Source organism: Hypanus sabinus, chromosome 7 (genome assembly GCF_030144855.1).
Source record: "Hypanus sabinus isolate sHypSab1 chromosome 7, sHypSab1.hap1, whole genome shotgun sequence".
NCBI lineage: Eukaryota > Metazoa > Chordata > Chondrichthyes > Myliobatiformes > Dasyatidae > Hypanus > Hypanus sabinus.
In genome coordinates, this window is record NC_082712.1 from 93,337,338 (window position 1) to 93,407,631 (window position 70,294).

The 70,294-nt window shown below is 49.8% G+C and overlaps 1 protein-coding gene across 2 annotated transcripts; it reads left to right on the top strand.

Moving 5' to 3' along the window:
- Positions 1 to 5,049: 5,049 nt before the first annotated feature.
- On the top strand, positions 5,050 to 49,388 carry wrap53 (WD repeat containing, antisense to TP53). 2 transcript variants are annotated; one of them, XM_059975219.1, is made up of 12 exons: positions 5,050 to 5,171; positions 7,208 to 7,399; positions 9,866 to 10,464; positions 26,939 to 27,037; positions 32,637 to 32,745; positions 34,800 to 34,888; positions 36,686 to 36,776; positions 40,244 to 40,376; positions 41,743 to 41,951; positions 43,849 to 43,952; positions 47,112 to 47,246; positions 48,779 to 49,388. In XM_059975219.1, the coding sequence occupies exons 3-12, from the start codon at positions 10,046 to 10,048 to the stop codon at positions 48,984 to 48,986; spliced, it is 1,596 nt and encodes a 531-aa protein (XP_059831202.1). In that variant the 5' UTR covers positions 5,050 to 5,171; positions 7,208 to 7,399; positions 9,866 to 10,045; the 3' UTR covers positions 48,987 to 49,388. The 2 variants fall into 2 exon arrangements, with proteins under 2 accessions (XP_059831202.1, XP_059831203.1); XM_059975220.1 differs by having other exon boundaries at positions 5,129 to 5,255.
- Positions 49,389 to 70,294: the final 20,906 nt, after the last annotated feature.

The window sequence follows — 70,294 nt, forward strand, 5'->3', positions numbered from 1 at the left end:
TTGAAAGCCTCGATAGAGTGGATGTGGAGAGGATGTTTCCTATGGTGGGGGAGTCTAAGACCAGAGGACACAGCCTCGGAATAGATGGCATCCTTTTAGAATGAAGATGAGGAGGAATTTCTTTAGCCAGTAAGTGGTAAATTTGTGGAATTCTTTGCCACAGGCAACTGTGAAGGCCAAGTCTTTATGTATATTTAAGACAGAGGTTGATAGATTCTCGATGGTCAGGGCATGATGGAATACAGGGAGCATCAGCAAGAACGATGAGTCAGCTTACAGAGAGGAGGTGCAGCGTCTAATGGACTGGTGCAGAGCCAACAACCTGTCTCTGAATGTGAACAAAACAAAAGAGATGATCATTGACTTCAGGAGAGCATGGAGCAACTACTCCCCACTGAACATCGATGGCTCCTCGGTCGAGATCGAGAAGAGCACCAAATTTCCTGGTGTTCACCTGGTGGAGAATCTCACCTGGTTCCTCAACACCAGCTCCATAGCAAAGAAAGCCCAGGAGCATCTCTACTTTCTGCAAAGGCTGAGGGAAGTCTATCTCCCACTCCCCATCCTCATCACATTCTACAGGGGTTGTATTGAGAGCATCCTGAGCAGCTGCATCACTGCCTGGTTCAGAAATTGCACCATCTCAGATCGCAAGACCCTGCAGCGGATAGTGAGGTCAGCTAAGAAGATCATCGGGGTCTCTCTTGCAGCCATCAAGAACATTTACACTACACGCTGCATCCACAAAGGAAACAGCATTATGAAGGACCCCATGCACCCTTCCTGCCACCTGGGAAATGGCACCAAAGCATTCGGGCTCTCATGACCAAACTCATGACAGTTTCTTCCCCCAAGCTATCAGACTCCTGAATACCCGAAGCCTGGGCTGACACCTTGCCCTATTGTCCTGTTTATTATTTATTGTAATGCCTGCACTGTTTTGTGCACTTTATGCAGTCCTGGGTAGGTCTGTAGTCTAGTGTAGTTGTTGTGTGTTTTTTTTCTCTGTGTTGTTTTTTACGTAGTTCAGACTAGTTTTTGTACTGTCATGTAACAGCATGGTCCTGAAAAACGTTGTCTCAGTTTTACTATGTACTGTACCAGCAGTTATGGTCGAAATGATAATAAAAGTGACTTGACTTGACTTGACTTGAGAAGGCAGGGGATTGGGGCTGAGAGGAAAATTGGATCAGACATGATGAAATGGTGGAGCAGACTCATTGAGCCATGCCTAATTCTCCTCCTATATCTTATGGTCTTATTACATCTGTCCTGCTCCATTGCCAGGTGGATTACACCTGTCCCTCTCCGTTGCCGGGTAGATTACACCTGTCCCACTCTGTTGCTGGGTAGATTACATCTGTCCTGCTCCATTGCCAGGCAGATTAAACCTGTCCCTTTCTGTTGCCAGGTAGATTACATCTGTCCCACTCCATTGCCGGGTAGATTACACTTGTCTCTCTCCGTTGCCGGGTAGATTACACCTGTCCCATTCTGTTGCCGGGTAGATTACACCTGTCCCACTCTGTTGCCAGGTGGATTGCATGATCTCTAGTCCTGATGAAGGGTCCCGGCCCGAAACGTCGACAGTACTTTTTTCCACAGATGCTGCCTTGCAAGTTGAATCAAGAGCTAAAATTAGCATGTTGCAAAGGTAATGCTACGGTTATAATGGGGGATTTCAACGTGCAGGTAGACTGGGAAAATCAGGTTGGTACTGGACCCCAAGACAGGGAGTTTGTGGAGTGCCTCCGAGATGGATTCTTAGAGCAGCTTGTACTGGAGCCAACCAGGGAGAAGGCAATTCTGGATCTGGTGTTGTGTAATGAACTGGATTTGATAGGGGAACTCAAGATAAAGGAGCCATTAGGAGGTAGTAACTAAAATATGATAAGTTGTAATCTACAATTTGAGAGGGAAAAGGGAAAATCGGAAGTGTCAGTATTACAGTTGAACAAAGGGGACTATGCAGCCATGAGGGAGGAACTGGCCAAAGTTAACTGGAAGGATACCCTAGCAGGGATGACATTGGAACAACAATGGCAGGTATTTCTGGGAATAATACAGAAGGTGCAGGATCAGTTCATTCCAAAGTGGAAGAAAGATTCTAAGGGGAGCAGGGGGCAACTGAGGCTGACAAGGAAAGTCAAGGAAAGTTTAAAAATAAAAGAGAAGAAGTATAGCATAGCAAAGATGAACGGGTAGCCAGAGGGTTGGGAAACTTTTAAAGAGCAACAGAAGATATCTAAAAAGGCAATACAGGGAGAAAAGATGAGGTATGAAGGTAGGCTAGCCAAGAATATAAAGGAGGATAGTAAAAGCTTCTTTAGGTATGTGAAGAGGAGAAAGTTAGTTAAGACCAAAATTGGGCCCTTGAAGACAGAAACGGGTGAATTTATTATGGGGAACAAGGAAATGGCAGATGAGTTGAACAGGTACTTTGGATCTGTCTTCACAAGGGAAGACAGAGACTATCTCCCAGATGTAATAGTGGCCAGAGGACTAGAGTAACGGAGGAACTACAGGAAATTCATATTAGGCAGAAAATGGTGCTGGGTAGACTGATGGGACTGAAGACTGATAAATCCCCAGGGCCTGATGGTCTGCATCCCAGGGCACTTAAGGAGGTGGCTCTAAAAATCATGGACACATTGGTAATCATTTTCCAATGTTCTACAGATTCAGGATCAGTTCCTGAGGATTGGAGGGTACCTAATGCTATTCCACTTTTTAAGAATGGAGGGAGAGAGAAAACAGGGAATTATAGACCAGTTAGCCTGACATCAGTGGTGGGGAAGATGCTGGAGTCAATGATAAAAGATGAAATAGCAGCACATTTGGATAGCAGTAACAGGATTGGTCTGAGTCAGCATGGATTTACGAAGGGGAAATCATGCTTGACTGATCATCTGGAATTTTTTGAGGATGTAACAATGAAAATTGTCAAGGGAAAGCCAGTGGATGTAGTGCACCTGGACTTTCAGAAAGCCTTTGATAAGGTCCCACATAGGAGATTAGTGGGCAAAATTAGAGCACGTGGTATTGGGGTAGGGAACTAACATGGATAGAAAATTGTTTGGCAGACAGGAAACAAAGAGTAGGCATTAACAGGTCCTTTTCAGAATGGCAGGTAGTGACTAGTGGGGTACCGCAAGGCTCAGTGCTGGGACCGCAGCTATTTACAATATACATTAATGATTTAGATGAAGGGATTAAAAGTAACATTAGCAAATTTGCAGATGACACAAAGCTGGGTGGTAGTGTGAAATATGAGGAGGATGTTAGGAGAATGCAGGGTGACTTGGACAGGTTGGGTGATTGGGCAGATGCAGTTTAATGTGGATAAATGTGAGGTTATCCACTTTGGTGGCAAGAACGGGAAGGCAAATTACTAACTGAATGGTTTCAAGTCAGGAAAAGTGGAAGTACAATGGGATCTAGGTGTTCTTGTACAGTCACTGAAAACAAGCATGCAGGTACAACAGGCAGTGAAGAAAGCTAAAGGCATGTTGGCCTTCATAACAAGGGGAGTTGAGTATAGGAGAAAAGAGGTCCTTCTGCAGTTGTACAGGGCCCTGGTGAGATCACACCTGGCGTATTGTGTTCAGCTTTGGTCTCCAAATTTGAGGAAGGACATTCTTGCTATTGAGGGAGTGCAGCGTAGGTTCACGAGGTTAACTCCCGGGATGGCGGGACTGTCATATGTTGAAAGATTGGAGCGCCTGGGCTTGTATACACTGGAATTTAGAAGGATGATAGAGGATCCTACACCTATTGTCTATTGTCTGGCCTGCTGAGTTCCTCCAGCATGTGGAGCGTGTTGTTTGATTTCCAGCATCTGCAGATTTTCTCGTTTCTGATCACACCTGCCCCTATCCATTGCCGGGTAGATTTCACCTGTCCCACTCCGTTGCCGGGTAGATTTGACCTGTCCAACTCCGTTGCCGGGTAGATTACACCTGTCCCTCTCCGTTGCCGGGTAGATTACACCTGTCCCTCTCCGTTGCCGGGTAGATTTGACACCTGTCCCTCTCCGTTGCCGGGTAGATTTGACCTGTCCCTCTCCGTTGCCGGGTAGATTACACCTGTCCCTCTCCGTTACCGGGCAGATTACACCTGTCCCTCTCCGTTGCCGGGTAGATTTGACACCTGTCCCTCTCCGTTGCCGGGTAGATTTGACCTGTCCCTCTCCGTTGCCGGGTAGATTACACCTGTCCCTCTCCGTTGCCGGGTAGATTTGACACCTGTCCCTCTCCGTTGCCGGGTAGATTTGACCTGTCCCTCTCCGTTGCCGGGTAGATTTGACCTGTCCCTCTCCGTTACCGGGTAGATTTGACCTGTCCCTCTCCATTGCCGGGTAGATTTGACCTGTCCCTCTCCGTTGCCGGGTAGATTACACCTGTCCCACTCCGTTGCCGGGTAGATTACACCTGTCCCACTCCGTTGCCGGGTAGTTTACACCTGTCCCACTCCGTTGCCGGGTAGATTTGACCTGTCCCACTCCGTTGCCGGGTAGATTTGACCTGTCCCTCTCCGTTGCCGGGTAGATTACACCTGTCCCTCTCCGTTGCCGGGTAGATTTGACCTGTCCCTCTCCGTTGCCGGGTAGATTACACCTGTCCCACTCCGTTGCCGGGTAGATTTGACCTGTCCCTCTCCGTTGCCGGGTAGATTACACCTGTCCCACTCCGTTGCCGGGTAGATTTGACCTGTCCCTCTCCGTTGCCGGGTAGGTTACACCTGTCCCACTCCGTTGCCGGGTAGATTTGACCTGTCCCACTCCGTTGCCGGGTAGATTTGACCTGTCCCTCTCCGTTGCCGGGTAGATTACACCTGTCCCTCTCCGTTGCCGGGTAGATTTGACCTGTCCCTCTCCGTTGCCGGGTAGATTTGACCTGTCCCTCTCCGTTGCCGGGTAGATTACACCTGTCCCACTCCGTTGCCGGGTAGATTTGACCTGTCCCTCTCCGTTGCCGGGTAGATTTGACACCTGTCGCTCTCCGTTGCCGGGTAGATTACACCAGACCCGGTGACGTGAGCGGGAAGGAGATACGAGTCGGTGATTGGTGGAAGACCGGAGCCTAGCTAACGTAGTTTCTCACGAGAGCGCCGAGATCTCGTTGGCCTGGCGCTGCGGTATGGCGGCGGTCGTGTGAAGCGGGACAGAGAAAGTAAGCCTGCTCCGTCCCCGGTACCGGTAGAGAGAGGGAAGCAGCGAGGCGTGAGGAACTGCACCGTCATAACTGGAAGATAACGTGGGTTATAGGGGGTGCGCGGCCTGTGCGGCTGAGGCAGAGGGAGACCGTCCCCGTATCCCAGGCATTGTAGAGGGAAAGGGAAGCGGCCTCTCCCTATAACCTGGGATCAGAGGGAGATCCCTCCCTCTCTCAGCCTGGAGTACAACCCTTCACATTAAGCTGGTGATTAAAGAGGGAGACTGGCCACTTTCAGTCTCCATCGGGGTTCAGAGGGAGGCATCATCACCTCTCCCCCTCGCCCATTCGGCATCAATGGTAGGGAGAGCTTGCCCTCCTCCTGTGGAGGGATCTGAAGGGGAGGGAGCTTTCCTGTAGAGGGGCGGGGGCTGGGATCCTCCCCTAATCTGGGAATAGGAGGCAGTACTGGACTAGCTTTGATGTGAGGGAGAGACACCTACCCTCAGTCTGCCGGACCATATCTAAGCTCATTCACATTAGAAAGTTTACAGACCGTCCCTCACTGTTCTTCATTGATAGGAAGGAAAACTGAGAAGTGGGAGATGGAGTTCAACCCAGATAAGTGTGAAGTGGTTCATTTTGGTAGTTCAAGTATGATGGCAGAATTAATGGCAACTCTTGGCAGTGCGGAGGATCAGAGACATCTTGGGGTCTGAGTCCGTAGGACCCTCAAAGCAGCTGCACAGGTTGACTCTGTGGTTAAGAAGGCATACGATGTATTAGCCTTCATCAATTGTGGAACTGAATTTAGGAGCCGAGATGTATTGTTGCAGCTGTATAGGACGCTGGTCAGACCCCACTTGTACTGTGCTCAGTTCTGGTCTCATCACTATAGGAAGGATGTGGAAACGATAGAAAGGGTGCAGAGGAGATTTACAAGGATGTTGCCTGGATTGGGGAGCATGCCTTATGAGAATAGGTTGAATGAATTTGGCCTTTTCTCCTTGGAACGACGGAGGGTGAGAGGTGACCTGATAGAGGCGTACAAGATGATGAGAGGCATTGATCGCGTGTATAGTCAAAGGCTTTTTCCCAGGGTTGAAATGGCTGGCATGAGCGGGCACAGGCTTAGGGTGCTGGGAGTAGGTACAGAGGAGATGTCAGGGGTATGTTTTTTACTCAGAGAGTGGTGAGCGCATGGAATGGGTTGCTGGCAAAGGTGGAGGTGGATACGATAGGGTCTTTTAAGAGGCTTTGAGATAGGTACATGGAGCTTAGTAAAATAGAGGGCTATGGGTAAGCCTAGTAATTTCTAAGGTAGAGACATGTTTGGCACAACTTTGTGGGCCGAAGGGCCTGTATTGTGCTGTAGGTTTTCTGTGTTTCACAACAACTTGCTATTTTCTGGATTCTGCAATATTGTCTCACAGTTAATTACTTGACTTTTCTTGCCCTGATTCTGTGGTGAGATTCAAACTTGTGTCAGGCTCAATATTTAACCGGCATTCTGCCAGTGGAGAATTCAGAAGCTGAGCAGCCCTCTTTGATTTAAGAAGTTTCTTGGTCCTAAGTCCTCAAAGCTTCACTTCCTAGTTCTTCTCTCTACTAGCAAAAAAAAAATGCTGGAGGAACTCAGCAGGTTAGGCAACATCAGTTAACATTTTGGGTCAGGATCCTTCATCAGGACTGGAAAGGAAGGGAGAAGTCATCAGAATAAAAAGGTGTGGAGGTGGAGTACAAGCTGGTAGGTGATAGGTGGGGGAAGGGGATAATTTGAAAAGCTGGGAGGTGATGGGTGGAAGAGGTAACAGGATGAATCAGGCAATTGATTGAAGAAGAGGGTTGACCATGGAAGAAAGAGAGGACCAACGAGGGAGGGGATAGACAAAGAGAAGGAGTGAGAGGGGAGCCAGAAGGCAGTAGCTGACACCATCTGTCCTTTGAAGGGTTGGATACATTGCCTCTCATTCTAAACCTTGTTTACATTCCTGTCCCAACTGTGGCTGCCATTGATAAAAAAAAGTCTTAAGTTGAATCTCTTTCTTTTAAAGAGCAAAGATAAGAGGATATGAATGCGCTACTTTCTGGAGGATCCTGCCAACGTAAGTGGCTGGTGGCAGCTGATCACTAGTATCAGATCATCGTTTCTCACTCTCTGTACATTTGCCTCGTCTGACGAAAACAGAGGCTCCTTAGACTGAATCTCCTTGTTGCTGACATCGCACTTGTGCTCGGCACAGAGGGTAAGTACTTGTCTTGGCCTATGTTGTTGATATCAAGGTAAATTTATTTTCCAAGTATGTGAATGCCACCATGTACATATCATCTTGAGATTTATTTGCAAGGATCAATTTTATTCTCTATATACATTTACATGTATTAAAATTTTCTGCCTGTGTTCAGCTTAAAGCCCTCCAAGCCCCTCCCCTCCACGTACCTATCTAAATGCCTCCTCAATATTGCAATTGTACCCACCTTGACCACTTTCTCCAGCAATACGCCATGTCCTCTGTGGAAAGAAGCTACCTCCCAGGTCTCTTTTAAATCTTTCCCACCTTGCATCTGTGCCCGCTAGAATTGGACTCACCAACCGTAGAGTCATAGGACACTGCAGCACAGAATCATGCCCTTCAGCCCATCTTTAATCTGCTTAGCCCCATCGACCTGCACCCAGACCATAGCCCTCCCACCTGTGTACCTACCCAAATTTCTCTTAAATGTTGAAATCAAACATGCATCCACCACTTGTGCTGGCAGCTTGTCACACTCTCTCACCACCCTGAGTGAAGAAGTTTCCCCTTATACATTTCATCTTTCGTCCTTAACCTCTGATCTCTAGTTGTAGTTTCACCCAACCTAAGTGGAACAAGCCTACTTGCATCTACTCTATACTACTCAGTATTTTGTACACCTCTATCAAATCTCCCCTCAAATGTCTATGTTCTAGGGAATAAAGGGTCCTGACCTATTCAACCTTTAGCTACAGCTCTTGTCCTCAAGTACTGGCAACATTTTTGTAAACTTTCTCCATACTCTCAGTCTTATTTACATCTTTCCTGTAGGTAGGTGACCAAAATTATACATAATACTTCAAATTAGGCCTCACCAACATCTTACACAATTTTACCATAACGTCCCACTCCTGTAGTCAATACATTGATTTATGAAGGCCAGTGTGACCCTGTCTACCTGTGACTCGACTTTCAAGGAACTATGGATCTGTACCTCCAGACCCCTCTGTTCTACAGCACTCCTCAGTGTCCTCCCGCTCACTGGAAGACCCACCCTGGTTGGTCCTACCAAAGTGTAGCACCTCACACTTGCCTGTATTAAATTCCATCTGCCATTTTTCCAGCTGGTCCAGATCCCTCTGCAAGCTTTGATGGTCTTCCTCACTGTCTCCTACAGCCCCAGTCTTGGTGTCATCCACAAATTTGTTCATCCAGTTAACCACAATGGTCAATAGATCATTGACACAGATGCTAAACAACAACGGACCCAGCTCCAATCCCTGTGGCACACCACTCGTCACGGGCCTGCAGTCAGAGAGGCAAACAACTACAACAACTCTGGCTTCTTCCACAAAGCCAAGGCCTAGTCCAACTTACGACCTCTGGCTGCTCACCCTCACACTTAAGAATGCTACGGACTTCATCAAGATGTTCCTGATTTTGGCACCTGGGAGGCAACAAGCCATCCGGGAATCTCATTCTCATCCACAGAACCTCCTGTCTGTTATCCTGACCAATGACTCCCCTCTCACTACAGTTCATCTCTTTGCTCCCCTTCCCCACTGGGCCTCAGTGCCACAGACCTGACCACTGTGGCTTTCCTGTCCTCAGTTGTTTCCTTCAACAGTGTGGTCAGTTTGAGGTGTGCCACACTGTCGAACGCATCTCTCAACGCACTAAAAGTAGGCTCTGGATCTCCAATTCTACCTAGTGGTGGCTCTTGCACTTTATTGACTACCTGCACTGTGCTTTCTATGCCTGATAAGAAGCTAGGTTGTTGGTTATTTACTTAACTTTTAAAATATATTTCTTATTTTAAATAAAGCAATTACAAATGTTTAATGTCTTCCACTGTACTGCCGTAAAGCATGAAATTTTAAGGCATACATTCAGTAGCCACTTCATTAGGTACACCCGTGTATCTCGTTCATGCAAATATCTAATCAGCCCATCATGTTGCAACAACCCAATGCATAAAAGCATGGTCAAGCGGTTCAGTTCAAACATCAGAATGTGGAAGAAGTATGATCTAAGTGACTTTGACTGTGGAATGATTGTTGGTGTCAAATTAGGGTGGATTGAGTGTCTCTGAAACTACTGATCTCCTAGGTTGTTCACGCACAGCAGTCTCTGGAGTTTACAGAGAAGGGTGCAAAAAACAAAGAAAAAGCATGCAGCGAGCAGCAACTCTGAGGGCAAAAATGTCTTGTTAATGAGAGGGGTCAGAGGAGAATGGCCAGACTGCGTCAAGCTGACAGGAAGCCAACAGTAGTGGCGTGCAGAGTAGGATCTCTGTATGCACAACACGTTGCATCTTAAAGTGGATGCACTACAATAGCAGAAGACTGCATCAGGTTCTACTCCTACTCCTAATTAAGTGGCTACTGAGTGTACGTCATTGGTAATAAACCTGATTCTAATTGTATTTGAAAATTGTGGGTCTCGGGGGTACTCTGACTGAATGTGTATTGTCCCCAGCTGCCTGCTGCTTCAGTCCAGTGCCGAGACGGTTCAACCCCCATCGTCTGTTGTGATGAATACGGTGCCTCGGCACAAGGTCTCCACAGTCTATCAGCACACGGCCTCCAGAAAGCGATCCAAGAACTTTAAAAAGCGTTACCCTTGTAGCACCGAAGGGATCTGACCGCGGCAAGAACCATGAATGCGGATGGCACAGGGGAGCCCGAGGATGGGCATGACTCCAACCCGCTGGGTGCGCCCAAAAGCCAGACCTGCGAGGAGGAGCCCCTGGCAAAGTCTGCGAAGCTGGAGAGCGGTAATGGATCCCCGCTTCTCGCTGAGGGTGGTGACCTCACTCTGACCTCTGACCCTGGGGAGCGGCCGGAAGTAGACAGCACCTTAGTGCCCTTGGACCTCCCAGCAGCCCCCAGCCCTGAAGTAACCTCTGAGCTGGGCCAACCCTTGGCAGGCGAGGACGTACAGCTCTTGGTGACAGAGGGTGGGGTGAATGAAGTCCAGGATCAGCCCCAGTGGTTGGGCGGAAATGGCAAGGCTGAGGCTGAGACGATGTCAGCGGGTGACACAGAGCAGTGTGTGGAAGGGAACAGCGTTTACTAGTAAGTAACTCGTGGTAAAGAATCGCACCATCCTCCCCTTGACTACATGGGTCTTCCCCAGGTGATCCGGTCCCTCACACATACCAACAACGTGCGGGGATTATGGGTTGTAAACTACCCCTCCAGTGTGTGGGTGAGGGGTAGAGTGTGGGGGTAGATGACAGGAAGGTGGGGACAATAGAATGGGATGGGTAGGTAATGGTTGGCATGGAATCAATGGAGTCTATTACTGTGCTCCTGACTAATCTTGAGGTCGATGTCAGAGAGGGTGAATGTTCACACTCAACTTTTCTCTTTCCTTCAGTTCTCTGGGAATTTGCTTGTTCTCCAGGTCCCTGACCTGCTACGGTGAGGGTGAGGGTTGGAGTCTTGGGGAAGATGACAGGAAGGTGGAGAGAATGATATGCATGACTCTAATCCCGATGTTGACGGCAGAGAAGGTGAATGTTCACACGTAGTTTGTCCCTTCAGTTCACTGGAATGTGCATGTTTTCCAGGATCCAGTATTTAGAGTGTGTGTATTAAAAAAATGTGCACGTTCCCTTTGAGACCCATATCCCAGCAACATGAGTTGCCTATTAGGTACACCTTTACATTAATACAGATATCTAATCAGCCAATAACGTAGCAGCAACTCAGTTGCATAAAAGCATGCAGACATAGTCAAGAGGTTCAGTTGTTATTCAGACCAAACGTCAAAACGATGAAGAAATGTGATCTAGGTGACTTTGAACAGAGAAGGATTGCTAGTGCCAGACGGGGTGGTTTGAGTATCTCTGAAGCTACTGATCTCCTGGGATTTTCATGCACAACAGTCGCTAGAGCAGGGGTGCTCAACCTGGGGTCCACTGGCCCTGTGGTTGTTGGTAGGGGTCCATGGCATAAAAAAGGTAAGGAATGCCTGCTCTAGAGTTCATAGAGAATGGTACGAAAATCAATAAACATCCAGTGGCGGCAGTTCTGTGGGTGGACTAAAGCAGCAGAAGACCATGAAATTATACTCAGTGGCCACTTCATTAAGTACAGGAGGCACCTTACAAAGTGGCCACTGGAGTGAGTGTGTGTGTATTATATGTACGTGCAATGTATGTTCCAGAAATATTCTGGGTGTAATATAGGTGGAGATTGATAAGTTCTTGATTAGTTAAGGGTTGTCGGAGAACGTGGGAGAATTCTGGGGAAGAAATTATCCAGTGGTGGAGCAGACTCAGTGGGCCGAATGGCTAACTTGTACTCCTGCATCTTACAGTCTACATTCAGCTGTAGTGTTTCTGAGAAAACGCATTACACAGACCAATCACCATTTTCTTTATGGATGGCATTGCTACCCCAGATTAAAGATCAGCTTTATGTGCCCTGTACATCCAGACAGTGAAATGCATCAATTGCGTGAACAACCAACACAGTCTGATGATTGTGCTGGGGGCTGGGGGAGCCCACAAGTGTCTCCATGCTTCCAGTACCAACATAACATGGCCACATCTCACTACCCCTACCCTATGCTTCTTTGGAATGTGGGAGGAAACCAGAGCCCTTGGCAGAACATGGATGAATCTTCATGAATTCCCAGAGCTTTTGATGACCCTGTGATTTCAGATTCTGGCCAACATGAGGGCATCCATGGAAAACATCCAGCCCAGATGGGGTACCTGGTCAAGTACTGAAGACCAGTGCTGATCAACTGGTTGGAGTGTTCATTGATGTCTTTAATCTTTCATTTCAGCAGTCTGAGGTATCCACCTGCTTCAAGCAGGCTTCAGTTATACAGGTGCCTTAGCAGGCCATGGTAAGCTGCTTCGAGGACTTTCACCCAGTACACTTACATTCACAGAGATGAAGCGTAACAACTCCTACCTGAGAAGTGACTTGGAGCCACTCCAATTTGCCTGCCGGCACAACGGATGCCACTTCATTGGCTCATCACTCAACCCTGGAAAATATGGACAGCAAAGCTGCATACATCAGGATGCTTTTTATCAACTACAGCTTGGCGTTCAGTACTGTTATCCCTTCAGAATCAATAGGCTCCATGACATTGGCCTCAATACCTCCTTATACAATTGGATCCTCGATTTCTTCACTTGCAGACCCCAGTTGGCAACAACATCTCCACGATCTCCATTATCACAGGTGAGCCACAAGGCTGTGTGTTCAGCCCCCTGCTCCACTCACTTTACACTTCTGACTGAGTGGCTAAGTCAGAATGCTCCAATGCCATATTTAAGTTTGCTGAAAACACCACTGTTGTTGGCAAAATCATACGAGATGATTCAACATTTGAGAGGGAAATTGAAAACCTGACTGAGTGGTGACACAATCACCTCTACACTACTTCAGCAAAACCAAGCAGCTGCTTATTGACCAGGAGGAGAAAGCTGGAGGTCCGTGAGCCAGTCCTCACTGGTGGAGAGGGTCATTAACTTCAAATCCCTCGTAAATAAATTCTGTTATTTCAGAAGGTATATCTTCAGCCCAGTACACAAGTGTCATTGCGAAGAAAGCATGGCAGTGCCTCTGCTTAGAAGTTTGAAAAGATTTGGCATGACATAACTTTGGCAAACCTCTGTAGTGGAGAGTACATTGACTGCATCATGGCCTGGTATGGAAACACCAACACCCTGGAACAGATTTTGCTGCAAAAAGTAGTGGAACACAAGCACAAGAAAATCTGCAGATGCTGGAAATTCAACCAACACACACAAAATGCTGGAGGAACTCAGCAGGCCAGGCAGAATGATGGAAAAGAATAAACAGTTGACATTTTGGGCCGAGACACTTCTTCAGGACTGGATAAAAAGTTTGAAGGTGGGGGTAAGGGAGGAAGTAGTGGATACGGCCCGTTCCTTCACAGGTAGAGGCCTCCCCATCATTGAGCGCACCTACACAGAGCATCACATGAATGTAGTATGCATCATGAAGGACTCCACCACCTGGGACATGCTCTCATCTCGTTGCTATCATCAGGAAGAAGGTACAGGAGTCTGATGACTCACACCATCAAGCTCAGGAACAGTTATTAGCCCTCAACCATCAGGCTGTTAAGCCAGAGGGGATAACTTTGCTCGCCCCATCACTGACTTTTTCCCACAACCAGTGGACTCACTTTCAAGGACTCTTCATCTCATGTTTTTGATATTTATTGCTTATTTGTATATTATTGTTGTTGGCGCGTGGCCTAGTGGATAAGGCATCGGTCTAGTGATCTGAAGGTCAGTGGGTCGACCCTCAGCTGAGGCAGCGTGTTATGTCCTTGAGCAAAGCACTTAGCAACACATTGCTCTGCGACGTCACCGGTGCCAGGCTGTTTGGGTCCTATTGCCCTTCCTTTGGACAACATCGGTGGCGTGGAGAGGGGAAGGCTTGCAGCTTGGGCAACTGTCAGTCTCCTATACAGGCCTGTGCCCTGGAAACCTTCCAAGGCGCAAATCCATGGTCTCAGGAGACTAACGGATGCCTATATTATTATTTCTTTCTTTTAAATTTGCACAGTTTGTTGTCTTTTCCACGTTGGTTGTTTGTCCATCCTGGTGGTGCGGTCTTTCACTGATTGTAATGTGTTTCTTGGATTTATTGAGTATGCCTGCAAGAAAATGAATCTCAGGGTTGTATACGGTGATGTGTATGTACTTGGATAATAATTCTACTTTGAACTATGAAACCCACACGGTGACGGGAAGAATGTAAAAGGTCCTGACAGATGGCAACCAAAAATTAAATCCTGATAGTAATAGCATTATGATCACCGCTATTCTACTGTACCTTGCAGCTTTCGATCCTGGTGTCTGTTGCTCTCTGCCTGGGGTTTCAAGTTCAAGTATATTGTTATCTGACTACATATACTGTGTACTACCAAATGAAACAACGTTGCTCTGCACTATGTTGCACCTGCACAACATGTATCATGCACAGCACATATGTCAAAATATTATACTATGAATATATAAATAAAATATAATTAAAATTGCATGTATTAAAGCGCAGCACAGGTAAACCATAAACAGCTCGTTGTCTTAGTGATAAAATCTGGTGGTAACAGGGTATTCGTTGTCTCGCAGCCTGAGGGAGGAAGCTGACAACTAGTCCTGATGCTTCTGTACCTCCTTTCTGGCGGCAGTGAGTCAAAGAGATTGTGGGATGGGTGGTAGAGATCCTCAACAATGCTTTGGGCCCTTCGTCCCAGTAAATGTCACAAGTAGAGGGGTGGGATCCTCTCGGGGTAAGGTCTTGTGGTCCGAAGCCTTGCAGCTTCCGTACCACACAATGATGCAGCCAGACAGGACACTTTTGATGGTGCTCCTGTAGAAAGTTGTTAGAATGGGGCAGGGAGCCTTGCATACCTCAATCTCCTCTGAAACTGTAGACACTGCTGTGCCTTCTTGAGTAGTGAGGGGATGTTGTGTTGTAGATTGTTTGTTAGGTACACACCAAGGAACTTTGTGCCCTCCTCTTTCTCCATGTTGGAGCCATTGATGTGCAATGGAGAGTAGTCGACCTGCACCTTCCCAAAGTCCACAATTAACTCTTTTGTCTACGTTGAAACTTAAATTGTCGTTCTTGCACCATTTGACAAGTCTGTCTACCACCTCTCTGTATGTTCTCTCATCACTGTCGTATCATCATGGAACTTGGTGAATCTGAGTCAGCAGTGTGAAAAGCAGCAGAGACTAAGCACACAACCCTCAGTGTGACGGAGCCTGAGATGCTGCTGCTAACTCAGACTGGCTGGGGTCTCTCCGTCAAGAGGTCCAATTTACAGAGAGGGGTGTTCGGTCCCAAAGAAGGGTGATCATGTTAAACATCAAGCGGAAGTCGGTGCACAACAACCTGACGTGTGAGGCACTGTTCTCTCGATGGGTCAGGATGGAGAGGAGGGCCAAGGCTATGGCATCATCAGAGGATAGGTTTGAGTGGTCATCCTCACCTCGGCTGCAGCCAGACAGGGTGCCGGTTCCTCAGGAAGAGAGGAGGTTTTCCTCGATGTCCCATCATTCAATTAATCAAATCATGCATAGAAAGCATTCAGCCTATCAGAAAGATGTGTGTTGCTGTAGTTGACATGCAGGGTGGACTTGTAATGGGTTATAGTTTGTACACCTTGCCACATGTGCCGAGTGTCCCCAGTGTCACAAAGGTGTCTGTGGATTTTCCGTGCGTACTTGTGCTTTGCCTTCCTGATAACACAGGAGAGTGCGGCTCTTGCTGACCTTGGAATCATCCTGTACCCGCCCCCCCCACCAATTTAAAGGCAACATCCTGATCCTTAAGCAGTGCACAAACCTCTTCAGTCAGCCATGGTCTCTGGTTTTCCCTGGCACTGTAGTGTTTAATCACGTCAACGTCCTCAGTGCACTTTCCTATGTAGCCAGTTACCAATTCCGTCTATTCATTAATGTTGATGTGTCAATGGTGGGTAACCACCTCCCTGAATATGCTCCAGTCTCTGCTTTCAAAGCAGTCCTGCTGCACCTTCCGGCCAGGTCCTGTTCTCCCTGTGAACTGATTTGGCTCATTTAGCCAGTGCTCTGTACGCAGGGATTAGCAAAATGGGTATGTGGTCTGGGAATCTAGGGTGAGGGTGGAGGATAGCCTTGTAGGCTCCAAGAGCATTGGTATGTACTATATTTTGTCCTCTGTTTGTGAAGTTGACATGCAAGTAGAGCTGTGGCAGGACTGTTTTTAAGTTGACATGGTTGAAGTCACCAGTAACAATGAAGGCAGGATCAGGGTGAGTGGTTTTGAGGTTGCAGATTCTGCTGCAGAGCTCCTGCAAAGTTTCTCTGGCACTAGGACCGGGTTGGGGGGGGGGGGGGGGCGGGGGAGCTGGTTGTGGATGTCAACAGCAAAAATGGCAATGGCAGTGAACTCCCTCGATAAGTAGAATGGCCTGCACTTCACCATTAAAAATTCTATCTGCGGTGAGCAGTGGGCCATTAATATACCTCAGCGTTCACCCACCAGTTCTTATTGATCTCCTTGACGTGGTTTGCCGAAGGTTACGGCATTTCTGTCTGCTCAAAAGGGGATTAGGCCTTCTGGCTGGGTGGCCGAGTCTGGAATGGTGTCTTGAAGCCAAGTATGCAACAGTCCCTCATCTGGTTCAGACGCAGACCAGTAATCCAGTTTATTTTCCAGAAATGAGAGTTAGCAAGTAGAATTGACAGGAGTGCAGGCCTACAGAGGTCGGCTTTGAGTCTCAATTTAATACTGGCATGCCATGCTTCTGCTTTCAAGCTCACTGCTTCTGACGACACTTCCCTGTGTAGCTGTAATACGCTGTGGTACCACTCCATGTGGTTATACGTAACTTGGCAGCACCTTCATTATTTCACTTGCTAGCAAGGTAGACTTGCAGATTTTAGTGTTCTCAATGTTCAGTCGTGTTTTTCAGTCATAGAAAAGATGAACAGGACAAGCAATTTCACCACTGGTTGGAGCCAGAGTGGCAACTGTAACTGCACACCATCTTTTGACGTAATTTGTACATTCAACAATGACCCTATGGTTCTTTCTATACATGCTCCTCTTTCCTCCCAAGTTGGAGGTGATAGGGTAATGGATGGTGTAAATCGTCCCTGGTATGTAGGAGACTGTTAGATTGAGGAGGTGGGGGGGAGTCGATGGGAGAAGGTTTATATGGATATTTGACGATCATCGTGGATTAGATGGGTTGAAGTGCCCAAGTTTCTGTGCTGCCTGGTTATAATGTAATAGGTTGTCAGTCATCCAGATGGAGAGTGGAGCCTGATCTCTGGAAAGTTCACTCAGTTTCCCAGCCAACCATCTCTGAGAGGGCCCTCCTGTAAGGCCTGCAAAGAGAGCACGTTCTGTTCACCCCCTGGCCAGCGCCCAGCGTCACTCCACTGATGACGTGCAGGCTTCATATTTGTGACAAGTTGATACTGCTCAACACTAGATCGTTGTTCCATTAAACACTCGTAGCCCTGGCATTGGCAGATGGCTGCAGTAAACAAACAAGATGCAAGGCACAAGAAGAGGCAGTTTGGCCCATCACTCGAGTCTCTCTTTTCTTATGTGAAGGGCAAGAGGATAAGACGTGACAGAATAGGACCAATCAAGTGTGACAGTGGAAAAGTGTGTATGGAACCGGAGGAGATAGCAGAGGTACTTAATGAGTACTTTGCTTCAGTATTCACAATGGAAAATGATCTTGGCGATTGTAGGGATGACTTACAGCAGACTGAAAAGATTGAGCATGTAGATATTAAAGATGAGGATGTGCTAGAGCTTTTGGAAAGCATCAAGTTGGATAAGTCACTGGGACCAGTCAGGATGTAACCCAGGCTACTGTGGGAAGTGAGGGAGGAGATTGCTGAGTCTCTGGCGATGATCTTTGCATCATCAATGAGGAAGGAGAGGTTCCAGAGGATTGGAGGGTTGTGGATGTTGTTCCCCTATTCAAGAAAGGAGTAGGGATAGCCCAGGAAATTATCGACCAGTGAGTCTTACTCCAGTGGTTGGTAAGTTGATGGAGAAGATCCTGAGATGCAGGATTTATGAACATTTGGAGAGGCATGATATGATTAGGAATAGTCAGCATGGCTTTGTCAAAAGCAGGCCGTGCCTTACGAGCCTGATTGAATTTTTTGAGGATGTGACTAAACACATTGATGAAGGAAGAGCAGTAGATGTAGTGTATATGGATTTCAGCAAGGCATTTGATAAAGTACCCCATGCAAGGCTTATTGAGAAAGTAAGGAGGCATGGGATCCAAGGGGACATTGCTTTGTGTATCCAGAACTTCTTGCCCTCAGAAGGCAAAGAGTGTTTGTAAGTGGGTCATATTCTGCATGGAGGCTGGTGAGCAGTGGTGTGCCTCAGGGATCTGTTTTGGGACCCCCCCCCCCCACTCTTTGTGATTTTTATAAATGACCTGGATGAGGAAGTGGAGGAATGGGTTAGTAAATTTGCTAATGACACAAAGGTGGGGGTGTTGTGGACAGTGTGGAGGGCTGTCAGAGGTTAAAATGGGACATTGATAGGATGCAAAACTGGGTTGAGAAGTGGCAGATGGAGTTCAACCCAGATAAGTGTGAAGTGGTTCATTTTATTACGTCAAATATGATGGCAGAATTAAGCATTAATGGCAAGACTCTTGGCAGTGTGGAGGATCAGAGGGATCTTGGGGTCTGAGTCCATCAGACACTTAAAGCTGCTACGCAGGTTGACTCTGTGGTTAAGAAGGCATATGGTGCATTCACCTTCATCAATCGTGGGATTGAGTTTAAGAGCCGACAGGTAATGTTGCAGCTATATTGGACCCTGGTCAGACCCCACTTGGAATACTGTGCTCAGTTCTGATCGCCTCACTACAGGAAGGATATGGAAACCATAGAAAGGGTGCAAGGGAGATTTACCTTGATCAGGGAGCATGCCTTATGACAATAGCTTGAGTGAACTTGGCCTTTTGTCCTTGAAGCAAAAGGATGAGAGATGACCTGAAAGAGGTGTGCAAGATAATGAGGCATTGATCACGTGCATAGTCAAAGGCTTTTTCCCAAGGCTGAAATGGCCAACACAAGAGGGCACAGTTTTAAGCTGCTTGGAAGAAGGTACAGAGGAGATGTCAGGGGTAAGTTTTTTTACGCAGAGAGTGGTGAGTGCGTGGAAAGGGCTGCTGGTTATAGTGGTGGGGGCGGAAACGATAGGGTCTTTTAAGAGACTCCTTGGATGGCTACATGAAGCTTAGAAAAACAGAGGGCTAAGGGTAAGTGTAAGTAGTTCTAAGGTAAGGACATGTTCAGCACAGTTTTGTGGGCCAAAGGGCCTGTATTGTGTATTAGTTTCTATGTCTGCTCACTCCTCGTAATATGATCTTATCACCCTTGGCTCCATCTTGAAGTACTCAGGCAGTTCTCTACTCGAGACCCAGTGAATAATTGTAGAATGCTGCCAGTTGTCTCCTTCCCTTCCATTTAATGGCTCTATGTCTATACTTGCTGGAGTATGAGAGAGGATCTCATTGAAACCTACCAAATATTGAAAGGCTTCCTTAGGTAGATGGTTTAAGATGGTGCTAGTGAAACACAGTGACGACTTGCTGGCAGAGAACACAACTATTACTTCATTAAGCACACTTTTTCCTCAAAAAAGCAATCACTGCAAGCAATGGCCTCTAACTTACCTTTCGAGTTGAGTTTTAAATCACCTGTATGACATGGCATTTTTGCAGTGTGAACTGGAATCTGGAAGTGCAGAACATTTTCGTCGTCGTGCAGATGGGCCGGATCGAGGCAACGGCCCAGGCTTGGGCCCGAGAGTGGGGAATGACTCAGTGTTTGGCCATTGCTAGAGCAGACTTTGGAGACTGAGGCAAGCCAGTTAGGCGGAAGGGCCCTGGATGGAGAGCGAGGAAGAACCCACTGTTTGGTTGAATTAAGCGCCAGGTCAGATGGGAAAGGTCGAGAATGGGCTGGATCGAGCCAACAGGACCCAGGTCCGAGAGCAAGGAATGATCAGAGGATTGGCCGATTTAAGTAGCAGACCAGATTTGAAAAGGTTAGGGTGTTGGGGCTGGAGGCGAAGTCCGGGCCGGTGTTCAGCTCACTGCTCTGGAAGGTGTATTCATCTCTGCACAGAACTAAGGCTGTGGCCTGCAACTAACGGATTGACTGTGACTGGCTTTGTGGCTGTGGACTCACTTTCGTGAACTTCAGTTCTGAATGTCACTTGCTTATTTATTGTTTGCACAATTTGTTTTTTTTCTGCAAATTGGGTGTTTGACAGTTTATTTTTCTTTGGTTTCTTTGTTTCGTGTTTGCCTGAAAGGAGACAAATCTCAGGGTTGTATATAGTATACCTACTTTGATAATAGATGTACTTTGAACTTTCAGTGGACATTCAGAGGATGTTTCCTTCTGTGAGGTGTCTCGGACCAGAGGGCATAGCCTCAGAATAGATGGACGGATGAGGGATTTCTGTAGACAGGGTGGTGAATCTGTGGAATTCATTGCCTCAGGTGGCTGTGGAGGCCAAGTCAGTGGGTGTATTTAAAGCAGAGGTTGATAGGTTTGTAGCGATGTACAGAGCTAGAGATGACACGCAGTCGGTAAGTCGTTTCAAGACTAGTTTATTCAAACTTCGTTGCGCTGGCATTTAATCCCTAGCGCCCGCCCTCTCTGGGCGGAAATGGCGTCAAAGGTGCATTACCAAAGTCTCTCCCTGCGCGCTGGCTATTTGTGAGCTGGTTCGCCTGCGCAGAAAGTGGGTCGTCACATAAACCCCCCCCACCCCTCCAGAACCGGCGATACACCCCCCAATGTCCACAGTGTGGATCAGCCTCAGTTTGGGAGGTCTGCCTCTGCACCGCAGTGCCTGAACCTCAACCGGCTGCGCCTAGTCCACCTGGGCTGGTTTGAGTCGGTCCACCGTGAAAACCTCCTCTCTCCCCCCAATGTCCAGAACGTATGTGGACCCATTGTTCCTGATCGCCTTGAACGGCCCCTCGTGCGGCCGCTGTAGCAGCGCCCGGTGTCCGCCCCTTCGTACAAACACAAACTTACAGTCCTGCAGGTCTTTGGGTACATGGGTCGGGGTCCGTCTGTGCTGTGAAGTCGGCATGGGGGCCAGGTTGCCGAGCCTTTCGCATAGTCTGTCCAGGACTGCTGCGGGTTCTTCCCCTTGCCCCCTTGGGGCTGGTATGAACTCTCCTGGGACGGCCAGGGGTGCGCCGTACACCAACTCGGCCGACAAGGCATGCAGATCCTCTTTGGGTGCTGTGCGAATTCCAAACAGGACCCAAGGAAGCTTGTCCACCCAGTTAGGTCCTCTCGGGCGGGCCATGAGAGCCGACTTCAAGTGACGGTGGAAGCGTTCCACTAGTCTGTTTGACTGTGGGTGGTAGGCAGTAGTGTGGTGTAGCTGCGTTCCCAACAGATTGGCCATGAACTGGGCGCCTCTTTTGGAGGTAATGTGGGCCAGTACCCCGAAATGTGTTACCCAGGCTGCAGCCAGTGCTTGGGCGCAGGAATCGGCAGATGTATCGGTGAGCAAGACCGCCTCTGGCCACCTCGTGATCCGGTCTACCGTAGTTAGGAGGAACCGTGCTCCTCGGAACACTGGTAGGGGGCCCACAATATCCACATGAATGTGGTCGAACCTCCGGTGGGTGGGTTCAAACTGCTGCGGTGGGGCTTTAGTGTGCTGCTGCACCTTGGCTGTTTGGTACTGCGCGCACGTTCCTGCCCATTCACCGACCTGCTTGTGAAGTCCGTGCCACGCGAACTTGCTGGAGACCAGCCAGATGGTTGCCCTGATAGATGGGTGCGCCAAACAGTGTATGGAGTCAAAAACTCGCCACCTCCAGGCTGCTGGGACAATGGGGCGAGATTAGCCGGTAGCCACTTCACACAGGAGGGTCCTCTCACCTGGGCCTACGAGAAAGTACTGCAGATGTAAACCCCAGACTGCGGTCCTGTAGCTGGGCATCTCATCGTCTGCCAGCTGCGCCTCCGCCAGTGCTGCATAGTCCACCCCCAGGGACAGGGCCTGGACAGCTGGTCTGGAGAGTGCATCCGCCACAACATCGTCCTTTCCCAAGACACGTTGGATGTCTGCCGTGTACTCGGATATGTAGGACAGATGTAACTGCTGGCGAGCCGACCAGGGATCGGACACCTTCGTGAACACGAAGGTCAGCGATTTGTGGTTCGTGAATGCGGTGAATGGCCTGCCTTCTACCTGAAATGCCGGATTGCCAGATACAGTGCCAACAGCTCCTGGTCGAAAGCACTGTACCTGAGTTCGGGTGGTTGTAGGTGCTTGCTGAAGAACGCCAGGGGTTGCCAGCGCCCCTCGATGAGCTGCTCCAGCACCCCACCAACTGCTGTGTTGGATGCGTCCACCGTGAGTGCGGTCAGAAAGTCTGTTCTGGGGTGCACCAGCATCACAGCATCTGCCAAGGCTTCCTTGGCTTTAACGAAAGCGGCCGCAGCCTCCTCGTCCCAAGTAATGTCCTTGCCTTTACCCAACATCAGGGTGTACAAAGGGCGCATGATACGGGCTGCTGAGGGGAGGAAACGGTGGTAGAAGTTCACCATACCAACGAACTCCTGCAGGCCTTTGACCGTGTTGGGCCGAGCAAAGTGGTGAATCGCGTCTACCTTGGCGGGCAGAGGTGTTGCCCCGTCTTTGGTAATCCTGTGGCCCGGGAAGTTGATGGTATCGAGACCGAACTGGCATTTGGCCGGGTTGATCGTGAGGCCGAAATCACTCAGGCAGGAGTAGAGCTGGCGGAGGTGGGACAGATGCTTCTGGCGACTACTGCTGGATATAAGGATGTCGTCCAAATAGATGAACACAAAGTCCAGGTCGCGTCCCACCACGTCCATTAACCGCTGGGACGTCTGTGTGGCATTCTTCAGGCCGAACGGCATTCGGAGGAACTCGAACAGGCCGAACGGGGTGATGAGTGCTGTTTTGGGGATGTCTTCAGGGTGCATCGGGATTTGATGGTACCCCAGATGAGGTCTACTTTGGAAAATATTCTTGCCCCATGCAGGTTTGCTGCAAAGTCCTGCAAAGTCACGGGGTACCGGTCTGAAGTTGTAGCCTCGTTCAGTCTGCGGTAGTCGCCGCATGGTCTCCAAACCCCGGCTGCTTTGGGCACCATGTGCAGGGGGGAGGCCCATGGACTGTTGTACCTCCGTGCGATCCCCAGTTCCTCCATTTTCTTGAACTTCTCCTTCGCCAGGCGGAGCTTTTCCAGGGGGAGCCTTCGTGCACGGACGTGGAGGGGTGGTCCCTGGGTTGGAATGTGGTGCTGAACCCTGTGTCTGGGCATGGTTGCCGTGAACTGCGGTGCCAGAATCGATGGAAAGTCCGCCAGGATTCTGGTGAATTTGTTGTCTGACAGCGTGATGGAGTCCAGGTGTGGGGCTGGCAACTTGGCTTCACCCAGGGAGAATGTCTGGAAAGTCTCGGCATGTACCAGTCTTTTCTCTTGCAAGTCGACCAGCAAGCTGTGAGCTCGCAAGAAGTCCGCCCCCAGGAGTGGTTGGGCCACCGTGGCCAGTGTGAAGTCCCATATGAACTGGCTGGCGCCAAACTGCAGCTACACTGTGCGGGTGCCGTAGATCCGTATCGTGCTGCCATTTGCGGCCCTCAGGGTGGGTCCTGGCTTCCTGTTGCGGGTGTTGTACCCCGTCGGGGGCAAGACACTGATCTCCGCTCCGGTGTTGACCAAGAAGCGGCGTCCCGACTGTTTGTCCCAGACGTACAAGAGGCTGACCTGGTGGCCATCCGCCATAGTCATTAGCGGCTGCTGGCCTTTGCAGGGCGGGTGACAACGGCAGGCTTCTGTGCCCCACCGCTGGTGTAGATACACCACTGTTCACTGGCCTCCTCACTCCTGCCTCTGGGTTGTGTGTGCTCCCCTGCCGGGCCTGGTCTGGCCCGCTGTTGGGCACGTGGCCTGGTAATCTGACTGACAGACGCCACACTTTCCCTCTTGGCTTTCCACAGTATGTCTACTTGGGCCACCACATTTTGGGGGTCGCTGAAATCTGCGTCAGCCAGCAGCAGATGTATGTCCTCGGGCAGTTGCTCTAGGAACGCTTGCTCGTACATGAGGCAGGGCTTGTGTCCATCAGCCAGGGCCAGCATCTCGTTCATCAATGCTGACGGCAGTCTGTCTCCCAAACCGTCCAGGTGAAGCAGGCGGGCACCCTGCTCACGCCATGAGAGGCCAAAGGTCCCAATAAGCAGTGCTTTGAATGCTTCATATTTGCCTTCTTCCTGGGGCGACTGTATGAAATCTGCAACCTGGGCGGCCATCTCCTGGTCAAGGACATTCACCACATGGTAGTAACGCGTGGAATCAGAGGATATCTGCTAAATCTGGAACTGGGCTTCTGCTTGGCTAAACCATACTCGAGGTCGCAGCTTCCAGAAAATCGGCAGTTTTAGCGAAACTGCATGAACAGATGAAGAGTCAGTCATCTTTGGTCCAAATCCCGTTTGGACCGTCGGGGTCACCAATGTAGCGATGTGCTTCACACAGCGCTGAAATAACGACACACAGTCGGTAAGTCGTTTCGAGACTAGTTTATTCAAACTTCGCGGTGCTGGCATTTAATCCCTAGCGCCCGCCCTCTCTGGGCGGAAATGACATCAGAGGTACATTACCAAAGTCTCTCCCCGCGCACTGGCTATTTGTGAGCCAGTTCGCCTGCGCAGAAAGTGGGTCGCCACAGGTTCTTGATTCATCATGGTGTCGAAGGTTACAGAGGGAAGGCAGGAGAATGGGGTTGAGAAGGATAACATATCAGCCATGATCAAATGATGGGTCGAATGGCCTAATTCTGTTCCTACATGTGAGTGCTCTGGCAAAATTGGAAATGGTTAAGCTGGCAATTTTTATTTTTAGTGAGCCCAAGAGAAAGTTTAGGAATGTAAATTGTTTTAGGTTACTTGCGTGGAGGGGGGGGAGAGGGAAACATTTGTTGAGGTAAACTCGGCACTTTATACTGCCCTTTAATAACTTCAGAGTCCCAAAATGTTTTACAGCGAATTTTGATGCACACTTATTGAAATATTAGAGATTTGTGACCCTAAAATGTAGTCTTTGGGGCTTTGCATGTGTCTGCACATGGCAAACTCGCACAGGCACCACTTTAAGGATCAGGTCATGGGCTTCAGTTAACGAAGGGGTGAGATATTAGGGCGTCAGACAAGTACAGCATGTATACAGGCAGTTCGGTCCAACTTGTCCACACTGATCACAGTGCACCCTGTTCCTCCCAATTTCATTTGTTCAGCCCATTTCCCTCCGAGATCACCCCCTACATGTACCCCTCCAAGTGCTACTTAAGTGATAGTGTTGTACCTGCCAAAGCCACTTACTTTGGGAGCTCACTCTGTGTACTCACCACCATGGTAGGGTAGTGGTTAGCACAGTATCTTACAGTACCAGTGACCCGAGTTCAGTTCCTGCCGCTACCTGCAAGGAGTTTGTATGTTCTCCCTGTGACCACATGGGCTTCCTCCAGGTATTCCAGTTTCCTTCCATAGTCCATGGTAGATCGTAAATTGTCCTGTGATCAGGCTTGGATTAAACCGGGGGTTGCTGGGTGGCGTGGGTTGAAGAGGTGGAGTGGCCTATTCCGACTGTATCTCAAAAAAGAAAAGTACATAAATAAATCTTGAGAAAACAGAACATAGAAACAATATAGATCGTTTGACCCACAGTGTTGTACCATCCTTTTAACCTACTCTAAGATCAATCTAACCTTTTCTTACTTCATAGCCCTCCATTTTTCTATGATCCATGTGCCTGTCTAAGAGTGTCTTAAATGTCCGCCAATGTTGACTGTCAGATTCCTCCCCCCCCCCCCCCACACCAAATCTATGCCACCTTGTTTTGTTCATCCCTGCTCCGGGGGAGGGGCTGTTGTCTCTGGTTGGAGAGCTCCCCCGGCCTATCTTGGGGTCACATCAGCTGACAAATTCCCATCCAAAAGAAGTGCCTCTGGAGGTACAGCATTCCACCAGGGGTATCGGCCTGGATTAATTCCAAAGCATAAACACTTCACGTGTGGGAGGTTCCTCCTGCTATCCAAAGGAAGAGCGTTCCTATGAAAACGTTTATAAGTTGAAATGATGTAAAGCGAAGAAGCAATTGCCATTAATTTATATGGGAAAAATTTTTGAGCGTTTCCAGACCCAAAAAAATCACCTACCAAATCATACCAAATAGCACATAAAACCTAAAATAACACCAATATATAATATAATATATAGTAAAAGCAGGAATGATGTGATAAATTCACAGCCTATAGAAAGTAGAAATATTGTATATACTTAGTTTCACTTAACAGAATCAGGAAGATTGAGCCAAAACCGATTTGTAGAAAAAAATTGGCACGTACACGCATGCGCACACAGCTGCCCGCGCAAGGTTTCACAGTCATGGTTGTCTTTCTCAGGGTAAACACAAGTTTAAAACGGGCGACTTTTTCCATAAAAGCAGGAGTCCTCTTTCAGTTAGCAAAAACAGATACTAATGTAAGTCTTTCATAAAGGCGAAGTTGCACAAAGCAAGCGTTCAGAAAGCGGGGGGCACCTGTATAAAATAATGCTCAGCACCTCAGGCAGTGTCTGTGGAGAGGAAACCAGAGGTCATCAGCTTGACACACTAACTGTGTTTCTCTCTCCATAGATGTTGCCTGACTCGGTGAGCATTTTCAGTACTCATGCCTTCCAGGTGTTGGGGTAGGCTTCGAACCCACAACCATCTACCTTGGGTGAGTCTGCTGCCCACCAGTAATTCCCATGATGTTCTCCTCAGACACCGTCGGTTGGCAAAGCAACGTCATAGTTCTGGGTGATTTAATTGACTGTACTTCATACAGACAGCTCCATGGATAGCAGGGGCAGGTTGGGGAGTGGGGGTGTGGTTTACCGGAAGTATTCTCACCGAGTGGAGTGTGACTGAGTTCATTGTTTCTGCTGCATTCAGCCAGGTTGAATACGATTTTAGCGGTGAGCCCCGGTTCCTGGTGGGCGCCTGGGAAGAGTACACTGGCGTGGCGGAAAACTTCCTGAAAGGATGCAAGTGGTAAGCGGCTGAGAGGAAACTCCACCCTATAAGGTCATTCTCTCCCCCCCCCCCCCCCCCAATCCAGTCCACCTCTCCAAACTACACTCTGTGGCCACTTCATTAGGTATATCTGCACAGCGGTCCGTTAATGCAGATATCTGATCAGCCAATCAATTCAGTGCATAAAAGCATGCGGACATGGTCAAGAGTTTCAGATGTTCAGACCGGACATCAGAAGGGGGATGATGTGATCTAAGTGACTTCGACCAGAGATGCCAGACAGGTTGGTTTGGGTATCTCAGAAAGTGCTGATCTCCTGGGATTTTCACACACACCAGTCTCTAGGGTTTACAGAGAGTGGCACAAGAAACAAGAAATCATCCAGTGCGGAGCAGTTCTATGAGCAAAAGTCCCTTGTTAATGAAGGAGGTCAGAGGAGAATAGTCATGACTGCTTCAAGCTGACAGGAAGGCGACAGTAACTCAGACAACCACATGTAACAACACAACACGTTGACCCCTGAGGTGGATGGGCTACAGCAACAGAAGACCACACCAGGTTACACTCCTGTCCAGTGGCATGCAACAGTTTGGGCACCCCTGGTCAAAATTTCTGTTACTGTAAATAGTTAAGTGAGTAGAAGATGAACTGACTGCCAGAAGTCATAAAGTTAAAGATGAAGCATTCTTTTCAATATTTTACACAAGATTAGTGTATTTTTTTTTGTTTTGTACAATTTTAAAGTGGAAAAAAAGGAAAGGAGCACCATGCAAAAGTTTGGGCACCCCAAGAGATTTGAGCTCTCAGATAACTTTTACCAAGGTCTCAGACCTTAATTAGCTTGTTAGGGTTATGGCTTGTTCAGTCATCCTTAGAAAAGGCCAGGTGATGCAAATTTCAAAGCTTTATAAATACCCTGACTCCTCAAACCTTGTCCCAACAATCAGCAGGCATGGGCTGCTCTAAGCAGCTGCCTAGCACTCTGAAAATTAAAATAAAATGATGCCCACAAAGCAGAAGAAGGCTATAAGAAGATAGCAAAGGGTTTTCAGGTAGCCGTTTCCTCAGTTCATAATGTAATTAAGAAATGGCAGTTAACAGGAACGGTGGAGGTCAAGTTGAGGTCTTGAAGACCAAGAAAACTTTTGGAGAGAACTGCTTGTAAGATTGCTAGAAAGGCAAATCAGAACCCCCGGTTGACTGCAAAAGGCCTTCAGGAAGACTTAGCAGACTCTGGAGTGGTGGTGCGCTGTTCTACTGTGCAGCGACACCTGCACAAATATGACCTTCATGGAAGAGTCATCAGAAGAAAACCTTTCCTGCATCCTCACCACAAAATTCAGTATCAGAAGTTTGCAAAGGGACATCTAAACAAGCCTGATGCATTTTGGAAACAAGTCCTGTGGACTGATGAAGTTAAAATAGAGCGATGTAATGGTCGTAATGAGCAAGGTATGTTTGGAGAAAAAAGTGTGCAGAATTTCATGAAAAGCACACCTCTCCAACTGCTAAGCACAGCACCGATCATGCATTGGGCTTGTGTTGCAGCCAGTGGCATGGGGAACATTTCACTGGTAGAGGGAAGAATGAATTCAATTAAATACCAGCAAATTCTGGAAGCAAACATCACACCGTCTGTAAAAAAAAAAAGCTGAAGATGAAGAGGATGGCTTCTACAACAGGATAATGGTCCTAAGCACACCTCAAAATCTACAATGGTCTACCTCAAGAGGCACAAGCTGAAGGTTTTACCATGGCCCTCACAGTCTCCCGACCTAAACATCATTGAAAATCTGTGGATAGCCTCAAAAGAGCAGTGCATGCAAGACAGCCCAAGAATCTCACAGAACTAGAAGCCTTTTGCAAAGAAGAATGGGCGAAAATCCACCAAACAAGTTGTGATACTTGCCAAACAAGTGTCACTGACCATGCAGAGTGCCCAAACTTTTGCTTTGGGCCCTTTTCCTTTTTTGTTATTTTGAAACTGTAAAAGATGGAAAGTAATCTTGCTTAAAATATTAAATGTGTCATATTTAACTTTGTGCCTTTTGGAAATCAGGTCATCTTTTACTCACTTAGCTATTCACAGTATCAGAAATTTTGACCGGGGGTGCCCAAACCTTTGCATGCCACTGTACCTAATAAAGTGGTCACTGAGGTATGTACCCATATCTCAGTCCCCTCCTTACAATGGCCTCTGTGAAAGCTTGCTATGCACAGTAAGCTCCCACAGACTCCTTTTACCTCTTCCACGTATCCCCTTGCACCCACCTACCTTACCCCCCCCCCATTTTCCATTCTTCATTCTGGTTCCCTTTCTGTCCGTGTCCTCCCTCTGGATGTCCTCCTCCTTGCTTCCATGGTCAACTTCCTTCTCTTATCAGATTCCTCCTCCTTCAGCACTTTACTCCTCCACTTATCACCTCCCAGCTTCTTGCTTCATCACCCCTCACCCCACCCCTTACCTGGTCTCACCTATCACCTGCCAACTTGTACTCCTTCCACCCTCCCAACACCCCCCCACCCCACCATATTATTCTGGCTTCTTCCCCCTTCCTTTCCAGACCTTAGCACAAAGCATCAACTGTTTATTCCGCTGCATACATGCTGCTTGACCTGCTGAGTTCCTGCAGCTCTTTGAGTGTGTTCATCAAGATTTCCAGCATCTGCAGATTCTGCTGTGTGTGTGTGTGTGTATGTGTTCCAGTGTTTCAGTAATTGAGCATCGAAATTTGCTGTGAAACAGTTTGAAACTCCATAGTTTATCAAGAATGGTTAAAAGTGGCCAGTTTACGTCAGCAAATGTTTATCCAGTTAACCAGGAACGAATCCTATCACTTGCCAGCTTGTACTCCTTCCCCCTCCACCCCCTGCCACATTATCATGGCTTCTTCCCCCTTCCCCCTTCCTTTCCAGTCCTGATGGAGGTTCTCAGCACAAAACAAAGACTCTTCATTCCTCTGCATAGATGCTGTTTGACCTGCTGAGTTCCGACAGCAGATTTCAACAAATCTTAACAAATTTTAGTTCTAGGCTTTCCTCAGGTCCACTTTACTGGTTAAACTAAAAATAATACTGAATTGGGGGAAGCATATTGGATAGAGTTCACAGGTAAGATGCCCAATCTGACCATCATTTGATCAGAATCAGGTTTATGATCACTGTTGCAGCATTACAATATTTATTTACTTGGGTCCTTAGCTCCCAGTGGAGCATAGGCCATCGATGACCTCCATCTTTGTTGTCCTCTGAAGTCAATGGTCTGGTTGGAGTTCATCAATAGAGATGAGGAGGAATTTTGTTATCCAGAGAGTGGTGCTGCCTGATCTGAACATCTCCATTGTTTTCTGTTTCCTGTTCTAAGTGGTCATTGTTGGTAAAGCAGAATTCTCTCACAAGCAAGGATCTGTGGATGCTGGAGATCCAAGCAACACATAACAAATGCTGGAGGAACTCAGCAGGCCAGGCGGTATCCATGGAAAAAAGTACAGTCAACATTTCAGGCCAAGACTCTTCGGCAGGACTGGAGAGAAAAAAAGATGAGGAATAGATTTAAAAGAGAGGGAGGGACTGAAGTAAATAGCTGGGAAGGTTGCTTGGTGAAAGAGATACAGGACTGGTGTATTAGGGGTCTGATAGGTGGGGATAGAAGGCCATGGAAGAAAGAAAACAGGGAAGGAGCACCAGAGGGAGATGATGGGCAGGCAAGGAGATAAGGTAAGAGAGGGAAAGGGGGAACAGGGACTGGTGAATGGAAGTTTGAGAAATTGATGTTCATGCCATCAGGCTGGAGGCTGCCCAGACAGAAAATAAACTGTTGTTCCTCCAACCTGAGTATAGCCTCAAACCAAGGATTGACATATTGGACTGGGAAGTAAAATTAAAATAGGTGGTCACTGGGAGTGCTCGGTGAAATGGTCTCACAGTCTACATCAGGTCTCACTGGGAACATGATACAATAAATAACCCCAACTGGCTCACAGGTGAAGTGTCGTCTCACCTGGAAGGACTGTTTGGGACCCTGAATGGTAGTGAGAGAGGAGGTGTAGGGGCAGCTGTAGCACTTGTTCCGCTTGCAAGGAGAAGTGCCAGGAGGGAGATCAGTGAGGAGCGATGAATGGACAAGGGAGTCACATAGGGAGTGATCCCTGTGGGAAGAAGATGGGAGGTGGGTGGAAGATGTGCTTGGTGGTGGGATCCCATTGGAGGTGGCGGAAGTTTCGGAGAATTATGTGCTGGTCTCGGAGGCTGGTAGTGTGGTAGGTGAGGACAAGAGGAAGCCCATCCCTGGTAGGGTGACGGGAGGATGGGGTAAGAGCAGATGTGTGTGAAGTAGAAGTGATGCAGTTGAGGACAGTGTTGGTGGAGGAAGGGAAGCTCTTTGAAAAAGGACATCTCTTTCATTTTGGAATGAAAAGCCTCATCCTGAGGGTGATGCAGCAGAAATGGAGGAATTGAGAGAAGGGTGTGGAGTTTTTTTTACAAGTTACAGGGCGGGAGGAGGTATAGTGGAGGTAGCTGGGAGAGTCTGTGGGTTTATAATGGACATCAATAGATAGAGACAGATTGAGAAAGGGGAGGGAGATGTAGGAAATGGACCAGGTAAATTTGAGGGCAGGGTGGAATTTGGAGGCAAATTTAATGAGCTCAACGTGGGTTCAGGAAGCAGCACCAATGTAGTCGTCAATTTAGTGTAGGAAAAGTGAGGGACAGTCGCCAGTGTAGGCTTAGAACATGATCTGTTCCACGTAGCCAAGAAAAAGGCAGGCATGGCTGGGGCCAATGCAAGTGCCTGTGGCTACACCTTTAGTTTGAAGGAAGTGGAGGAGTCAAAGGAGAAATTATTTAGAGTGAGGACAAATTAAGCTGATGGAGGAGAGTGGTGGTAGAGGGTTGCTGGTTAGGTCTGGTGTCCAGAAAGAAACTTTGAGGCCTTCCTGATGGGGGATGGAGGTGTATAGGGACTGGACATCCTTAGTGGAAGTAAGATGATGGGAGCCAGGGAACTTGAAATCTTTGAAAAGATCCATAGTGTGTGAAGTGTCATGGATGTAGGTAGTAAGGGACTGAACTATGGGGGATAAAACAGAGTTGAGGTACGCAGATATAAGTTCAGTGGGGCAGGAACAAGCTGAAATAATGGGTTTACCTGGATAAGCGGGTTTGGATCTTGGGTAGGCGGTAGAAATGGGAGGTGTGGGATGCGGGAACTATGAGTTTGGTGGCGGTGGATGGGATCCCCACAGCTAATAGGTCAGTGATGGTGTGGGAAACAATGGCCTGGTGCCCTTTAGTGGGTTTCTGTTTGAGGGGTAAGTAAGAGGAGGTGTCTGAGTTGTCACTGGGCCTCAGCAAGGTAGAGGGCAGTCTGCCAGGCTACTGTAGCACCCCCCCTCATCTGCGGGTTTGATGGTGAGGTTAGGATTGGTGCAGAGGGAGTGGAGAGCAGAGCATTCGGATGGGGTGAGGTTGGAATTGGAGAGGAGTGTTGATTTCTCTCAGCCCAGTTTTACCCCGAGTGGACCACACTTGAATTCCTGCAGCTTGGTGTGGGGCTGTTCTGCCTAACCGGGGTAAGTGGAAGCCTCTGTTACTGACCATGTTCTCTTGTCCTTAGGGCCCCGGATGGTTCTTGCATTCTGACCAACAGCGCTGACAACGTGCTGAGAATCTTCAACCTCCCCACTGAGCTGTACGAGATGACGTGGAGCGTCCTGCCTGAAATGGTACGTTTCCCTTTCTCTCGCTTTCCCCTCCACTGAGTCACTCCATCATTGGTCAAAACCTCCGTGGGACACTCCCCGAGATCCACCTGTTTGACTGCGCATAACTCCTCACTAGGTTAGTGGAGAATGTGGTCTTATCGCCCTCCTGTGCCTTGGGACATTTCACTCTGCAGGAACTGCTGCAGGATGCAAATCCAGCCCATTCAACTTGTGACTGTGATCAAAGTCACAGGAGAGACACTGAGGCTGGTGATATACATAAAAGTCTTTATTCATCACGGCAAGCAGCTATTCTTCTGGAAATCCTCAGCATTGAGTCTCAAAAACCCAAAAGTATATCACATTTTCATATTATTAAAATCAAAAGTAACATTAGATGATTCAATACAATTCAATAGCTGCAAGAATATTGTTTATTTTGGGGTGACATTCCTTTCTAAAAGTTCCATCTGCCTTTGAATGGAAAATCCAACAAAGGAGGGTGGATTTGACCCAGTCCACCATGGGTAAAGCTCTCCCAATCATTGAGCACATCTACATGAAGCACTGTCGTAGGAAAGTAGCATGCATCATCAAAGATCCTCGCCACCCAGGCCATGCTCTTTTCTCGCTGTTGCCATCAGGTAGAGGGTACAAGAGCCCCAGAACTCGCACCACCAGGTTCAAGAACAGTTAATACCCCTCAACCATCAGGCTCTTGAACCAAAGAGGAAAATGACTCTCACCTGTTGAGATGTTCCAAAAAACAATGATGTTACTTTAAGGACTTTATCTTGTTATTTCATGCCATTGTTACTTATTGCTATTTATTTATATTTGCAATTGTACTGTTTGTTGTCTTCAATACTCTACTTGATCTTTCCTGGATCCTGTTATAGTTGCTGTTCTATAGGTTTGCTGAGTATGTCCACAGGAAAAAGAATCTCAGGGTTATAGGTAGTGACATATGTATTCTGATAATAAAATTTACTTTGAACATATCTACAGTTGGAGACACCTCTGAATGTTAAACAACTTTTCCGGACAAGTAATTCACACAGATGGTCTAAAAGGGGTGGCACGGTAGTGTAGTGGTTAGCACAACATTTTACCATATCAGCAACCTGATTTCAATTCCTGCTGCTGCCTTTAAGGAATTGTACACTCTCCCTGTGACTTGTGGGTTTCTTCTCACAGTCCAAAAATGTACCAGTTGGTAGGTTAATTGGTCATTGTACATTGTCCCGTGATTAGGCTAGGGTTCAATCAGGTGATTGCTGGGCCATGCAGATCAAAGGGCCAGGAAAGTATTCTATGCTGTATCTCAATTAATCGATAAATTTTAAAAAATTGAAAACTTTAAAAAGCTTCTGGGGGCAGAGATCTCAGACACCCAAAATTAATGTTGTCAGGACAAACTCTGAGTGTACAACAATTCCACCAGTTATACCTGTGACCATTTTAGATGAGCTAAGTGACAACATCTGTCTTGTCTCCGGCTTGAACTCGTCACAATGGTGTAAGTAACTCAGCCAGTGTTGCTTGGTTTGATTCAAGCCAGTTAACACGACCCCAATGTTTTACATTTCGCTGATGCATATGAGAATGTCTCATACATTCACTTTGTAAACCATCTTTCTTAACAGCCATCTTCCCAGCTGTGCTTTTATAGACACCCCTCTTTGTAAAGCTGTCCCTTTAACTTCAGACTGCTTGCAATTTCGAAGAAGAACTGAAGTCTGGTTCTTGTTTAAATTATTGCCTGCTATATTCATGTAACTCCAGAACACTCCCTAATGTGCCCAAAGATGTTTCATTCTGCAGAAACTGCTTCAAGATGCAAATCCAGCTCGTTCAGCCCATAAGGCTTGTGATGGCTCTTTGAAGCGTTATCTGATTGGTTCCATCAACCCCTACTCATTAGCCCAGCAAATTATTTTTGCAGATTACCTCTTCCCTCACTCATTTCAGTCAGATTTCCGGGTGGCACCAACTTGAAGCTTTAGGAGCAAGGAAGAACCATATCCACCTCGTGTCTAATTCATGGTTTTTGCTGTTACTACCTGTGTTTGCAGAGTCCTGTACTGCGGATGTCCGAGGGAGATACCATATATGATTATTGTTGGTACCCGCTCATGTCCTCCATGGCTGCCGAAACGTGCTTGTAAGTTTTATTCATGGTCTTGTTCTCTATTTTATTTAGAGATATAGCATGGTAACAGCACCCCCCCCCCCCCTCCCCCCGGACAAAGAAGCCCACGCTGCCCAATTACACCCATGTGACCAATTAAACTACCAACACATTTGTCTTTGGAATGTGGGAGCAAACCGGACCAGCCAGAGAAAGCGCACACAGTCACAGAGAGAACACACAAAACTCCTTATAGGCAGCAGTAGGAATGGAACATAATACCATAAAACATTGGAACAGAATTAGGCTATTTGGCCCATCAAGTATTCTCCGCCATTTCATCATGGCTGATCGTTTTCTCTCTAAACTCCATTCTCCTACCTTTTCCCCATAACCTTTCAATGTCCTGACTAATCAAGAACCCATCGACCTCTGTGCCCAGTGCCCTGGCCTCCACAGCTGCCTGCGGCAATGAAATCCACAGATTCACCAGCCTCTGGTTGAAGAAATTTTTCCTCATCTCTTTCTAAATGGACGTCCCTCTGTATTGAGGCTGTGCCCCGTAATCCTAGACTCGCCCACCTGTTCTGGTCACACCCACTCCCCGGCTGCCTGTCCCTAACCCTGTTCTTCAGCTGCTGTTCAAGGTAGTATTTTAAATGTAACAAGTTCTTGACTACAGTCCTCTTTCAGGAAATGAGCTCTGCCGTGCCATTATAGAACAGTACGATGTTGTGCTGAACTTAGAAGATCAGTCTAACTCTTCCCTCCCACATCATCATGTGTCGTGTCATATGACGTGGGCCAACATGGCGACCATGATTGTTCTTGGAGAATTTTCCTGCAGAAGTGGTTTGTCATTACCACCTTTTGGACAGTGTCTTTACAAGACAGATGACCACAGCCATTATCAATACTCTTCAGAGATTGTCTGCCTGGCGTCAGTGATTGCATGACCAGGACTTGGGGTGTGCACCAACTGCTCATATGACCACCCACCACCTGCTCCCATGGTTTCGCGTGACCCTGATGAGGGCTAAGCAGGTGTCTTAGCTAAAATTTGCCAAGAACAATCCTGGTCATGGAAAGACCATGATCGCCCACGTCATACAATGTGGCACATAGTGAACGAGTGGTAAGTCCACCCTTCAATCTCCTACATTCCAGGGAATAAAGATCTAGCCTTGGTAACCTCTCCTTATAACTCATGTACTTGAGTCCTAGCAACTTCCTCATAAGTCGTCTGTGCACTTTCCTGTAACGGGGGATCAAAACTGTTGCATGAAACTCCAAGTGCCATCTCACCCAGCCAGAAGTAAGATCCCAATAAACATCCTCATAAACCGCACATGATAGCGTGGCGGTTAGCATAACGCTTTCCGACGCCAGCTGTCTGTAAGGACTTTGTATGTTCTCCCTGTGACTGCTTGGATTTTCACTGGAGTTTCCTTCCACGTTAAAGGCTTAGTGAGTTAGTGGGCAGGCTGTGTTGGCAGCGGAAGCATGCTGACACTTTGCCCCCATCACCTATGTTGGTTGTTGATGGGAATAATACATTTCTCTCTATGTTTTGATGTACATGTCCACTGCCATGTCCTTACTGTAGACTGGTGACCATAACTGCTGGTGTACGAACTGAGCAGGAAATGCCTGCTTCTTTCCACCTCGGTCAGTGAAAGAGAGTATTGCACACTTGCACCAACACTTCATCTGCCCATTTGATTGTGCATTTCCGAGGTTGCTTATTCTCCTAACCTCCACCCACCAGTGTGTGTACTATGCTTATAAGGGTTCAGTCTTTAAACACTGGCACCACCGTTCCCTTCACAGCCTGGCCAGCAGCAGCCGTGAGAATCCCATCCACATCTGGGACGCCTTCTATGGAGACCTGCGGGCCACCTTCCGGCCGTACAACCACTTGGTAAGTCCCCAGCAGCCCGTGGGGTTTAACCCAGTGGGGCATCCAATCTGGTGTGTGGTGTTAACATTTCTGGGACCATGCCTCTGTTCTGGGTATGTGGTACCTTGATGACTTTGGGTTTTGAAGAATTGTGTGGGGGAGGGGAGAGATCTCAGTGAAATCTACCAAATATTGAAAGGCCTGGATAGAGTGGATGTGCTGAGGATGTTTCCAGTGGTGTGGAAGTCTAGGGCCAGAGGGCACAGCCTCAGAATAGAAGGATGCCCCTTTTGAACAGAGATGAGGGGGAATTTCTTTAGCCAGAGGCCGATGAATCTGTGGAATTCATTGCCACAGAGAGCTGTGGAGGCCACATTATTGAGTCTACTTAAAGCAAACATTGATAAGTTCTTGATTGGTAGGGGGAATCAACACTTATGGGGAGAAGGCAGGAGAATGGGGTTGAAAGGAATAAAAAATCAGCCTTGATTAAATGGCGGAATAGATCGATGGGCCGAATGACCTAACTCTGTTGCTGTGTCTTGTTAGATGATAAGTGTATAAGACCGAGGAGCAGAATTAGCCCATTTGGCCCATAGAGTCTGCTGCGCCGTTTGATTATGGCTGATTTACTTTTCCCCTCAACCCCATCCTCTTGCCTTCCTGTCATGACCTTTACTTGGTCTTATTGTGGAGTGGGGAGTGCAGGCAAGCTGCCATTGCTGCTAGTCATTTGGCATTGGACCGTGCTGCAGAGAAATAGCAATTATTTACAGCACACCTTGTGGAGCAGCTCCCTTACCCTATGGGAGACTGGGTCTATCTCGACTTCAGGCACTGTCGGTGTGGAGTTTGCATTCATCCTGTGACTGCCTGGGTATACCCCGGGGTGCTCCATTCATCCCACTTTCCAAAACTGGCTGCAGTAATTCCACCTAGTCAGTGAGCGGTAGTTCTGTGGACAAGAGAGGTGATGAGAATGTAGGGTAATTGGGTTTGCACAGACTAATGGGCTGAAGGGCCTGTCTCTGTGCTGTCCATCTCTGACATTAGCCTCTCTGAGGGAGAGTGGGTAAGTTCTGCATGAGGAAGATGTCAGCCAGATCTCTGGCTGCTGTACTGTCACGCAAAACAGAGTGGTGTTAATTCATATAACATCAGCAGGCTCAGCTCAGGGCTAAGAGGATAGGGGAGGTTGCAGAAGTCAGGGGGGTGATCGTGGAGGGTGCACCAGGTTAGGTTAGGGGGAATGCAGTTCTCAGGGCTGTAAGGACAGTGGAGATCTGGGATTCCAGGGGTAGGGAGGATGGTGATCCCCGAAGGTTCTGGAGTGGATTTTGATCTCAGACGGTTGTAGGGAGCATGAAGATTTCAGAGGATTTCAGAAGGTTACAGGGGTAATGATGTTGGAGATCTCAGGTTTGTAAGTATGGTGGAGATCTGGGAGTTGTTGTAGGCAGGGAGCTGATCTCAGGGTTGTGGGAGAGTAAAGATCTCCGAGATGTATGGGGGGGGTGTGATCTCGGGGTTGTGGGAGGGTGCAGTTCTCAGAGGATTGTAGGGAGGGAGGTGATCTCGGGGTTGGAGGGAGGGATGTGATCTCAGGGTTGTGGGAAGGGAGGTGATCTCGGGGTGGGAGGGAGGGAGGTGATCTCGGGGTTGGAGCGAGGGAGGTGATCTCGGGGTTGGGGGGAGGGATGTGATCTCGGTTGTGGGGAGGGAGGTGATCTCGGGGTGGGAGGGAGGGAGGTGATCTCGGGGTGGGAGGGAGGGATGTGATCTCGGGGTTGTGGGGAGGGAGGTGATCTCAGGGTTGTGGGGTTGGAGGGAGGGAGTTGATCTCGGGGGTTGGAGGGAGGGAGGTGATCTCGGAGTGGGAGGGAGGTGATCTAGGGGTTGGAGGGAGGGATGTGATCTCGGGGTTGTGTGAAGGGAGGTGATCTCGGGGGTTGGAGGGAGGGAGGTGATCTCGGGGTTGGAGGGAGGGAGGTGATCTCGGGGTTGTGGGGAGGGAGATGATCTCGGGGGTTGGAGGAGGGAGGTGATCTCGGGGGTTGGAGGGAGGGAGGTGATCTCGGGGGTTGGAGGGAGGGAGGTGATCTCGGGGGTTGGAGGGAGGGAGGTGATCTCGGGGTTGTGGGGAGGGAGGTGATCTCGGGGTTGGAGGGAGGGAGGTTAATTCGGGGTTCTGGGGAGGGAGGTGATCTCGGGGGTTGGAGGGAGGGAGGTGATCTCGGGGTTGTGGGGTTGGAGTGAGGGAGGTGATCTCGGGTTGGAGGGAGGGAGGTGATCTCGGGTTGGAGGGAGGGAGGTGATCTCGGGGTTGGAGGGAGGGAGGTGATCTCGGGGTTGGGAGGGAGGTGATCTCGGGGTTGTGGGGTTGGAGGGAGGGAGGTGTTCTCGGGGGTTGGAGGGAGGGAGGTGATCTCAGGGTTGGAGGGAGGGAGGTGATCGCGGGGTTGTGGGAAGGGAGGTGATCTCGGGGGTTGGAGGGATGGAGGTGATCTCGGGGTTGGAGGGAGGGAGGTGATCTCGGGGGTTGGAGGGAGGGAGGTGATCTCGGGGTTGTGGGGAGGGAGGTGATCTTGGGGGTTGGAGGGAGGGAGGTGATCTCGGGGGTTGGAGGGAGGGAGGTGATCTCGGGGGTTGGAGGGAGGGAGGTGATCTCGGGGTTGGAGGGAGGGAGGTGATCTCGGGGGTTGGAGGGAGGGAGGTGATCTCGGGGTTGGAGGGAGGGAGGTGATCTCGGGGGTTGGAGGGAGGGAGGTGATCTCGGGGGTTGGAGGGAGGGAGGTGATCTCGGGGGTTGGAGGGAGGGAGGTGATCTCGGGGTTGTGGGGAGGGAGGTGATCTTGGGGGTTGGAGGGAGGGAGGTGATCTCGGGGTTGGAGGGAGGGAGGTGATCTCGGGGTTGTGGGGAGGGAGGTGATCTCGGGGTTGTGGGGAGGGAGGTGATCTTGGGGGTTGGAGGGAGGGAGGTGATCTCAGGGTTGGAGGGAGGGAGGTGATCTCGGGGTTGTGGGAAGGGAGGTGATCTCGGGGTTGGAGGGATGGAGGTGATCTCGGGGTTGGAGGGATGGAGGTGATCTCGGGGTTGGAGGGAGGGAGGTGATCTCGGGGGTTGGAGGGAGGGAGGTGATCTCGGGGTTGTGGGGAGGGAGGTGATCTTGGGGGTTGGAGGGAGGGAGGTGATCTCGGGGTTGGAGGGAGGGAGGTGATCTCAGGGTTGGAGGGAGGGAGGTGATCGCGGGGTTGTGGGAAGGGAGGTGATCTCGGGGGTTGGAGGGATGGAGGTGATCTCGGGGTTGGAGGGAGGGAGGTGATCTCGGGGGTTGGAGGGAGGGAGGTGATCTCGGGGTTGTGGGGAGGGAGGTGATCTTGGGGGTTGGAGGGAGGGAGGTGATCTCGGGGGTTGTAGGACTGATAACTTGACTGCTGCAGAGTATCCATTCTCCAGTGTACGTTCAGTGCCTGTTCCCTGTTTGCAGGATGAGCTGACAGCTGCTCACTCCCTCTGCTTCACACCCGACGGCTCACAGCTCTACTGTGGCTTCGACAAGATGGTGCGGATCTTTGAGACTTCTCGCCCAGGCCGGGAATGTGAGAAGAGGCCGACCATGAGTATGTTATTGGGATCTCTACATTTATCGGATATAAAGGGAGTGCGGATGCGGTTTTATTTTATATAATGCTGTTCGTTCTTTGGCATCTTCCTGCCCCTCTGGTAGGAGGTTTAAAACCATATTGCTGCACAGTTCTGCATGCCCGCCGTATGTAATACCCTTGGACCATTCCTCACAGTTGGAAGTTAGAAGTCACGTCCCTCTCTGGAGATGTAGAGTGAGACGGCATGGAAACAGCCCCACACCCACACCCCCACCAGCCCAGATGGCCCATGCTGACCGAGATGCCCACTCATTCATATTTGACCCATATCCTTCTTAACCTTTCCTATCTGAACATCAAACATATCTTAAATGTGTTATTATACCTACCCTCAACCACTTCCTCTGGAAGCTCATTCCAGTTAGGGACCAGCCCTTGGCTGAAGAAATTGCTCCTTGAGTCGCTTTAAATCCTTCCCCCTCACCTCATATTTAATTGTTCTAGTTTTCTTTATTTCCTTTACTTGGTATTCACCATACTAATGCCCCTCTCATGATTTTCTACACCTCTGTAAGATCAATGAGCGTAAAATCTGAAGGTGTTTCCTGTGCTGTGCTGTAGGAGGGGCTGAGATACAGCATGGAATAGGCCCTTCGAGCCGCGCTGCCCTGATTTTAATCCTAGCCTAATCTCAGGACAACTTATATTGACTAATTAACCTACCATCCGATATGTCTTTGCACTTTGGGAGGAAACAGGAGCAGCCAGAGGAAACCCATGTGTTCACGGGGAGAACGTACAATCTCCTTACAGGCAGTGGCAGGGGTCAGCTGCACTCTAAAGCATTGTGCTACCATGCCACCCTTTTGGATGTTTTGAATGTGTGAAACCAAATATAATAATTTTTGTGTTGCACTGTACAGCTGCCACAAAACAACAAATTTTGTGATATTCAGCAGTGATAATAAACTTGATTCTGATTCTGTACCCGTGATGGGACTGGATGAGTACGGCCATTCTCTGTAGCCTTTGTACATTGGAGTTGTTTAACTTCCCTGCATGACGTAGGCAGAAATCCCATTGACACAACAGTAAAACAGGATTAATTAAATACTTATTTTGATAATTATTACAGGATTGTTAACAATCCTGCTTTTATTCCCAAAGTAGTCCCTGCCTCTTGAGCCAGTCTCAGTTGCTCACTCTAACACTGCCCACTCCATCAATGGCTGCTCCACTTAAACCTCGCTTCATTTTATTGGCTCAAGCGAAGCTGGCTCACAGTAAGACCGAATAAAACCCGGATGATTCCTCTGGCAGAATGCAGTGAGCGTGACAGCAACCCTTACACCAGCTCCTCACCAGCACCTTTCCCTTGCAGCAAAGAAGCAGGGCCAAACGGGCATCATCTCGTGCATCGCCTTCAGCCCCGAGCAGGACCTGTACGCCTGTGCCTCCTACTCGAAGACGGTGGGGCTGTACGCCCGAGACGAGGGGACTGTGCTGAGTATCCTGCAGGGCCACCAGGGAGGGGTGACGCACGTGGTGTTTTCACCCGACGGGAACCTGCTGTACTCCGGGGGCCGGAAGGTAAGCATAATCTTCCTGAGGGGACACAAGTATGAGAATGTTAAACTGCAATAATGAATCATGTCAAGTGGTACTTTCTCTTGCATATCAGTGATTTGTGATAGCACAAGATTCTGCTTCAGAGTTATCACATGTACAGCACAGTGAACTGAATTATTTGTGTCAATGACCAACACATCCTAACAATGTGCTGGATTGGTCCACATTAAAGCACTAAGATAGCACTAACAACAGCAAAACAAGCCCCTTTCACACCCTCCTACCCAACCACCCACATTCACACATACAGACAGGCCTCCAACCCACAGGACAGGCGACGTCTGGGCCTTCAGTCCTTGATTTCCAGACTCACAGACGTCAGGCATCCAACTTCCATTGAAAGCTGTAAGAGGAGGCATAAGCAGCCTAATCAAGGATCCCTCCTTCCCCTCCCATCGGGCAGAAGATACAAAAACCTGAAAGCTCGTATCACCAGGCTTTTATCCCACTGTTGATCAGACTCTTGAAAGGACCTCTTGTACGTCAAGAGAGGCTTTTGACCTCACATTCTACCTCATCGTGACCTTGCTTACCAGCATCGTTTACCAGCACTGCACTTTTCGGTAGCTTTTACACTTTATTCTGCATTGCTGTTTTACCACAATGCATCTAGTAATGATTTGGACTGAATGAACTGAGGTAAGATATAGTGTGGAATAGGCCCTTCTGGCCGATGAGCCACACTGCCCAGTAATCCCCCAATTTAATTCTAGCCTAATCACAGAACAATTTACAATGACCAATTAACCATTCTTGGACTTCTGGGGGAAAACTGGAGCACCTGGATGCAGCAGGATGTATGACAAAACGTTCAGTTCATATGACAACAGTAGGCTAATACCAATATCTTGTTACAGCTGCATATGAAGTGCAGGATAGGCATACAATAAGGTGCAAGGAGCATGATGGGTAGCGTAAGCAGGTAGAGTGAACTTAATTGGTAAAATCGTTGGGGGCGTTGTTGAGACCTGCTCTGTGGTGTCTAATCTACCTGAAAGGACAATAAAACAGGACAGTCCAGAAGCGAATGATGGCTTGAAAGAGAGCGCCAAGAAATGGAACAAGTTTCTCAAAGATCCAGCATTGAGACAATGGACAATGCTCCCTACACTGTGAAGCAGAGGCGCCTGGGCAGCTTTAAGCCGCAGGTAGATTTCACTACTGTCCTAACGCAGTTGGGTTGGGTGGCACCATATTGTAGTGGTTAGTGTAACCCTTTACAGCGCCAGTTGCATATATCAATCGGTTCAATTCCCGCCACTCTGTGTAGAACCTTCTCCCTGTGACTGCATGCATTTCCTCTGGGTGCTCTGGTTTCCTCCTGTATTCCAAAGACGTACAGGTTAGGGTTAGTAAGTGGTAGGTATGCCAGACCGTGTGGGTCATTGATGCAAACACCACATTTCACTGTGCTTTTCGATGTACATGTGATGAATTAATATAATCTCATCTTGAGTAACACATACAAAATGCTGGAGGAACTCAGCAGGTCAAGCAGCATCAGTGGAAGGGAATAAAGAGTCGATGTTTCAGGGGGTGGGGAGAGAGACCCTTCTTCAGGACAATCTTACCCTGATTGTAAGATCCACAGTCTGGAGGGGAACGGGCAGTTGGTGTTTTGGGTTGAGGCACTTCATGTGAAGATAGGTTTCCTGACCCGAACCATTGACTGTCCATTTCCCTCCACAGATGTTGCCCGACCCGCTGAGTTCATCCAGCATTTTGTGGGTTGCTCCCAGCGTGTGTAGTCTCCTATGTCTCTCTTGCTCCCCAGCCCCCGGCTAATCGTAAACCTCAGGTGCCTCTCGTCTACCTTTTCCCATGGCTTGATTCTGTCTAATGGTGTGCTTTCTCCAAGGATCCAGAAATCCTGTGCTGGGACATCCGACAGCCTGGGAAAGTGCTGTTCTCCATGTTGCGCTCAGCAACCACTAACCAGCGAATGTACTTCGACGTGGAGCTGTGAGTATACCTTCGACACTTCTCCACTTGAGTGGCTCAGGCATCGACAGCAGTTGACGCTGCAATGATCACGTGACATCTTCGTGAACATCAGCAAACAACCTCGTGTAAAAAGATCACAGAATCACTGATAGTAGTGCAGCAGTTAGTGTAACACTATTACAGTGTGAGCAACAGGAATTTAATTCCCACTGCTGTCTGTACGTTCTCCCCGTGACCGCTTAGGTTTCCAAAGACGTGCAGGTTGACAGGTTAATTGGGTGTAAATGGGAGGTGGGGACTCATTGGACTGGAAGGGCCTGTTACTGAACTGTCTGTAAGGGGTCTGTATGTTCTCCCTGTTACCCCGTGGGTTTTCTCCAGCATTCAGGTTATCAGATCAATTGGGAGGTGGGGACTCATTGGACCAGAAGGGCTTGTTACCGAGCTGTCTCTCTAAACAAGTAAATAACTAAATAACCTGTGATGTAGCCACATTCGAGTGGTGTGACACCTGCCACAGAAAATACACACAGCTATACCACAATTACTGGAAATTTCACTGAACAATTACATGCATAATGTTGATTATATAAAGATTATAAGCAAGCATAGGGAAGCTTATTTACTTACTCCTGGCGTTTAGGGCAACAATGAAGGTCCTCCATCTCCGGCAGTGTTCAGGGCTTCCTCTCAGCTTGCACTACTGTCAGTCACACCAGTCCTGGTTGGAGACTGGGGAATACCATTGCACTCAGATGTAGAAGACTTTTTCATTGCTGTTTCTGTACAAATTTTGTTTTACTAGTCAGGGTTGTTAGCCCTGAGCTGAACCCCCGAACCTGGAGGACCAGTGAACCACTCTTGGTCTGACCACTACCCTTTGACCTTTCCTTTACAAGGAAAATGATGACTCTACTGTCAAATTCAGGGCTTCACAACCCTTTTTTATGTGATGGACCCGCTACCATTAACTGAGGGGTCTGTGGACCCCAGGTTGGGAACCCCTACAAATCCAACAGCCCTGACCGATGAAGACAAGTGTGTCACAACTCAGTCCCCTCGAGTTTCCCACTTCCTGGGGACTCTGCGCTTGTACCCCTAGGTCCCTGTCATCTACAACAGTCCCCAGGGCTGGTGGGGGGAGAGACATCTCCCAGCAGAAGAGAGGGAGTGGAGGACCATATCATAAAACAAATTCTGAATATAAAATTAGACTTGCTTCATAGGAGGCCTTTCTGGTTTGTTCCGACACTGAGTAAGTTCCCAGCCGGTTTGTAACCAGGTGGCCATGTATGACTACAGAGGGATTGCCTGGTCAGCCCCCTGACCAGAGGCAGTGTGGTCACTGTATGCTTCACTTCCACACCTGCATTAAAGAGTTCAACATCTTCAGAGTCTGCTACTGCGAAACAAGGTTCCAGCCTCTGCCTAATAGGTGGCATGGTAACTTTACGGTTAGTGCAATGCTTTCCAGCACCAACAGACACAAAATGCTGGTGGAACACAGCAGGCTGGGCAGGATCTATAGGGAGAAGCACTGTTGACATTTCGGGCAGAGACCCTTCGTCAGGACTAACTGAAAGGAAAGATACTAAGAGATTTGAAAGTAGTGGGGGGAGAGGGAAATGCGAAATGATAGGAGAAGACCGGAGGGGGAGGGATGAAGCTGAGAGCTGGAAAGGTGATTGGCGAAAGTGATACAGAGCTGGAGAAGGGACACCTGTCATGGGACAGGAGGCCTCGGGAGAAAGAAAGGGGGAGGGGTGCACCAGAGGGAGATGGAGAACAGGCAAGGAGTGATAGGCAGAAAGAAGGAAAAAAAGGGGGGGAGAAAACTATATCAGGATGGGGTAAGAAGGGGAGGATAGGCATTAACGGAAGTTAGAGAAGTCAATGTTCATGCCATCAGGTTGGAGGCTACCCAACTGGAATATAAGGTGTTGTTCCTCCAACCTGAGTGTGGTTTCATCTTGACAGTAGAGGAGGCCATGGATAGACATATCAGAATGGGAATGGGACATGGAATTAAAATGTGTGGCCACTGGGAGATCCTGCTTTCTCTGGCGGACAGAGCTTAGGTGTTCAGCGAAACGGTCTCCCAGTCTGCGTCGCGTCTCACCGATATATAAAAGGCCACACCGGGAGCACCGGACGCAGTATACCACACCAGCCGACTCACAGGTGAAGTGTTGCCTCACCTGGAAGGACTGTCTGGGGCCCTGAATGGTGGTGAGGGAGGAAGTGTAAGGGCAGGTGTAGCACTTGTTCCGCTTACAAGAATAAGTGCCAGGAGGGAGATCGGTGGAAAGGGATGGGGGGGACGAGTGGACATGGGAGTCGTGTAGGGAGCGATCCCTGTGGAAAGCAGAAAGGGGGGAAGGGAAAGATGTGCTTGGTAGTGGGATCCTGTTGGAGGTGGCGGAAGTTACAGAAAATTCTACGTTGGACCTGGAGGCTGGTGGGGTGGTAGGTGAGGACAAGGGGAACCCTATCCCGAGTGGGGTGGCAGGCGGATGGGGTGAGGGTAGATGTGCGGGAAATGGGAGAGATGCGTTTGAGAGCAGAGTTGATGGTGGACGAAGGGAAGCCCCTTTGTTTAAAAAAGGAAGACATCTCCTTCGTCCTGGAATGAAAAGCCTCATCCTGAGAGCAGATGCGGCGGAGACGGATCTACTATAAGCCTACAGACTCTCACAGCTACCTGGACTATTCCTCTTCCCACCCTGCCTCTTGCAAAAATGCTAACCCCTTCTCACAATTCCTCTGAGTATCTTTCCTTTCAGTTAGTCCTGAGGAAGGGTCTCGGCCCGAAACGTCAACAGTGCTTCTCCCAGCTGCCTGGCCTGCTGTGTTCCACCAGCATTTTGTGTTGTTTGAATTTCCAGCATCTGCAGATTTCCTCGTGTTTGACCAACAGTGTAGATTCAGTTTCCACTGCTGTCCATAAGGAGTTAGTACGTCCACCCTGTGACTCTCGCGTTACGGGTGAGGGTTAGGGATAGTAAGCTGAGGACATGGAATGATGGGGCCAGAAGCACGGTGACTCCTGTGGGCTGCCTCCAGCATATCTTCGAACTGAGTTGGTCGTTGACGCACACAATGCTTTTCACTGTTTGTCTTTGTGTACTTGCGACAGAGAAAGCCAATCTAATCTGGAAAATCTTGGTCTCTCTGCAGTTACGGCCGCTACATCGTCAGTGGCAACACGGAGGGTTCGGTTTCCGTGTGGGATGCCACACAGCCGCCAGACGGCTCTGTGCTCGACCCAGTCCTGCAGTTCCACACACAGCAAGACTGTGTGAACGGGGTTGGGTGAGTCCGACACTGACACCAGCACCAACCAGGGATGGGGGTGACGTTGCAGTACTGAGGACAATGTACTTGGAAACAGGAAAAATGGGAGGGTTTATTGGGGAAATCGTCAGAGATCGTGTGTAGAAGAAAGATTGTAGATAGAGAGTCATTGAAGAATACAGTGAGTGAGGAGAGATTGGGGAGGGTGGAGAGGCTGAGAGAAAAGATTGGAGTGGACAGTGGGGATGGGGTAGATGGACAGGAGGTTGGTGGTGGAGGGAGAGGCACATTATCACAAACGTGTGAAAGAAGCAGGGAAGGGTATTTTCCAATGTGAGGTGGGTTCAGAGACCTGAGGTCGTTCACAGGCCATTTTTGATCCCCAGTGAACCCCGGACACACTACCTCCATTCCTGAGGCATCGCACCACAAAACTTCACTCACCGCTCCTGGCACCTTCACCAACTGTCCTTACCCCCTACATCAAAACCCACCAGTACACAGATCCAACTCCTTGGCCATCTTATACCTTGCGCAAATGCCGACCCAGGACTCTCCTCCTGTTTCATCTGTCACCATCTTCCCAGTCTCTGATGAGAAAAACTAATCTGGCATTTCAGACTACACCCTACATCCCTCCCTGTCTCTGTACCCCCCACTGACCCCTGCACCTCTTCCTGTCTCTGTAACCCTCTCCAGCCCCTACACCCCTCCCTGTCTCTGTAACCCCCTCCATCCCCTACACCCCTCCCTGTCTCTGTAACCCCTCCATCCCCTACACCCCTCCCCATCTCTGTATCCCCCTCCAGCCCCTACACCCCTCCACATCTCTGTAACCCCCTCCATCCCCTACACCCCTCCCTGTCTCTGTAACCCCTCCATCCCCTACACCCCTCCCCATCTCTGTATCCCCCTCCAGCCCCTACACCCCTCCACATCTCTGTAACCCCCTCCATCCCCTACACCCCTCCCTGTCTCTGTAACCCCTCCATCCCCTACACCCCTCCCCATCTCTGTATCCCCCTCCAGCCCCTACACCCCTCCACATCTCTGTAACCCCCTCCATCCCCTACACCCCTCCCCATCTCTGTAACCCCTTCCAGCCCCTACACCCCTCCACATCTCTGTAATCCCCTACACCCCTCCCTGTCTCAATAACCCCTTCCAGCCCCTACACCCCTCCCCATCTCTGTAACCCCCTCCATCCGCTACACCCTTCCTTATTTCATAACCCCCTTCCCATCTCTTGTAATCCCCTCCGGCACCTGCAGCTCTCCCTGTCTCTGTAAACCCCTCCCGTCTTTATACTCCCTCCAGCCCCTACACCTGCCCCCATTTCTGTAATCACCTTGAGCCCTCTATATTTCTGTCCTGTCTGCAGTTTAACCTGCCTGAGCTTCACTCTGCCCGATCACCTCCCCCACTGTCGTGCTGCCAAAACATCGGTGATGCAGCTGGGGATGATTTGGGCACCACATAAATGCACTTGATAGTTGGTATATTAAGCTGACTGAAGCCCTCTGAATCCGCCCCCCCAACCCCCGCCACAGCTTTCACCCCTACCTGCCCTTGTTGGCCACGGCCTCGGGCCAGCGCAAGTTCCCAGAGCCAACGGAAAGTGAAGATGAAGGCGACGGAGTCCTGATGACCCACCGTTACACCAGGGCCGAGAACTGCATCAAGCTGTGGCTGTGCTCGGCTGCGGGAGGCAACAGGAGCGGCTTGCAGCCCGAGACTTCTGTGCTGGACATGCAGTGACACCAAGTCCGTTACTGCCCCTCCCTCCCCATCCTACCCAGCCCCCCCTTCCCTGTCCTCCCCTCTCTCTCCCGTCCTACCCACCTCCCCACCTCCCCGGACAGGCAGCATCTATTGAGAGAAATGTGAACAGCAGGCATCTTCATCTGGTCCAGAAACGTCTAACTGACCATTTCTCCCTGGCACGTTGAGTTAGTGGGATTTTGCATGATGCTCCATGTACCAGTGTCTGTATATTGTTATGTATCCTTAACCTTACCCTCACCCGCACCCCATTTTTCCAGCCTCCCCGGTCATCTCACTGTGGGAGTTCCACGTGCTTCCCCACTCGGACTGAATCAGGATCTATTCTAGTGAAAGGATCCCCTTCTCCCCCTTACCCACCCCCACCCCAGCAAAACCTCTCCAAGCATTGAAAGGTTTCTACTTGTTCCCTCGCTTGTCCATGGGTGAATGGTTTATCTCACAAGTGACCCTTTCACCAAAGCACTGCTGGAACGTTTTAAGTAAACTTTGCAAAACCTTTCCTTCTGTTTACATTTGCTTTAACAAGGTTGGCACCCTCATGGAACAAGGTGTCCCTCTAGCAGAAGGGGGTGTCCATAAGTCACCTGTTCTTCGCCAGACTGCGCATCAATTCTTTTTATCTCTGTTACTGAGTGGGGGCAGAACGAGAGCCGTTCAGCGGTCATTTAGTCCCATTTATCCTTGCCCCAGTGTGGTTGCAAAGCCAGGTACTAATCGATCGCAGATGGGGGACTTTTTATCTGTGTTGCCAAGTGGGGGCAGAACTAGAGCCATTCAGCGGTCATTTAATCTCATTTATCCTTGCCCCAGTGTGGTTGCAAAGCCAGGTACTAATCGATCGCAGATGGACTATTTCACAGGCCTATGTCTTACCAGCCCCAAACGGTCTTTCACCCCTGACAGTGGCTCTGGGTGGAGGGGCCTCACCTCGTGTAATAGAGTGATTGATCCGGGAGCACCCGTGACACCTTTGTGACAGATCTTTACTGCCAGGGAATGTCAAAACTCTTTTGTACAGTTTTGTATGTTGCCAATAAAAATATATATATGTATGTAAAATCATGGCCAGTTGCGCGTTTATTTTCCCCCTGACGAGAACCAGCCGTCCTTTCGACACACTGTTACCACTTAAAGGTTGAAGATAGTTTAGTAGATAGCCTGTCAATCAGCCTGGTTGAATTTTCATCCACTTCAGATGTTATATTGCCTGTAAAATTCATGCACTGAGTAACATCGAGTCAGACCGCCACACCACACCCATTTTAATCTGACTTCCCATTCCAACATGTCAGTCCTTCGTTGTCACAATGTGGCTACACTCTGGTTGGAGGAGGAACACCTCATATTCCATCTGGGTGGCCCATCAAGTTACCTAATTTCAGGTAACTTCTCCCACCTTACCCCTTTTCTCTTTTCCCATTCCCCATTCTGGCTCCCCTCTCACCTGCCATCACCTCCCTCTGGTTCCCCTCCTCTTCCCCTTTCTCCCATGGCCCACTGTCTCCTATGATTCCTCCTTCAGCCCTTTACCTTTTCCACATATCACCTCCCAGCTTCTCAGCATGCAAACCTTCCCAGCTATCACCCCCACTGTGTACTCCTTCCCTTCCCCTCCCCTTCTTACTGACTTCAGATTAAGGCCTTCAGCATGAACTGTCAACTGTTTATTCATTTCCACAGATGTTGCCTGATCTGCTGAGTTCCTCCAGCATTCTGTCTGCTGCGAATTTGTGCATGGTTCAGCCAAGACCACTAGCCTACATGAGACCTGTGTCCCTCCTTACCTCTCCAAGTGCCTAAACAATTAACACACACACAATGTTGGAGAAGCGGGTCAGCCAGCATCTCTAGAGGGGAATAAACAGTCAGTGTTCCAGGCCATCAGGTTGGAAGCTCCTCCAACATCAATTTATTCAACTCATGGTAATTACCTCCCAAACCCCCTTCTCTCTTTTTCCATGCCCCAGTCCAGTTCCGGTTCCCCTCTCTCATCATCTCACCTCACTTGCTCATCACCTCCCTCTGGGTCCTCTCCTTTCCTTCCTCCCATGGTTCACTGCCCTCTCCTATCAGATTCCTCCTCCTTCAACCCTTTACCTCTTCCACCTATCACCTCCCAGCTTCTTGCTTCATCTACCCTCCCCAGCCACTAATCTTTTCATTCCCCAGGTCTCACCTATCACTTGCCAGCTTGTACGCCCCCTCTTCACAATATCTTATTCTGACTTCTCCCCTCTTCTGCTTCCATCCTGATGAATGATCTCAGCCTGAAATCTCAATATTTCTTGAAATACCCTCGGAGTTCCTCAGGAAGGAACAGATGGCTCTGTCTATTGCCATCAATGCTGTGACCGACAACTGAATGAAAATTATGTCTTAAGGATATGCAGGAAACATTCTCAAAGACATTAACTTTAAAGTTGATAGAACAGGTTATCAAAGTACAACCTTGAGATTCGGCTCCTTACAGGCAGCCAGAAAACAAATCCATTAAAAAACAGAAGACAGTCAAATACCCAATGTGCAGAGAACTGACAGATGCTTGGTCAAATAATGGGATTTAGGAAAAATGAGGGCCAAGGTTGGAAGAGCAATGGGAATTGAATGACAGAGAATCTGGATTGGAGGGTGATGGAGATTGGGAGTGATGAGATGTGGAAATTTGGATCTAAAGGTATGATTAGGGTCCAGTATGGGATGGCAGAGAGAGAATGGGACCTGAGGGAGGGGTTATGGGTGAAGATTTTGGAAGGAAGTGGACTAGGAGAGCAGCCAGATATGGAAAAGGAGGGCTGCGAGGCAGATGTGAAGGCTATGCAGAAAATGGTGGAGGAACTCAGCAGATCAGGCTGCTGTGGAAATGAATAAACAGACTGAGACCCTTCTTCAGGACTGGAAAGGAAGGGGAGGAGACACCAGAAAAACGGTAGGGGGAGGAGGAGGAGGATGACTACAAGGTGAAAGGTGAAACCTTTGGAAAAGTAAAAGGCTGGAGAGGAGAGTGGACCATAGGAGGAGGGGATACAGCGGGAGGTGAGAAGAGGTAAGAGGATAGACTGAGGTGGAGGAATATTTTACCAGAAGAAATCAATAATCATGAAGGTGTGAAGGCTCCAGCAGTAGATTTGGTAGAGAAGGGGATGATTAGATTTATTATTATTATGCACCCGGGTGCAATGAAAGTTGTATGAATCTCACGGACTGAAGATGATAAAACAACACAATGGTGTAGAGACCGTGTGGCAAGATGAAATAGTGAAGTGGCAATGAAGGAACTGAGAGATGTATAAATTAGGAGTCTGAGAACATGGCAGTCCCACCGGGAAGGGAATGTGAAAGAGGCGACAGGTTCAGGACATAGAACGGCACAGAGCCCATCAATCCACGATGTTATGCTAACCCTTTATTACAAGATAAATCTAATGCTTTCCATTTTTTTCTATCATCTATGTACCTATCTAAGAGTCTCCTGAATGTTCCTGATGTATCTGCCTCTACTTCCACCCCGGCGAGGCATTCCATGCACCCACCACTATATAAAAACCTACCTCTGACATACCCCCCCCCCCCCCACTTTCCTCCAATCTTCTAAAAATTATACCCTCTCATAGGAAAGGTTCATAGCTGTCCACTTGATCTTATCATCTTGTACACCTCTATCAGTTCATCTCTTATCCTCCTTCACTCCAAAGAGAAAAACCCTACCTCACTCAACCTTTCCTCATAAGACATACTCTCCAATCCAGGCAGCAGCATCGCTATTCCCAGAGCCTCAGCAATCCCACATTATCCCTCATCTGGTTCCTGTGACTTCCTAATGCTTTTCAGAAGCTCCAGCATTTCTTCCTTCTTAATGTCCATATGTTCAAGTGTTTCAGTCCACTGTAAGTCATCCCCACAATTGCCAAGGTCCTTTTCACTGGTGAATACTGAAGCAAAGTACTCATTAAGTACCTCCGCTACCTCCTCTGACTCCATGCACGCATTTCGCCATGGCACCTGATCGGACCAATTCTCACATGGCTCATCCTCTTGCTCCACATACTTGCAGAATTTCTTGGGGTTTTCCTAAATCCTACTCTCCAAGGCCTCCTTAGGCCCCTTCTAGCTCTCCTAATTTCATTCTTGAGCTCCTTCCTGGCACCCTTGTCATTTTCTAGAGCTCTAAAGGTTTCTTGAACCTTTTGTAAGCTTTTCTTCTTAACTGGATTTTCTACATCCTTTGTACACCATGGTTCTTTTACCCTACCTTCCTTTCCCTGCCTCAGTGGAATATATCTATGCAGGACGCCATGCAAGTGTTCCCTGAACATTTGCCACATTTCTGTTGTGCATTTCCCTGAGAACATCTGCTCCCAATTTATGTTCCCAAGTTCCTGCCTAATAGAATCATATTTTTCCCCTACCCTAATTAACTGATCCTATTTCTCTCCAGTGCTGTGGTAAAGGAGATAGAGTTGTGATCACTATCTCCAAAATGCCCTCCCACCGAGAGACCTGACACCTGACCAGGTTCATTTCCCAATACCAGGTCAAGTACAGCCTCTCCTCCTGGCTTATCTACATATGCGTCAGGAAACCTTCCTGAACACATCTAAGAAACTCCACCCCATCCCCTGCCTCTTCACCGATTCCCACCCCCGTGCAAATCCCCAATAGCATTAGCAAACCTCACCCCACCTCCCAGGATATTGGTTCTCCTCCACTTCAAGTGAAACCCATCCACTTGTACAGGTCACCCCTTCTCCAGAAAAGGTTCCAATGATCTAAGAACTTGAAACCCTGCCCACTGCACCATCTCCTCAGCCACTCATTCATCTCACTGTCTTCCGGTTCTGACCTTCCTTAGCTCGTGGCACTGGGAGTAATCCAGAGATTACCGGCATGGAGGTCCTACTCTTCGGCCTCCTTCCTAACTCCCTAAACTTACCGCGTAGGACCACTCTTACCTATGTCATTAGTACCAACATGTACCGTAACCTCTGGCTGCTCACCCTCTCCTTCAATAATATTCTGCATCTGCCCAGAGACTTCCTGGACCCTCACACCGAGGGGGCAACACACTACCTTGGTGTCTCTTTTGCTGCTGCAGAATCTCCTGTCTGTCCCCCTAACTATTGAGTCCCCAATGACAGTTGCTCCGCCTGACTGCACCCTTCCCTTCCGAGACTCAGAGCCAACCACAGTGTTATTGGTCTGGCTGCTGCTGCCTTGCCCAGATAGGTCACCCCCCTCAGCAGTATCCAAAGGGGTATAACTGTTGCTGAGGGGAGTGGCCACGGGGGGCCCTGCACTGACTTCCTTCTCCCTTTACCTCTCTCGGTGTTCACCCATCCACTCACCGAATTCTGCACTCTGGGTGTAACCACCAGCTCAAAAGTCTTGTCTATCAATTGCTGGGCCTTCCGGATGGTCCTGAGTTCATCCAACTCCAGCTCCAGCTGCATTTGGAGTTGGCTGTATTTCCCAGAAGTGTTGTCAACAGGGAGAATTCTCACATCCCACAACAGGAGCATTCCACTGTTAAACCTGCACTGTACAATGGGCAACCGACCAAATCAGCAATAACAAAAGGAAAAAAAACTAACCTGTTTCTTTGGCCTCAGCCTTGAATCAAAGCCTGACGCTCCTACTCTCGACAATGGCCACCTTGCTAGTCTCTTCTGTACTCTTACTTGATTCGCAGTTCTCTGCTCCCTCCGCTGGCGGGGTCTCTGGAATGTCCAGATGCCCACGAAACTTTAACCTTGTGAAATAATACTCCTACTACTTGAATGTACAGTAGTAGGGTAATCCCTTCAAGTTCAACATTCCTATCAGATCTTCAAACTTTTCCCAGTTGAACCTTATCAGGAGTCTTTTCGGAGCGGGAAAGAAGTTTTCTTAGTCTGGTCTTCCGGGCTTAAAAGGTCCTGTAACAGAATCAGGTTTAGTATCACTGGCAGATGATGTGAGATCTGTTGTTCTGCAACAGTAGTACATTACAGTGCTAAAATAATAATTACTAAAGTCACAATGAGAAACATAAGTATTATTGAGGTAGTGTTCATGGGTTCAGAGACCATCTGCTGGTGGAGGGGAAGAAGCTGATCCTAAAATGATGAGCATGTGCTTTTAAACTCCTGTACTCTTCCTGATGTGTTGTTGTAATGTGAAAAGAAGGGTAGTCATAGCCGAAGGGTGGTGGTGGGGACGAGCTCCCACTGCTAAACAAATGCTCTTCATGGTGTGCATCTCAAACAGCCTCTGACAACCAAATCCAACTCCTGGCCTTCACGTTTGGCATAGTGCTTATGCCCGGCGGAGCTGTTCTCACTGACAGAAGGGGCAAAGGTGGGCCACTGGCACCTTAAAACCAATTGCTCCGGGCAGATGGGGCTCATTAACCACGGATGGTAGCTCATCTAGGAGAGGTATCTAGGAGGTAGCTCATTCCGCTGCCTTGCGGGAAAGGCTTTGTGAGTAAACCCCGAGGAAAAATCCGGAGTCAGAGTCCTCAAGGCGGCTGACTGCTGTACCCAGCACCGGCACGGCAACTCCTGCAATGCTGCTGGCACCAAACTGTAGTGACTTGCATTGTTCCTTTGGACCTGTCATCAGCATGGAGGGGGGGGGTCCCACTGCATGGGCAACAGGTGGATCTCCATATCAACTTTCCGCCCTGGAGAAGCCACTCCCAGTGACTACCAGAGGCGCAGTACCCATGGTCGATCACGACCGCCGGAGGCCACACAATGTGAAAAGAGCACGTCTTCCATAATGCCTTCTTGAGCCATCATCTTTTGACGATTTCCTCAATGGTGATTGAGGTGGCTAGTGCCCATGATGGAGCTGGCTGAGTTTACAAACCTCTGCAGCTTTTTCCCATCCTGTGCGGTGCTCCCCAACGCCAGACGGTGATGCAACCAGACAGGATGCTCTCCTCTGTTGAGAGCTGTTGAAGTACTGCACAGGACCAAAAGAAGCTGCAGAGGGTTGTAAATCTAGTCAACTCCATCTTGAACACTAGCCTACAAAGTAACCAGGACATCTTTAGGAAGCAATGTCTCAGAAAGGCAGCGTCAATTGTTAAAGACCTCCAGCACTCAGGGCATGCAGTTTTCTCACTGTTACCATCAGGGAGAAGGTACAGAAGCCTGAAGGCACACACTCAGTGATTCAGGAACAGCTTCTTCCCCTCTGCCATCCAATTCCTAAATGGATTTTGAAGCTTTGGACACTACCTCACTTTTTTTATATACAGTTCTGTATTTCTGTGTTTGCACATTTTTAATAATCTATTTTGATTTACTGGTTTATTTATAATGTTTTATTTTATTTATTATTATTATTTTCTATCTTATCTTTCTCTCTCTCTGCTAGATTATGTATTGCATTGAACTTACAAATTTCACCTCACATGCTGGTGATAATAAACCTGATTCTGATTCTGATTAACTTGTCCCGTCAAATATTAGCTTGAAACGCCACCTGGTGGCCACAATGAACAAATGCAGATTGCAGACAACCCCCAAAATATACTGCCTCTAATACAATACTAAATACGTACAAAAGTCTTTGGACACACATATATTTAGCTAGGGTGCCAAAGACATTTGCACAGTACTTTATTTGTCAATTTGAAGTGGAGAGCAAGATTGCAGATCTGATGGGAACGAAGGATGTTGGGAATGGTGAGGGTTAAGTGCCATGGGAGGGGTGTGAGACAGGTGGCAGAGAAGGAGCACCAGGGGTGGGTGGTGGTGTGGGTGCAGACACACCCAGCACTGAGACACCAGGCAAGGTCATTTGATTCCAAATAGTTGGTTTAGTGATCATTACAGAATGCTTCTCTGCTGCTTCCTGCACCCTTCCCTCTCCCATTCCCTTTTCCCAACCATGATTCCCCTCTCCCTGTCCTGTTCCCACTCTCAGTCAACAGTAGGGACTCATATCAGAATCAGGCTTATTATCACTTACATAACTTATGAATTTATATTGTGGTAGCAGTACAGTTCAATAAATAAAATTATACAGTGCTGTGCAGAAGTCTTAGGGGAGAGAGAGGTTAGTTTGTTGTTATCACACATAGCCAGATACAGTGAAGATCTTGTCCTGCACACTGTTCATACAGATCAGATTATTACACAGTGCACTGAGGTAGAACAATAACAATGCAGAATAAAGTGTAACAATTACAGAGAAAGTGCAAGTAGACAATAAGGTGCACAATTGTAACAAGGTAGATCGTGAGGTCAAGAATCTAACTTAGGGAACTATTTAATAACAGAGGGGTAGAAGCTGTCTTTGAGCCTGGTCCAATGTGCTTGTATCTTTTGCTCAAAGGAAGTGGGGAGGAGGGATCGCCCGGGTTGGAAGGGGTCTTTGATTGTGCTGGCTGCTTTACTGAGCCAGTGAGGGGTATAGGTAGACTTTATTTCATCTGCTTACAGATGTGTATGAACAGGCACAATGAAAAATTTACTTGCAGCAGCATCACAGGCTCATAACATCAGATAAGCAGCAATCACAAGAAATACCTAAACTTAACGACACAATTTTTATAAGAAAGTGCCAAGCCATAATGGAAAACAAGAACAGAGACAACCTTGGAGGAAAATACAAGGGGGAGGTCAGAGGTAGGTTTTTTACACAGGGAGTGGTAGATGTATAAGACACACTGCCAGGTGCTGATACATTAGGGACATTTAAGACACTGTTCAATAGACACATTGATGATAGATGGAGGGAGGGTTGGAGTAGGTATAATGGCCGGTACAATATCGTGGGGTGAAGGGCCTGGACTGTGCTGAAGAACTGAGAAAATTAGTTGGGCGGACGGTGTGTTCTGAATATCCCCGTTCAATGCACAAACTCCAACTCACTTGCCCCCTTAATCTTCCACCCCACTCCCTCTCAGACTTTTCATTAATCTCTGTGAATCTCAAAGTTCAAAGTAAATTTATTATCAAAGCACATCTATGTCACCATGTACAACCCTGAGATTCATTTTATTGCAGGCATACTCAATAAGTCAAACATGAGGAAATCTGCAGATGCTGGAAATTCAAACAATACACACAAAATGCTGGTGAATCCTGACGAAGGGTCTCGGCTCAAAACATCGACAGTGCGTCTCCTTATAGATGCTGCCTGACCTGCTGTGTTCCATCAGCATTTCGTGTGTGTGTGTTGTTACTCAATAAGTCTCTAGAATAATAACTATAACACAATCAATGTAAGACCACCCAACCTGGGTTCAACAAGTGTGCAAAAAACAGCAATCTTTGCAAAAACAAAAAGAAAGAAATAATAGTAATAAATAAATAAGCAATAAATGTGAAGAACATGAGATGAAGAGTCCTTGAAAGTGAGTCCACTGGTTGTGAGAACATTTCAATGATGGAGTAAGTGAAGTCATCACTTTGGTTCAAGATCCTGATGGCTGAGGAATAATAATTGTTCCTGGAGTTGGTGGTGTGAGTCATCAGGCTCCTGTTCCTTCCTCCTGATGACAGCAGCAAGAGGGGAGCGTGTCCTGGGTGGTGGGGGTCCCTGATGATGGACGCTGCTTTCCTGTGACAGCACTTCATGTAGATGTGCTCGATGGTGAGGAGAAAGGGCCAGCGCCTCATCTTCACTCAGCATATCACAGCCCTCCCAGTTCAACTATGAGTTCACTAGATTTGGATAATAATCCCATTGTTCCCAATTACATCTTCACTAGGCAGTTGTCGCATTATGAGGACGGCAAAGTAGCATAACACTTTAGAGAGTCAGAAATTAGGGTTCAAACTCTGCTACCGGCTGTAAGTTTGTATATTCTCCCCATGACCATGTGTGTTTCTTCCGGCTGTTCTGCTTTCCACCCACAGATCAAATAAGTACAGGTTATGGTTAGTAACTTGTGGGTTTGTGGACACTGGAAGCAGGGAAACGCCAGTGGGCTGCCCCATGGACTGTCATGGTCCGGTCCGTGAAGTCCGCATTCCAGTTCACCATCCAGTCCATGGAATCCAGACTCTGGGTCTTCCGGCTATCCCTTTTTCCATTTGGGCTTATTCACAGGCACCTGATTCTCGTCTTGGGGCCGGGAATATAGGTGGCCCTGGGTTCGAGTGTAGGTGCTGGTTGTCTCGTCAGTATCCTGTCCTTGCCTGTGTGGGGTAAGTCAGGCTGTCTCTGCCGTTACCCTGCGGTTGGATCAGTCCCTCCCTGTCCTTGCCTCTGTTGGGTAAGTCATGCTGTCTTTGCTGTTACCCTGAGGCTGGACTGTTCCCTTCCCTTCCCCTGCCTGCAACATACGCCTGAAGCCTTGCCTGTATCGCTGTCAAGTTCAGCCACCGGAGTGAGACCGAAGCCTTGCCACACCAACAGAAGGAACTATCTATCATTGAGCTTGGAACAATCTCTTTGAGTCCCTGTGTTTATGTGTCCCAGTCTGTGTATGAGTCCCAGCCCTACGTCCTGTCCCTAAGGAGGGGTCCTGACTCTGCATAAACCCCGGCCCTACGTCCTGTTCCCAAGGAGGGCTCCAAGGCTCAGTGTTCCTGTGCTCATGTCCAAGGCTCCAAGGAGAGTCCAGTCTGGGTCCAAGTCTCTGAGGAGGTTCCAGTCCGTGTCCAAGTCTGCGAGGAGGTTCCAGTCCGTGTCCAAGTCTGCGAGGAGTTTCCAGTCCGTGTCCAAGTCTCCGAGGTGTTTCCAGTCAATGTCCAAGTCTCCGAGGAGTTTCCAGTCCATCTCCAAGTCTCCGAGGAGTTTCCAGTCCGTGTCCAAGTCTCTGAGGAGGTTCCAGTCCCTGTCCAAGTCTCCGAGGTGATTCCAGTCCATGTCCAAGTCTCCGAGGAGTTTCCAGTCCATCTCCAAGTCTCCGAGGAGTTTCCAGTCCGTGTCCAAGTCTCTGAGGAGGTTCCAGTCCGTGGCCAAGTCTCCGAGGAGGTTCCAGTCCGTGTCCAAGTCTCTGAGAAGTTTCCGGTCCGTGTCCAAGTCTCGGAGGTGAGTCCAGTCCGTGTCCATGTCTCCGAGGAGGTTCCAGTCCGTGTCCAAGTCTCTGAGGAGTTTCCGGTCCGTGTCCAAGTCTCCGAGGAGGTTCCAGTCCGTGTCCAAGTCTCTGAGGAGTTTCCGGTCCGTGTCCAAGTCTCCGAGGAGCTTCCAGTCCGTGTCCAAGTCTCTGAGGAGGTTCCAGTCCGTGTCCAAGTCTCTGAGGAGTTTCCGGTCCGTGTCCAAGTCTCCGAGGAGGTTCCAGTCCGTGTCCAAGTCTCTGAGGAGGTTCCAGTACGTGTCCAAGTCTCTGAGGAGGTTCCAGTACGTGTCCAAGTCTCGGAGGTGAGTCCAGTCCGTGTCCAAATTTCCGAGGTGTTTCCAGTCCGTGTCCAAGTCTCCGAGGTGTTTCCAGTCCGTGTCCAAGTCTCCGGGGAGCTTTCCAGTCCGTGTCCAAGTCTCTGAGGATATTCCAGTCCGTGTCCAAGTCTCCAAGGTGTTTCCAGTCCGTGTCCAAGTCTCCGAGGAGGTTCCACTCCGTGTCCAAGTCTCCGAGGAGGGTCCAGTCCGTGTGCAAGTCTCCGAGGAGGTTCCAGTCCGTGTCCGAGTCTCCGAGGAGGTTCCAGTACGTGTCCAAGTCTCCGAGGTGTTTCCAGTCCGTGTCCGAGTCTCCGAGGTGTTCCCAGTCCGAGTCCAAGTCTCCGAGGTGTTTCCAGTCCGTGTCCGAGTCTCCGAGGTGTTTCCAGTCCGAGTCCAAGTCTCCGAGGTGTTTCCAGTCGGTGTCCAAGTCTCCGAGGTGTTTCCAGTCCGGGTCCAAGTCTCCGAGGTGTTTCCAGTCCTAGTCCAACTCTCCGAGGTGTTTCCAGTCCGTGTCCAAGTCTCCGAGGTGTTTCCAGTCCGTGTCCAAGTCTCCGAAGTATTTCCAGTCCGTGTCCAAGTCTCCAAGGTGTTTCCAGTCCGTGTCCAAGTCTCCGAGGCGTTTCCATTCCGTGTCCAAGTCTCCGGGTGTTTCCAGTCCGTGTCCAAGTCTCCGAGGTGTTTCCAGTCCGTGTCCATGTCTCCGAGGTGTTTCCAGTCCGTGTCCAAGTCTCCAAGGTGTTTCCAGTCCGTGTCCAAGTCTCCGAGGAGTTTCCATTCCGTGTCCAAGTCTCCGTGTGCTTCCAGTCCGTGTCCAAGTCTCCGAGGTGTTTCCAGTCCGTGTCCAAGTCTCCGAGGTGTTTCCAGTCCGTGTCCATGTCTCCGAGGTGTTTCCAGTCCGTGTCCAAGTCTCTGAGGAGGTTCCAGTCCGTGTCCAAGTCTCCGAGGAGGTTCCAGTCCGTGTCCAAGTCTCCGAGGTGAGTCCAGTCCGTGTCCAAGTTTCCGAGGTGTTTCCAGTCCGTGTCCATGTCTCCGAGGAGGTTCCAGTCCGTGTCCGAGTCTCCGAGGTGTTTCCAGTCCGTGTCCATGTCTCCGAGGTGTTTCCAGTCCGTGTCCAAGTCTCCGAGGAGGTTCCAGTCCTTGTCCAAGTCTCCGAGGAGGTTCCAGTCCGTGTCCAAGTCTCTGAGGAGGTTCCAGTCCGTGTCCAAGTCTCCAAGGTGAGTCCAGTCCGTGTCCAAGTCTCCGAGGAGGTTCCAGTCCGTGTCCAAGTCTCCGAGGAGGATCCAGTCCGTGTCCAAGACTCCATGGTGAGTCCAGTCCGGGTCCATGTCTCCGAGGTGTTTCCAGTCCGTGTACAAGTCTCCGAGGTGAGTCCAGTCCGTGTCCTAGTCTCTGAGGAGGTTCCAGTCCGTGTCCAAGTCTCTGAGGAGGTTCCAGTCCGTGTCCAAGTCTCCGAGGAGGTTCCAGTCCGTGTCCAAGTCTCCGAGGTGTTTACAGTCCGTGTCGAAGTGTCCGAGGTGTTTCCATTCCGTGTCCAAGTCTCCGAGGTGTTTCCAGTCCGTGTCCGAGTCTCCGAGTTGTTTACAGTCCGTGTCCAAGTCTCCGAGGTGTTTCCAGTCCGTGTCCGAGTCTCCGAGGTGTTTCCAGTCCGAGTCCACTTCTCCGAGGAGGTTTACAGTCCGTGTCCAAGTCTCTGAGGAGGTTCCAGTCCGTGTCCAAGTCTCCGAGGTGTTTCCAGTCCGAGTCCACTTCTCCGAGGAGGTTTACAGTCCGTGTCCAAGTCTCTGAGGAGGTTCCAGTCCGTGTCCAAGTCTCCGAGGTGTTTCCAGTCCGTGTCCACTTCTCCGAGGAGGTTTACAGTCCGTGTCCAAGTCTCCGAGGAGGTTCCAGTCCGTGTCCAAGTCTCCGAGGTGTTTCCAGTCCGTGTCCACTTCTCCGAGGAGGTTTACAGTCCGTGTCCAAGTCTCCGAGGAGATTCCAGTCCGTGTCAAAGTCTCCGAGGAGGTTCCAGTCCGTGTCCACAGTCTCCGAGGTGTTTCCAGTCCGTGTCCAAGTCACCGAGGAGGTTACAGTCCGTGTCCAAGTCTCCCAGGTGTTTCCAGTCCCTGTCCAAGTCTCCGAGGTGTTTCCAGTCCGTGTCCAAGTCTCCGAGGTGTTTCCAGTCGGTGTCCAAGTCTCCGAGGTGTTTCCAGTCCGTGTCCAAGTCTCCGAGGTGTTTCCAGTCGGTGTCCAAGTCTCCGAGGTGTTTCCAGTCGGTGTCCAAGTCTCCGAGGTGTTTCCAGTCCGTGTCCAAGTCTCCGAGGTGTTTCCAGTCGGTGTCCAAGTCTCCGAGGTGTTTCCAGTCGGTGTCCAAGTCTCCGAGGTGTTTCCAGTCGGTGTCCAAGTCTCCGAGGATTTTCCAGTCGGTGTCCAAGTCTCCGAGGTGTTTCCATTCCGTGTCCAAGTCTCCGAGGAGTTTCCAGTCCGTGTTCAAGTCTCCGAGGAGGTTCCAGTCCGTGTCCAAGTCTCCGAGGTGAGTCCAGTCCGTGTCCAAGTCTCCGAGGTGTTTCCAGTCCGTGTCCAAATCTCCGAGGTGTTTCCAGTCCGTGTCCATGTCTCCGAGGAGGTTCCAGTCCGTGTCCAAGTCTCCGAGGTATTTCCAGTCCGTGTCCAAGTCTCCAAGGTGTTTCCAGTCCGTGTCCAAGTCTCCGAGGCGTTTCCATTCCGTGACCAAGTCTCCGGGTGTTTCCAGTCCGTGTCCAAGTCTCCGAGGTGTTTCCAGTCCGTGTCCAAGTCTCCAAGGTGTTTCCAGTCCGTGTCCAAGTCTCCGAGGAGTTTCCATTCCGTGTCCAAGTCTCCGTGTGCTTCCAGTCCGTGTCCAAGTATCCGAGGTGTTTCCAGTCCGTTTCCAAGTCTCCGAGGTGTTTCCAGTCCGTGTCCAAGTCACCGAGGAGGTTCCAGTCCGTGTCCAAGTCTCCGAGGAGGTTCCAGTCCCTGTCCAAGTCTCCGAGTAGGTTCCAGTCCGTGTCCGAGTCTCCGAGGAGGTTCCAGTCCATGTCCAAGTCTCCGAGGTCTTTCCAGTCCGTATCCAAGTCTCCGAGGTGTTTCCAGTCCGTGTCCAAGTCTCCGAGGTGTTTCCAGTCCGTGTCCAAGTCTCCGAGGTGTTTCCAGTCCGTGTCCATGTCTCCGAGGTGTTTCCAGTCCGTGTCCAAGTCTCTGAGGAGGTTCCAGTCCGTGTCCAAGTCTCCGAGGAGGTTCCAGTCCGTGTCCAAGTCTCCGAGGTGAGTCCAGTCCGTGTCCATGTCTCCGAGGTGTTTCCAGTCCGTGTCCAAGTCTCCGAGGTGTTTCCATTCCGTGTCCATGTCTCCGAGGAGGTTCCAGTCCGTGTCCGAGTCTCCGAGGTGTTTCCAGTCCGTGTCCATGTCTCCGAGGTGTTTCCAGTCCGTGTCCAAGTCTCCCAGGAGGTTCCAGTCCTTGTCCAAGTCTCCGAGGAGGTTCCAGTCCGTGTCCAAGTCTCTGAGGAGGTTCCAGTCCGTGTCCAAGTCTCTGAGGAGTTTCCGGTCCGTGTCCAAGTCTCCGAGGAGGTTCCAATCCGTGTCCAAGTCTCCGAGGAGGTTCCAGTCCGTGTCCAAGTCTCCGAGGTGAGTCCAGTCCGTGTCCAAGTTTCCGAGGTTTTTCCAGTCCGTGTCCATGTCTCCGAGGAGGTTCCAGTCCGTGTCCGAGTCTCCGAGGTGTTTCCAGTCCGTGTCCATGTCTCCGAGGTGTTTCCAGTCCGTGTCCAAGTCTCCGAGGAGGTTCCAGTCCTTCTCCAAGTCTCCGAGGAGGTTCCAGTCCGTGTCCAAGTCTCTGAGGAGGTTCCAGTCCGTGTCCAAGTCTCCAAGGTGAGTCCAGTCTGTGTCCAAGTCTCCGAGGAGGTTCCAGTCCGTGTCCAAGTCACCGAGGAGGATCCAGTCCGTGTCCAAGACTCCATGGTGAGTCCAGTCCGTGTCCATGTCTCCGAGGTGTTTCCAGTCCGTGTACAAGTCTCCGAGGTGAGTCCAGTCCGTGTCCTAGTCTCTGAGGAGGTTCCAGTCCGTGTCCAAGTCTCTGAGGAGGTTCCAGTCCGTGTCCAAGTCTCCGAGGAGGTTCCAGTCAGTGTACAAGTCTCTGAGGAGGTTCCAGTCCGTGTCCAAGTGTCCGAGGTGTTTCCATTCCGTGTCCAAGTCTCCGAGGTGTTTCCAGTCCGTGTCCGAGTCTCCGAGGTGTTTACAGTACGTGTCCAAGTGTCCGAGGTGTTTCCATTCCGTGTCCAAGTCTCCGAGGTGTTTCCAGTCCGTGTCCGAGTCTCCGAGGTGTTTACAGTCCGTGTCCAAGTGTCCGAGGTGTTTCCATTCCGTGTCCAAGTCTCCGAGGTGTTTCCAGTCCGTGTCCGAGTCTCCGAGGTGTTTACAGTCCGTGTCCAAGTCTCCGAGGTGTTTCCAGTCCGTGTCCGAGTCTCCGAGGTGTTTCCAGTCCGAGTCCACTTCTCCGAGGAGGTTTACAGTCCGTGTCCAAGTCTCTGAGGAGGTTCCAGTTCGTGTCCAAGTCTCCGAGGTGTTTCCAGTCCGAGTCCACTTCTCCGAGGAGGTTTACAGTCCGTGTCCAAGTCTCTGAGGAGGTTCCAGTCCGTGTCCAAGTCTCCGAGGTGTTTCCAGTCCGTGTCCACTTCTCCGAGGAGGTTTACAGTCCGTGTCCAAGTCTCCGAGGAGGTTCCAGTCCGTGTCCAAGTCTCCGAGGTGTTTCCAGTCCGTGTCCACTTCTCCGAGGAGGTTTACAGTCCGTGTCCAAGTCTCCGAGGAGATTCCAGTCCGTGTCAAAGTCTCCGAGGAGGTTCCAGTCCGTGTCCACAGTCTCCGAGGTGTTTCCAGTCCGTGTCCAAGTCACCGAGAAGGTTACAGTCCGTGTCCAAGTCTCCCAGGTGTTTCCAGTCCGTGTCCAAGTCTCCGAGGTGTTTCCAGTCCGTGTCCAAGTCTCCGAGGTGTTTCCAGTCGGTGTCCAAGTCTCCGAGGTGTTTCCAGTCCGTGTCCAAGTCTCCGAGGTGTTTCCAGTCGGTGTCCAAGTCTCCGACGTGTTTCCAGTCGGTGTCCAAGTCTCCCAGGTGTTTCCAGTCCGTGTCCAAGTCTCCGAGGTGTTTCCAGTCGGTGTCCAAGTCTCCGAGGTGTTTCCAGTCGGTGTCCAAGTCTCCGAGGTGTTTCCAGTCGGTGTCCAAGTCTCCGAGGATTTTCCAGTCGGTGTCCAAGTCTCCGAGGTGTTTCCATTCCGTGTCCAAGTCTCCGAGGAGTTTCCAGTCCGTGTTCAAGTCTCCGAGGAGGTTCCAGTCCGTGTCCAAGTCTCCGAGGTGAGTCCAGTCCGTGTCCAAGTCTCCGAGGTGTTTCCAGTCCGTGTCCAAGTCTCCGAGGTGTTTCCAGTCCGTGTCCATGTCTCCGAGGAGGTTCCAGTCCGTGTCCAAGTCTCCGAGGTATTTCCAGTCCGTGTCCAAGTCTCCAAGGTGTTTCCAGTCCGTGTCCAAGTCTCCGAGGCGTTTCCATTCCGTGACCAAGTCTCCGGGTGTTTCCAGTCCGTGTCCAAGTCTCCGAGGTGTTTCCAGTCCGTGTCCAAGTCTCCGAGGTGTTTCCAGTCCGTGTCCAAGTCTCCAAGGTGTTTCCAGTCCGTGTCCAAGTCTCCGAGGAGTTTCCATTCCGTGTCCAAGTCTCCGTGTGCTTCCAGTCCGTGTCCAAGTCTCCGAGGTGTTTCCAGTCCGTTTCCAAGTCTCCGAGGTGTTTCCAGTCCGTGTCCAAGTCACCGAGGAGGTTCCAGTCCGTGTCCAAGTCTCCGAGGAGGTTCCAGTCCCTGTCCAAGTCTCCGAGTAGGTTCCAGTCCGTGTCCGAGTCTCCGAGGAGGTTCCAGTCCATGTCCAAGTCTCCGAGGTCTTTCCAGGCCGTATCCAAGTCTCCGAGGTGTTTCCAGTCCGTGTCCAAGTCTCCGAGGTGTTTCCAGTCCGTGACCAAGTCTCCGAGGTGTTTCCAGTCCGTGTCCAAGTCTCCGAGGTGTTTCCAGTCCGTGTCCATGTCTCCGAGGTGTTTCCAGTCCGTGTCCAAGTCTCTGAGGAGGTTCCAGTCCGTGTCCAAGTCTCCGAGGAGGTTCCCGTCCGTGTCCAAGTCTCCGAGGTGAGTCCAGTCCGTGTCCATGTCTCCGAGGTGTTTCCAGTCCGTGTCCAAGTCTCCGAGGTGTTTCCAGTCCGTGTCCATGTCTCCGAGGAGGTTCCAGTCCGTGTCCGAGTCTCCGAGGTGTTTCCAGTCCGTGTCCAAGTCTCCGAGGAGGTTCCAGTCCGTGTCCAAGTCTCCGAGGTGAGTCCAGTCCGTGTCCAAGTTTCCGAGGTTTTTCCAGTCCGTGTCCATGTCTCCGAGGAGGTTCCAGTCCGTGTCCGAGTCTCCGAGGTGTTTCCAGTCCGTGTCCATGTCTCCGAGGTGTTTCCAGTCCGTGTCCAAGTCTCCGAGGAGGTTCCAGTCCTTCTCCAAGTCTCCGAGGAGGTTCCAGTCCGTGTCCAAGTCTCTGAGGAGGTTCCAGTCCGTGTCCAAGTCTCCAAGGTGAGTCCAGTCCGTGTCCAAGTCTCCGAGGAGGTTCCAGTCCGTGTCCAAGTCACCGAGGAGGATCCAGTCCGTGTCCAAGACTCCATGGTGAGTCCAGTCCGTGTCCATGTCTCCGAGGTGTTTCCAGTCCGTGTACAAGTCTCCGAGGTGAGTCCAGTCCGTGTCCTAGTCTCTGAGGAGGTTCCAGTCCGTGTCCAAGTCTCTGAGGAGGTTCCAGTCCGTGTCCAAGTCTCCGAGGAGGTTCCAGTCCGTGTCCAAGTCTCTGAGGAGGTTCCAGTCCGTGTCCAAGTGTCCGAGGTGTTTCCATTCCGTGTCCAAGTCTCCGAGGTGTTTCCAGTCCGTGTCCGAGTCTCCGAGGTGTTTACAGTACGTGTCCAAGTGTCCGAGGTGTTTCCATTCCGTGTCCAAGTCTCCGAGGTGTTTCCAGTCCGTGTCCGATTCTCCGAGGTGTTTACAGTCCGTGTCCAAGTGTCCGAGGTGTTTCCATTCCGTGTCCAAGTCTCCGAGGTGTTTCCAGTCCGTGTCCGAGTCTCCGAGGTGTTTACAGTCCGTGTCCAAGTCTCCGAGGTGTTTCCAGTCCGTGTCCGAGTCTCCGAGGTGTTTCCAGTCCGAGTCCACTTCTCCGAGGAGGTTTACAGTCCGTGTCCAAGTCTCTGAGGAGGTTCCAGTTCGTGTCCAAGTCTCCGAGGTGTTTCCAGTCCGAGTCCACTTCTCCGAGGAGGTTTACAGTCCGTGTCCAAGTCTCTGAGGAGGTTCCAGTCCGTGTCCAAGTCTCCGAGGTGTTTCCAGTCCGTGTCCACTTCTCCGAGGAGGTTTACAGTCCGTGTCCAAGTCTCCGAGGAGGTTCCAGTCCGTGTCCAAGTCTCCGAGGTGTTTCCAGTCCGTGTCCACTTCTCCGAGGAGGTTTACAGTCCGTGTCCAAGTCTCCGAGGAGATTCCAGTCCGTGTCAAAGTCTCCGAGGAGTTTCCAGTCCGTGTCCACAGTCTCCGAGTTGTTTTCAGTCCGTGTCCAAGTCACCGAGGAGGTTACAGTCCGTGTCCAAGTCTCCCAGGTGTTTCCAGTCCGTGTCCAAGTCTCCGAGGTGTTTCCAGTCCGTGTCCAAGTCTCCGAGGTGTTTCCAGTCGGTGTCCAAGTCTCCGAGGTGTTTCCAGTCCGTGTCCAAGTCTCCGAGGTGTTTCCAGTCGGTGTCCAAGTCTCCGACGTGTTTCCAGTCGGTGTCCAAGTCTCCCAGGTGTTTCCAGTCCGTGTCCAAGTCTCCGAGGTGTTTCCAGTCGGTGTCCAAGTCTCCGAGGTGTTTCCAGTCGGTGTCCAAGTCTCCGAGGATTTTCCAGTCGGTGTCCAAGTCTCCGAGGTGTTTACATTCCGTGTCCAAGTCTCCGAGGAGTTTCCAGTCCGTGTTCAAGTCTCCGAGGAGGTTCCAGTCCGTGTCCAAGTCTCCGAGGTGAGTCCAGTCCGTGTCCAAGTCTCCGAGGAGTTTCCAGTCCGTGTCTAAGTCTCCGAGGTGTTTCCAGTCCGTGTCCATGTCTCCGAGGAGGTTCCAGTCCGTGTCCAAGTCTCCGAGGTGTTTCCAGTCCGTGTCCAAGTCTCCGAGGTGTTTCCAGTCCGTGTCCAAGTCTCCAAGGTGTTTCCAGTCCCTGTCCAAGTCTCCGAGGAGTTTCCATTCCGTGTCCAAGTCTCCGTGTGCTTCCAGTCCGTCCAAGTCTCCGAGGTGTTTCCAGTCCGTTTCCAAGTCTCCGAGGTGTTTCCAGTCCGTGTCCAAGTCACCGAGGAGGTTCCAGTCCGTGTCCAAGTCTCCGAGGAGGTTCCAGTCACTGTCCAAGTCTCCGAGTAGGTTCCAGTCCGTGTCCGAGTCTCCGAGGAGGTTCCAGTCCATGTCCAAGTCTCCGAGGTCTTTCCAGGCCGTATCCAAGTCTCCGAGGTGTTTCCAGTCCGTGTCCAAGTCTCCGAGGTGTTTCCAGTCCGTGACCAAGTCTCCGAGGTGTTTCCAGTCCGTGTCCAAGTCTCCGAGGTGTTTCCAGTCCGTGTCCATGTCTCCGAGGTGTTTCCAGTCCGTGTCCAAGTCTCTGAGGAGGTTCCAGTCCGTGTCCAAGTCTCCGAGGAGGTTCCCGTCCGTGTCCAAGTCTCCGAGGTGAGTCCAGTCCGTGTCCATGTCTCCGAGGTGTTTCCAGTCCGTGTCCAAGTCTCCGAGGTGTTTCCAGTCCGTGTCCATGTCTCCGAGGAGGTTCCAGTCCGTGTCCGAGTCTCCGAGGTGTTTCCAGTCCGTGTCCATGTCTCCGAGGTGTTTCCAGTCCGTGTCCAAGTCTCCGAGGAGGTTCCAGTCCTTGTCCAAGTCTCCGAGGAGGTTCCAGTCCGTGTCCAAGTCTCTGAGGAGGTTCCAGTCCGTGTCCAAGTCTCTGAGGAGTTTCCGGTCCGTGTCCAAGTCTCCGAGGAGGTTCCAGTCCGTGTCCAAGTCTCCGAGGAGGTTCCAGTACGTGTCCAAGTCTCTGAGGAGGTTCCAGTCCGTGTCCAAGTCTCTGAGGAGTTTCCGGTCCGTGTCCAAGTCTCGGAGGTGAGTCCAGTCCGTGTCCAAATTTCCGAGGTGTTTCCAGTCCGTGTCCAAGTCTCCGAGGTGTTTCCAGTCCGTGTCCAAGTCTCCGGGGAGCTTTCCAGTCCGTGTCCAAGTCTCTGAGGATATTCCAGTCCGTGTCCAAGTCTCCAAGGTGTTTCCAGTCCGTGTCCAAGTCTCCGAGGAGGTTCCACTCCGTGTCCAAGTCTCCGAGGAGGGTGCAGTCCGTGTGCAAGTCTCCGAGGAGGTTCCAGTCCGTGTCCGAGTCTCCGAGGAGGTTCCAGTACGTGTCCAAGTCTCCGAGGTGTTTCCAGTCCGTGTCCGAGTCTCCGAGGTGTTCCCAGTCCGAGTCCAAGTCTCCGAGGTGTTTCCAGTCCGTGTCCGAGTCTCCGAGGTGTTTCCCGTCCGAGTCCAAGTCTCCGAGGTGTTTCCAGTCGGTGTCCAAGTCTCCGAGGTGTTTCCAGTCCGGGTCCAAGTCTCCGAGGTGTTTCCAGTCCTAGTCCAACTCTCCGAGGTGTTTCCAGTCCGTGTCCAAGTCTCCGAGGTGTTTCCAGTCCGTGTCCACTTCTCCGAGGAGGTTCTAGTCCGAGTCCAATTCTCCGGGAGTTTCCATTCCGTGTCCAAGTCTCCAGTTGTTTCCAGTCCGTGTCCAAGTCTCCGAGGTGTTTCCAGTCCGTGTCCAAGTCTCCGAGGTATTTCCAGTCCGTGTCCAAGTCTCCAAGGTGTTTCCAGTCCGTGTCCAAGTCTCCGAGGCGTTTCCATTCGGTGTCCAAGTCTCCGGGTGTTTCCAGTCCGTGTCCAAGTCTCCGAGGTGTTTCCAGTCCGTGTCCATGTCTCCGAGGTGTTTCCAGTC

What these genes read in the sequence shown, in the direction of transcription:
- wrap53 (XM_059975219.1), top strand. Translation starts at nt 10,046, where the DNA reads ATGAATGCGGATGGCACAGGGGAGCCCGAGGATGGGCATGACTCCAAC. An exon ending in ATGGCTGCCGAAACGTGCTT is followed by an intron (nt 34,889 to 36,685) that starts GTAAGTTTTATT and finishes TTCCCTTCACAG; the next exon opens with CCTGGCCAGCAGCAGCCGTG. An exon ending in TGTACTCCGGGGGCCGGAAG is followed by an intron (nt 41,952 to 43,848) that starts GTAAGCATAATC and finishes GCTTTCTCCAAG; the next exon opens with GATCCAGAAATCCTGTGCTG.